This window comes from Camellia sinensis, chromosome 12, assembly GCF_055761805.1.
Source record: "Camellia sinensis isolate YWXY chromosome 12, ASM5576180v1, whole genome shotgun sequence".
NCBI classification, from domain to species: domain Eukaryota; kingdom Viridiplantae; phylum Streptophyta; class Magnoliopsida; order Ericales; family Theaceae; genus Camellia; species Camellia sinensis.
In genome coordinates, this window is record NC_138972.1 from 107,715,851 (window position 1) to 107,787,939 (window position 72,089).

The 72,089-nt window shown below is 32.7% G+C and overlaps 4 protein-coding genes and 1 long non-coding RNA gene across 8 annotated transcripts; 2 read left to right on the top strand and 3 right to left on the bottom strand.

The window, feature by feature from the left end:
- Positions 1–518: 518 nt before the first annotated feature.
- Positions 519–4,222, top strand: LOC114304709 (protein LIFEGUARD 4). The gene is made up of 4 exons (XM_028249851.2): positions 519–999; positions 1,089–1,202; positions 3,544–3,701; positions 3,823–4,222. Exons 1-4 carry the CDS (start codon positions 750–752, stop codon positions 4,027–4,029), a joined length of 729 nt encoding a protein of 242 aa, XP_028105652.1. The 5' UTR covers positions 519–749; the 3' UTR covers positions 4,030–4,222.
- Positions 4,223–8,147: 3,925 nt separating this feature from the next.
- Positions 8,148–13,150, top strand: LOC114304712 (protein LIFEGUARD 4). Its single transcript, XM_028249869.2, has 4 exons — positions 8,148–8,731; positions 10,612–10,725; positions 12,502–12,659; positions 12,782–13,150. Exons 1-4 carry the CDS (start codon positions 8,488–8,490, stop codon positions 12,986–12,988), a joined length of 723 nt encoding a protein of 240 aa, XP_028105670.1. The 5' UTR covers positions 8,148–8,487; the 3' UTR covers positions 12,989–13,150.
- A 9,371-nt stretch (positions 13,151–22,521) lies between these two features.
- Positions 22,522–34,236, bottom strand: LOC114304707 (serine/threonine-protein kinase Nek2). Of its 4 annotated transcripts, XM_082899537.1 has the most exons (17): positions 33,867–34,215; positions 30,985–31,084; positions 30,352–30,484; positions 29,759–29,885; positions 29,086–29,152; positions 28,854–28,919; positions 27,653–27,699; positions 27,489–27,534; positions 27,270–27,350; positions 27,124–27,166; positions 26,964–27,013; positions 26,798–26,879; positions 26,649–26,698; positions 25,578–25,651; positions 25,397–25,448; positions 23,847–24,311; positions 22,522–23,324 (listed from the first exon to the last, which is right to left on the bottom strand). In XM_082899537.1, exons 4-17 carry the CDS (start codon positions 29,842–29,844, stop codon positions 22,689–22,691), a joined length of 1,845 nt encoding a protein of 614 aa, XP_082755663.1. In that variant the 5' UTR covers positions 29,845–29,885; positions 30,352–30,484; positions 30,985–31,084; positions 33,867–34,215; the 3' UTR covers positions 22,522–22,688. The 4 variants fall into 4 exon arrangements, with proteins under 4 accessions (XP_082755663.1, XP_082755662.1, XP_082755664.1 ...); XM_082899536.1 differs by lacking the exon at positions 30,985–31,084 and having other exon boundaries at positions 33,867–34,197; XM_082899538.1 differs by lacking the exon at positions 30,352–30,484 and having other exon boundaries at positions 33,867–34,094.
- A 13,171-nt stretch (positions 34,237–47,407) lies between these two features.
- On the bottom strand, positions 47,408–49,996 carry LOC114304715 (uncharacterized). Its single transcript, XM_082897148.1, has 8 exons — positions 49,874–49,996; positions 49,495–49,692; positions 49,375–49,447; positions 49,135–49,245; positions 48,792–49,035; positions 47,898–48,426; positions 47,705–47,776; positions 47,408–47,572 (listed from the first exon to the last, which is right to left on the bottom strand). Exons 1-8 carry the CDS (start codon positions 49,994–49,996, stop codon positions 47,408–47,410), a joined length of 1,515 nt encoding a protein of 504 aa, XP_082753274.1.
- Positions 49,997–61,083: 11,087 nt separating this feature from the next.
- Positions 61,084–62,244, bottom strand: LOC145804239 (uncharacterized). Its single transcript, XR_014345869.1, has 3 exons — positions 62,065–62,244; positions 61,903–61,945; positions 61,084–61,226 (listed from the first exon to the last, which is right to left on the bottom strand). It is a non-coding gene; the product is annotated as an uncharacterized LOC145804239 (long non-coding RNA).
- Between the last annotated feature and the right edge of the window lie 9,845 nt (positions 62,245–72,089).

Sequence of the window (72,089 nt, forward strand, 5' to 3'; positions counted from 1 at the left end):
TAATCACAAGACGTCCACACCAACTAATAACTTGTGAGGATTCTGAGGAGCACTGAAGGTCTAGAATGTTCGAGACAGACGATGAGGACCCCGCATATAAGGCATATCCGCTAGAATCTTTACACATGTGTTTGTTCACACGCTTTAAGTACTCACGAAGTAAAATCCAATCACCAATCGACCCTCTCTTTGGGCGCAGGTTAATTTAGTAATTTTTTAATTATTTAATTAAAATGTAAGTTAAAAAAAATTAAAATTGATCTAAGATGTTTTAAAAAAATGTATTTTTTGGCTTATTGATTTATATGGATTGGATTTGATATAATGTATTATAAAAGTGATGTAATTTAAATAAGATGATGTGACTTAAATAGGATAGTGACTTTTGACTTTTTGTATTATTTAATAAATGCCAAACTTAACCTTAATATGTTAGAATAATTTTTTAATTTTCTATGAAAAAATGTGTAAAAAAAAAGAAAAAAAAAAGATAATATTTAATTTTTTTATATAAATTACTAAGTTTTTAACTAATATAATAACTTTTTAATTAAAAAGGAGTTCCCAAACGAGGCGTTAGTTTTAATGACCGCAGACTCCCTATTCCCCAGGCCATCTCTCTCTCTCTCTCTAGAAGCCTTTCAACTCCGGCGAAGAATCAAGAGCTCAGATCCCTAATTTTGTCATTTCGATTTTTTTCTAGGGTTTGATTGTTTGTGAATTGTTGATTTTTTTTTTTTCTTTCGAAGATGTGGCAAGGATCGTACCGGAAAGACGATGTGGAATCGGGTGCGACTCTTCTCTACCCGACGATGCTGGAGTCGCCGGAGCTCCGGTGGGCTTTCATTCGCAAGATTTACTCCATATTGACTCTCCAGTTGCTTCTCACCGTCGCAGTCGCTGCCGTGGTGATCACCGTGCGCCCAATCTCCGTCTTCTTCGCCACCACCGGGACCGGCCTGGCTCTCTATATCGTCCTCATCCTCATGCCTTTCATCGGTAATCGGAATTTATTTGATTAACAAACACGGTGGTGTTTTTGAAGTAATTTTTTATGTTTGATTTTGGTGGTTTTGTGAAATTTGCAGTGTTGTGTCCGTTAGCGTCTTATCATCAGCGACACCCGGTGAATTATTTTCTGCTTGGGCTGTTTACGATTAGTATTGCTTTTGCTGTGGGATTGACTTGTGCTTTTACCAGCGGTAAGCAAAGTTCTATCTGAATTGATGATCAAGTTGGAATTCAATGATGAAACGCTATATTGAAAATGGATATAGGAAGATGAACCAATGTGATCAACCTTGAATTTGGTACTAGTTTTGGGAAGTTGAACCGAAATGAGTGTGAAGTAGAAGGGTTGGAATCCAATTTGATATAACTTTAAATTAAGTTTACGGAATTTATCAAATAAGTAGAGAATTGATTGAGGTCATTCAAAGAGGAAAACCTAATATCAGAAATGAATAAGGGAATATTTGGTAGTCTGGTTTTGCGGAAACCATTATTCTCAATGTGTAATTCTTGGAAGACGGAAATAGTTTGTAAGCTTGAAGATTTTGGAGTGTTGACATTACTAGGATCTTGGCTCATTCTTGGTTGTGGTCTTAGGCTACAAAACAATAATTTACTTGCATAGAAATGATGTTAATGTGGTTTAGATTCATTTTAAATGTGGCGGAGATTTCATCCAAAATGAATCTGAACCCACATTAATTTTTCATTGCACTTTTTTTTAAAAAAAAATTAAATGCATGCGCCATTACTAGATACAAAAAGGTGGTTGTTAATCTCTTATGTCATGATGACACAATAGGCTACATAACAATGAAGCTTAATTGAACTCAGACTTAACTTATCGTAGGGTCTTTCATGCTTTGTTTTACCCCCATTGGCATTATTTATTGAAGTTTGTATGCAGTTAATATTATTCAGGTCCTAAGAATATCTACTACTCAGTAAGTACCCCTGCCCACAACACAAAAAAAAAAGAAGAAATGTTGGTATTTATATCATATCCCGCCAATGCAAACGAAAGTACACCCAAGCACACACATCAAAGAGAAAAAAAACAATTACACATATATTTATGTGGTTCAGCTCAAATTGCCTACATTCACGAGAAAGAGAGCTTCCACTATGAATAAAATAGAGAATACATGTTAGATTTACTCGAATCCCATGTTCAAGGGTAGTTAAGCCCTTACTCACCTGGTGCTCACGGTATTTTTTTTCACCCCTTACATCTCTATTTTTTCTTTCACTGCTCTCTCAATCTCTCATAGAAATCTTATAGTCCACATGACTATTATAATAGTCTATCTACGAGAATATTAGTTCCATACAATTAAATAACCAAATCCTATAAATATTAGGTTTTCGAACTCTACTATCCGAACCCAAATATATGTATAAACCAACTTAATAACTGTATGGGACCCACCTTTATCATATGGGTGGACTAATCCTAACAATCACCCCCTCTACTCACGTAGGGTAAATGTTATATGCACCCTCTCACCTAAATGCCTTGGTTTGTGTGATACACTTCACCTTCACCTAGAAGATGTTGCACCTCCTTGAACCACATTATGCGATAGTGCCTAAGCGTGTCCTTCGTGTTCCTTTGTCTTCATGCTTGAGCCGATGATATCCACTACACCTCCTTGAGATGTCTCTATTGCCACAAACCAAAACCTTCATAGAAAATAAATTTGCGTCCTCGCTTGGTGTACACCTTCTTGTCACGACCTGTCTCAATTTCTATGCTAGAAGCTTCAATTTTTTTTTTTCTTCTTTCTGTACCACCGGGATTTCTTTTTCTTCTGTGTGAATTCTGTATGTGCAGTAACTGTACCATTTGCCAATTGCATTTAGGATTGATAACAAATTGCTCTGATACCACTTGTTAGGATGAATTTATACCATATCTCTCCAACACAAACGAAAGCACACCAACACACACTAAAGAGAAAAAATAATCATACATAGATTTACGCGGTTCGGTTCAAATTGCCTACATTCACGGGAGAGAGAGCTTCCTTCTGTTTCTCTCACCCCTTGCATCTCTAGCTTTCCTCTCACTACTCGCTCAATCGCTCTTAGAGAAACCTTATAGTTCACATGACTATTTATTATAGTTTACCCATGAAAGTACTGGTTCCATACAATTTGGTGACCAAATACGTATTCCTAATAGATTCTAGATTGTACTATCCTAACCCAAATATATGTATAAACCAATCTAATAACTGTATGAGACCTAAATTTATTACATGGATGGACTAATCCTAACAAGAAATAGGTAAAAAGATAAAAATAAAAAGGAGACAGAAATACAACAATCGAAATTATGTGGTGAAATTATCTAGCAGTCTATGGCACTTGGTTTTTGCTTTGATTACTTGGACATTGTCTCTGCAGATGGTAAATATTGGTTTTCTACCTGTTAAATGATTTGAATGAAGTAATAAATAGTAGGGTCTTTCATTGGTTGAGTTGGATGTTTGATTGTTCAAATTATGTGTAATTTCATTTTGGCCACAGCGGAGGTAATTTTGGAATCTGTGATCCTAACAACTGTGGTGGTTGTAAGTCTCACTTTGTACACATTTTGGGCTGCGAAGAGAGGCCATGATTTCAATTTCCTAGGGCCCTTCTTGTTTGGTGCTGTTATGGTGCTTATTCTGTTTGCACTGATTCAGGTAAATGAATATCCATCTTTGCCTTGTCAATAATCTTTTTTGCTTTGGTTTCAACTGCTGAGTCTGCATTTCTTTGTTGAGTTTTGTTGACTTATCAATTCTTGCTTTTATCTTCTTGCAGTCGCTCTTTCCTCTGGGTAAGACCTCGGTTATGATCTATGGTTGTCTGGCATCTATCATATTCTGTGCATACATCATATACGACACCGACAATTTGATCAAGCGCTATACGTATGATGAATTCATCTGGGCTTCTGTAGTGCTGTATCTGGATGTCATCAATCTCTTCCTGTCATTGTTGACTGTTTTCAGAGCTGCAGATAGTTAGGGAGATTCCTCTCTCTCTCTCTCTCTCTCTCCCTCTCTCTCTCTCTTGTATTGTTTGTTGTGAAGTACATAAAAGAGTTGATATGATTAAATTATGTGTTTCCTTGCTGATAAATAGCTGATGGGATGGTGGAGTATGGGATATTTTGCTCTAGTGTAATGAAGTTCAAAGTTCAATACTCTCTTTCCTTTAACTAGTGGTGTTACAGGTGAAATACATGTATGACTTTGGCTTTGTTGGTTTTCCATTGTTCCTTCTCTGCATACAATTGAATATTGCTTAGGTTTTTTTCATTTTTTCTTTTTACTTTATTCCGGAGTAAATGAGAAAAGGTTGTCATAGAGGGCCTTTGTGGAAAATGAAAAGGAACTTATGCCACATGCTATTTATCTATCAATAAATAAATGCAATAATAATTTAGCATATTAATTTTATTGTTTTAATGGAGCACTAATGATATGACAAGGAAGACAAAAAAAAAAAAAAATCAAGATCAAAACATTACATTACAGTGAGGAGAATGCTTGAGAGCACTATATAGGGAGCTCTACGGGAGAGCTTTAATGAGCTGGCTTCTCTAATGATTTGATGGTTGTCTCTGTTTGTTTGTTTGTTTTTGTTTTTGTTTTTTCCTTTACATTTGCAGCTCAGTAGAGCTGTTAGTGTTCTTATTTTTAGAGGTCTCAATCAACTCTTTACAGTGGGTAAGGATCATTACTAGCTCATTCGAGCGATTTTTAGAATTTCAGAATTAGAGTTTTAAATGTATTTTTCAAAAAAATATGTTTAGATGAGATCAAGTGGGGATCATGTACTCTTTTAAATGAGAGTATCAATTTTGAAAAAATTTCGGTGTCATCGAAATGTTTTTGGTAAATTGTGCTTGTTGACCACCCAGTTCACCACACGGTTTGGGACGGATTTTGTGAATTTTATTTTTGGGATTTGCTGGTTAATTTTATTCATTTTAACTGGAAGGTCTTACCAATTAGTAAACTTATCGAGCTAGTTCATTTGATCATTCATGTATATGAGATTGATTATTTTTTCTTTATCTGCAAGATTAATTTTTATTTTTTCTATTGAGTTATATTTTTATTTATATATACATATATTGATTGTGGTGCTTTGTGTTTGTTTGTGTTGGGTTTGTAAATATATATTATTGTTTTTTCATATATAGTTAATTGTTTGGTTTTATGTAATTCTTATGTGTAAATAAGTTTGACGATGAACAAATAAATAAATTACCAACCGGTAAAAAATTGTAAGATAAGGTGGAATTGATCCTGATTTTTTTTTTTTAATTTTTAAAACACGATCCTTATCTTCCATTTAACCAACAAGTAATCCTACATGTGAAATTTCTTATTATTATTGGTTGCTGGCAATATTTAATCCAATCTCAAATCCAAAATATTGGAGATCCTCACCATGAAATAAATTAAAATTTGCAAAGTATTGGTCCCTTCCTTTTACTTCAAGATTAAGGCACCAAAGGATCAATCAAGAGATGTTAAAAAAGGTCAAATGATTTGTCAATAGAAAATTTATACAAAAAAAGGAATAAAAAATCTATGGTATTTAAAAATATATATATATATATATATATATATGAGGATAATGGTAAGCTTTGACTGAAAATAAAAGAACTGTAAGAAGTTACATTTTGTACAAAAATTATTTGAATATGATTATTCTAAAACGTGATTCTGGTCTCGTGATCTAGTGTCTAGAATGGATTAGAATATGCATGTGATCAAGCAATTTTTTATAAAGACTACCAGGTCAGATATTCATTTATGAAATTTTTCGGCCAAAAAGATATTATCTGTCCAAAAGGGACAATTATTTGTTCAAAACTTATTAATTGGTCTATTTGTTCAAATGTTATCTATCGGTGTCATCTATTTGTTAATTATTTGTTCAGATCTCACTTATGTATACATGTGTCACCTATCTATTTAAGTATTTGTTTAATGTTTTCTATTTGTCCGTTATCGCCACCAGCTGCAGCTGCCATTGCCACCAACGATTTCCAACGACTTTTTTAACTACTTTTTCAGCTAACTTTTTTGGCGCTGATGACTTTTCCGGCGACATTTCAACATGCATTTTTATCATTAAAAAAAAAAAATTAAACCGCAGACCAAATAACATGTGGCTCATAAGAATGAATTTTTGACCAATTAACCTTTTTGATAATTTATTTTAACAAGAATTACATTTCACACGGGAAAAAGAAAAAAAAAAAAAAACAACGTATAAATATGATTGTGCCACTTTTCCATCAAAATCTCACATTCTAAAAAGATTATTAATCATTTAACACTAAAAAATAATTATAATGCCGATAATATTAAAAAAAAATTTCATTATTTTATAAAAAATTCACACAATTTCTTCTTCCACAATTCCTCTAATGAGATGGAAAGACAGAATGTACATAAGAAGAGTTTTGAGGAATTATTTAAATGTGAGTTAGTTTTTTAAATTTTACTCATCACATTATTTAAAGAAAAAGAAATTATGTGGATAAATAATCTTTCATAAAAAAAAATTGTAGCAAAACTAAACACTTAAATAGAATTTGACACAAAATCTCATTACTACTTTATTAGTGATGAAATTTCCAAAATTAGTATATTTTCCATCCAATCCAAACATAGAACCAATCCATCTGAAAAAATAAATAAATCCAAACGTAGAAAGGATCAATCGGAATGAATCTATAACCCTCATGTGTCCAAGTTAAAAGGGTAAATTAGCTCTTGTCCTTTTTATGTTTAGTTATTTTTTATATTTTGATTTTTAAATTTTATTTATTTTTTATGATAGTTGTTTTAATTTTTTTTTCAATTTATTTTTAAAGTTAATTTTTATTCAAAATTAGACAAAATATTACGATAAATGTCACATAATATAAAAAGGGTAAATTACAAATACAAATCTTGAGATTTGTTTAAAGTACAAATTACCCTTTGTGGTTTGAAAAATTACAAATACCACTTTGTTAATATTTTTTTATTTAATAGAATTAACTAAAAAAATAAAATTCATAATTGCTCTTATATACAATAATAAAATTATCTAAATTATTAATTGAAACATATTTCTAACATCATTAAAAATTGTTAATTAATTTGATGATTTATTAATAAAATGAGCGATTTGTTATGAAATTAGAAACCTAAGGGGGTGAAATGTAATTTTCAAAATCACTAGGGACGATTCGTATTTCAATCAAACCTCAAGGGATGTATTTATAATTTATTGTATAAAAAATAAGGAGAATTACTTGATAGTGGAACATAGGAAAAAAATTACAAAAACATGAGAGGTGCAAGTGAATCTGTAGTGGGGTACAAGTGAAAAACTATACCCCTCTATGTTTGTGTATTTTTTCACTGTCCAATTCTTCCTAAAAAATATATTATTATATTATGATTTAAATTTGTATCAAAAGTGTAAAGTATATAGAATAAAATATTTTTATAACACATGACCATTAATGTATCATTTTCTATTTAATTTTTAACGAAAGTGAACTTAGTAAATTAACTTTACTAAGACCATCTCCAACGGTTCATCAAATCTGGTATCAAATTCAAAATTTAATGAAAAAGTCACTTTTTTTAGCTCCAACGGTTTCACCAAATCGATATCAAATCCAGAATTCAACAAATCTTTTACCAAAATGAGAACAGGCGAAGCATTTTACCAAATCACTGTTCCTAACCGTTGGGAGAGACCAACCGGTCGATCGCCTAAAGGTTCAAACGGTTCGAAGAAAAGGTTCAAACAGTAAAAAAAAAAAAAAAAAAAAAAAAAAAAAAAAAATTTGCCTAACCGGTAGACCAAAAGGTTCAAAAAGTTCAAAAAAAAAAAATCAAAAAAAAAAAAAAAATTTTCGCTTAACCGGTCGACCAACCGGTTGTCCCCGGCACAAATTTGATGAAAGTACACCGTTGGAGCGAGTGGTATCAAATTTGGTAAAATGGATTATTTTTGACTCAAATTTGATGAAAAATTTAATTCACCGTTGGAGATGCTCTAAGTGAGGCAAAAATAACTTTAAAGATCAAAATAAAAAAATGAAAGGGTAATTTATTCCAGTTAAAAAGGTAGTTTCATCTTCCTCTAGCGTCGATCCTACACAAATTCTCGCGTGCACCGTACGCGTCGCAACCAGTCACGAAGTTTGTATTCGATCCCCTCCATCTACAGACAATTATTTCTCTCCCCCTCCCTCCAAATCCCACCAAAAACTGAAATAACTGCCAATTCTCTCTCTCTCTCTCTCCCTCTCTGTGAAAATTCTCTTTACCACAAACAGACAATCATCGAACTAAACCCTAACCAGGAAGGACCAACAGTTTTTCAAAATTTAATTCGATTGGATTTGAGATTGCGAGATTGATCTCATCGAAATCCATTTTGGATTGTATCGACTAGAAGATGTGGCAAGAGCGGAAAAACGATGTGGAATCTGGAAATAGGCAGTTGTACCCGACGATGTTGGAGAGTCCGGAGCTCCGGTGGGCATTCATTCGCAAGATTTACTCGATCCTCGCCTTTCAATTGCTCCTCACCGTTGCTGTTGCCTCCGTCATCGTCTTTGTCCGCCCAATCGCCGTCTTCTTCGTCACAACCACCGCTGGCCTCATTCTCTACATCGTCCTCCTCATAACCCCCTTCATTGGTACCCTTTTCCATCAACATTTTTCTTTTCAAATTAAAACCTTTTAATTTGATTGTATTTAAACTATACATTTCTTATCATTTTGTTTGAGCAATTGATTTTTGTTCAATACTTAATGTTCCAACTTTTGATTTTTGTTTAGAAATTGATATTTGAATGGTATGAATGGTTGGTCATTCAAAGTTTTAATTTTTGTCAATTTCATTCTTAAATTTTTTTAATTTGAGTCGATTTGATTTGAATCAAACTGTTTATCTAAATAGTTAACGAAATAATAATAAAATATACATAAGATTACTAAAGTATGTATTCGTGTCATTTGGTCCTTAAATTTTTTAATTTTGTTAGTTTGGTCGCGAAACTTCTTCGAAGAGGATGAAGCATAAACTTACAATATTAAGGGATGAAATTGATGAAAATGAAAATCTATTGATCTAAATGACACGAAACATTTATTTTAGAGACTAATTGAAAATTTTAATCATTCCATTCAATGACGAAGTCAGAAATTTAATATAAGAGACATCTATTAATTACAATCTCAATCAATAACAATAACATAATAATATTTTTTCGAGCTAATCCCTAATGCTAACACAAACAACAACAACAAACCAAAATTTTTAATTTTAGGGGTTGTTTGGGGTGTCCCAAATAAGTACACTTTTTGTCTTTTTGAATTAAAAAATTGAGGAAAAAAATATGAATGTTTGGGTTAACTTTTTGACTTTTTATAGAAAAATGTGTATTAAAAAATTGTATAAATTAGTGTGTAGGGAAAAATTAAGATTGAGAGTTGTGCAGCCGTAATTTTTGACTTTTGGTGAATAGTGATAACTTTTTAACTTTTTGAGTAATTTTTTGACTTTTTGGCAACTTGCCAAACTTAGCCTTAATATAAATCATCATCAATCAAAATTCATAATTTTAGCATTTCAAAATCTCTTATTTTATCATAAATAATAACAAATAATTTTTTTTTTACAAAATCAAAACTTAACAAATAACTATAAATTAATACTCATAATTTTTATTTAAAAGTAAAAAATAATAAATAAAGGCACTTGTAAACAACGAAGAGAAGACACCAAGGTTGCTGTGTGGTTCCAAATTTGTGTTGTGTGATCCCAATCTGGTGAATCACGAGTCAGTAAATTGCAAAATAATAAAAAGAAACAAAATAAATACGGAGACACTTAACCAGTACTATGAATAAATAAAAAAATAAAGAACTTCATATACTTTTAAAGTAATAGAGATCCTGCCGGCTGTCATTGAAAGCCTTGCCTAACAAGTCTTTTGTGTGTGTGTGTGTGTGTGTGTGTGTGTGTGTGTGTGTGTGTGTGTGTGTGAGAGAGAGAGAGAGAGAGAGAGAGATTAACTCTTGCCCAGCAAGTTAAGAATTAAAACAAAAAAGAAAAGAAAAAAAAGTCAAGACTTTGGAAATTGGGGGAGGGGGGAGGGGCTATATTAGTGTTTATCAGTGTTTAGCTGGGAGTCTAGGACCCAATAATTTTTTTTGGAAAAGTCAGGATGTGGGATGTCAGTGTTTGGTTTGGAGCTGTGTGTGAGCGTTTAGCTAAGACTAAAAAAAAAAAAAAATGGCAAGGGACACGTGACCCCCTGGTCCTTTATTGTCTCCGCCCCCGATTCCATTAACGATTTAAACGATCGTTTAGAATTGGACTAATTTGGCTGAAATTGAGAACTTCAGAGACAATTGACAAAATTAAAATTTGAAGGGCCGAAGTGACACCAAACATACATTTAGTGGCCGTAAGTGTATTTTATCCTTTTTAATTACTTGACGCTTCTTGTGTCTCTTTTTTGATCATGTGTTTGATGTATTTGTTCTGTTTTTGGATTGAATACTGTTGCAGCTTTGTGCCCGTTGTATTACTATCATCAGAAACATCCATTGAACTTTTTTCTCCTCGCGCTGTTCACAATTACTCTTGCTTTTGGTGTGGGATTGTCATGTGCGTTTACCAAGGGTAAGCACCGTTTCATTCTTCATTTTCTCCTCGAATTTTTGTTATGAACAAGAAAAAAAACATGTTTCTTTGTTAGTATATGGATTCAAGGCATTTTCAAAAGTAGAGGGAAAAATAGTATTGAATGTGTTAGTGTATGATTAGCTTTAGCATGTTAGTGTATGATTGTAAATAGCTTTAGCACTTTATCTTTTATAATGTAAATTCCACATTCTCTCTATAAAGAGAGTGCATTCTCTTTGTAAGAAATATACAATCACAGACAAACTACAATTCAGTCTCTCTCTCTCTCTATCAAACTATTGTTTTAACATATTGAGATTGATTGTCATTTCATTCGCCAGCATGTTGCCTGTGGTACTGTTCATCTTCTCTCTATTGCTTCAGTCGATCAACCCGCTGATATCTTCACTAAGGCTCATCCTCCTGGCCGCTTCACTGATCTTGTTTCCAAACTCAACTTGGTTGATGCTTTCCCTCCTTGAGTTTGCGGGGGGATGTTAGTGTATGATTAGCTTTAGCATGTTAGTGTATGATTAGCTTTAGCATGTTAGTGTATGATTGTAAATAGCTTTAGCACTTTATCTTTTATAATGTAAATTCTTTATGCTTTTGGTGGGCATCCAATGCATCACATTCTCTCTATAAAGAGAGTGCATTCTCTTTGTAAGAAATATACAATCACAGACAAACTACAATTCAGTGTCTCTCTCTCTCTCTATTCTCTCTCTCTCTATCAAACTATTGTTTTCAGAATGAATATTTAGGAAGTGGTACCCAAATTGTGAAAACCTGGATTAGGTTTTTAGATATTTAGCGCATTGGTCATAGGTATTTGGAAGGATATATAAAGCAATAATTTTGGAAATAACACTGGATGCCCTGTTTGTCATTTTAATCTTTAGACTAGTGTGCTCTCTAATTTAATGTAAAAGGAATTCCTGCTACAAAATGCAGGAAATTTGGAGACGTGGTTTTGCTTGAATGACCATTTTGAAATTGTAATCTGAAACATAGCTGTAGTTAGTTTTGTAATGTTGATTATTTATTATCAGATAAGCTAGAGCCTGCACCGATTGACCACAAAAATTTCAACTCTCTTTCTCCAGCCCTATGAAAAATGGAAAAATTCAGGATTTTGGTTTTATCAAGATATGAGATCATTTTTGGCTGTTTCAGATGGTGGAAAAAAGATTGTTGTCTAGTTGCACAGAAATCATTTTTTTTTCTTTTCTTTATTGCTTTTATATCATTTATATCATTAGTATTCAGCTATTTATTTGAAAATAAAATATATGTATGCAGTTCTAAGGGACAAAGGTAAAAGGGCTTTCTTTTAGTACCTTGGTGCTTGTCATAGCTATTTTGATTGTTTTAATCCTGCCTATAATAAAGTCATCGTATGAAGTAGAATTAACATAAGTGAAATTGATAAAACCTCAAATTTGGTTAAGCAAATTTCTCCAATGGTCACAAATATTCCTAAGATACATTCAATAATCCTGATATTAAGTTGAGAGTGGTGGTCATTTCAAAGAGAAACATAATGCTAGTATGAATGTAGGGTTTGAAAACCCAGTGAATTGGATTTGCTCTATTATCATTATCCATTATTATTTTGATCATCTGGATCTTGTTTCTAGATCTAGAGTGTTTGTTTTCAGAAATATGGCTTCAGCAGTCTGTTGGGCATCATTTTGAATCAAGTAATGCATGGGAGTGTCTCTGTTTGTTTGTTTTATTGTTCTAAGTATATGTAATTTCGATTGACTACAGGGAGGATCATTTTGGAAGCTGCAATTCTAACAACTGTGGTGGTTGTGAGTCTCACTCTGTACACATTCTGGGCTGCAAAGAGAGGCCATGATTTCAACTTCCTTGGACCTTTCTTGTTTGGTGCTCTTCTTGTGCTTATGGTCTTTGCATTGATTCAGGTATAAAGATTGATGTCTTTGCTTTGGTTTCTTTTGTTCTTTCTGGGTAAAGAGCGTATTTCTTTATTTGGATTTCTTCTTGTTGGATGTGAATGTAAATTCTTGATTTTCTCTTATTTCAGATTCTCTTTCCTCTGGGTAAGATCTCAGTAATGATCTATGGGGGCCTAGCTGCACTCATATTCTGTGGGTATATTGTTTACGATACTGACAATCTGATCAAGCGCTACTCTTATGATGAATACATTTGGGCTTCTGTATCGCTGTATCTCGATGTCATTAATCTCTTCTTAGCGTTATTAACTATTCTCAGAGCGGCAGATGGTTAGGTGGATTTCACCGTCCTGCCTTCTCCTCACCTTACCATCTCATTCCCCCCCCCCCCCTGGAAAACATACATAGATAGATGTGTGATCCAAGTCCATCTAAGTTTCTGTAGTATTTCTACACATTAATTGTATTTAAATGTAACAGAAGAAACTAACACTCTCTCTCTCTCTCTCTTCCAGCGTTTGATTGGGCACCCTTTTGACATAAAAAGGAAACCCAGATTTGCATCCAACAAAGTTAAATAACAAAGCCAACTAAATATGGTTGTACAAAAGCAAAGCACACACATGGTGTCTGAATCTAGGACATGTAACATGTCAATGTCCTTGCTCAACACGGCATTCTTTTCCTCAAGGTTTGTCCTTTGACAGCTCCAAAACCTACGTTTACAAAAGCATAACCACATGGTTGTACCGATTTTGCTTACATTGATTCTAATGGTTTTACATTTTAGTTAATTGATTTGGAGCTAGAAAATTGATGATTTCCAATGAACCAATTTTGTTCAATTTTGACCCTGCCGGTTGCTGTCTTTAACCCAAAGTCCCTAACACTGCTCTCCTTGCTTAGAATCAAGTTTTTGGTGCAAAAGTTATGTGATGGTGTAGATCACACCACTTCATTATTTGGTCAAGCCACTTATCACATCTGATGTGATATCCACCATGTGATGATATGAAAAAGTTTGGGACTCACAATTTAGGACCCTCATAACTCCCAAATGTGTGTGATTGTGTTTTTGTTTTTTTTTTTTATAATTTTTTTCTTTCCTCTCTCTTACCTAAGATGATGTAGGGGTCGTGAGGATGGAATTTTTGTAGGGTTTCAATCATTGCTCTGTGATCATATTGATAAAAGATTAGAACCTATCATTGATGACTCATTGATGACCATAATCGATAAAAATCAATCAGTGTGTTTGGTTTCAGTTTTCTAAATTCAATTTTTTAAAAATTGAGTTTTTTTTTTTTATTTTTCGTGTTTTTTTGTTTTTAGTAAATATTTTTAGAATTTTAAGTAACTTTTTTTTTTTTACTTTTTTAAATGCATCTTACTTAGATGTATTTAAATAGTAAAATATTTGTGAAAAAATATTTTAAAAAATTAATAAATACAAAAAAATACAAAAAAAAAATGTACTTAATTTTTATATATATTTTTTTTGTATTTTTGGTAGTTAGTGAATTTTTTAATATAAAAAAATTACTTAAAATATTAAAAAAATTTAGGAAAAACAAAAAGTATGAAAAATGAAAAAATAATTTTTTTTGAAAAATAAATTTTAAAAACTGAAATCAAACCGAGGGCGTGATTTTAATCACTTCCATGTTCAATTGCAAAGTGTACCACTGCCATCGCACTTTAGGATACTACTTTGCACATGCTTTTAAAAACATACCGTGTTTGGTTTGAGTTTTTAAAGTTAAGTTTTTTAAAAATTGAATTTTTTAGTTTTTATATTTTTTTATTTTTAGTAAATATTTTTAAAATTTTAAATATTTTTTTTTATCTTTTTAAGATGCACCTTATTTAGATGTATCTAAAAAGTAAAAAATTTGTGAAAAAATATTTTTAAAAATTAATAAACACATAAAAATATAAAAAATGTACTGAATTCTTGTATTTTTTTTTTTTATATTTTTGGTATTTAGTGAATTTTTAAAAGGTTTTTTCAATTTTTTTTTACTTTTTATGTATATTTATGTTAGGTATGTCTAAAAATTAAAAAAATTCAATAAAAAAAAATACGAAAAATAATAAAATAGAATTTTTTGAAAAATATTTTTGAAAAGTGGTAACCAAGCATAGTGATAAGCTTCCTGTAAACAGGCATTTAAGCCTTTCTATTTTTTCAATTTCTAATGTGGGAAGGAATATAAGCCTTTCCATTTCTTCCCTTTCTCATAGGAGATCTATATCTATTTATATATTATATAAAAAAAAAAAATTAATAAAGAATCGTATGAGAGTTTCAATATTTTATATTAATTATTTTAATTTTAAATAATTAAAACAATTTCATTTGGTTAGCTTTTATTTAATCATATAAAATTAAAATTCTAATTAATTTATGATTTATTTGATAATCTCGCATCGGGAATCTTGTACTCCTATTTAATATTGTAGTGTTATGCATGTTTCAATTCAAAATAGTTTAAATTTAAAAATTTTAATTAATTAATTTTTGTGTAAGTTGGTTAATCTTTTGATCTAGCCAATTAGGTTGAATCATTTTTGATTTGACTGATTCGTTGGTTTAACTATAATTTTAGTGATTTTTTCAAAATATATTGATTAGATTTGTTTGATTCGAAATAAACTAAAAACTGCTTGATTAGAAATAAACTTCCCGCCTAAATAATTATTGACTTTTATTTTCAATTCCACATAGAAAAAAGAAAGAAAGAATGAGTTGTTTCAGTTATAAAAAGTGAACCTTTATAGTGTAGTGTTGTGCATTCTTCAATTCAAGACAGCTTAAATTTTAAAATAAAATTAAAATAATATTTAAAAGTTTTAATTGATTAATTTTTGTATAAGTTGGTTGGCCATTGGACTTAATTGACTAGTGGAATCATTTTCGATTTAAATGGTTCGTTGATTTAATCGCAATTTCTCATACTGATTTTTCTAATTTTAATCAATTAAAAAAAAAATTATTGGTTAGTTTCCATTTAACCATATAAAAATAAAAATCTAGTTAGTTTATGATTTATTTTATAATCCCACATCGAGAGAAGAAGGAAAAAGTGCGTTGTTTCACTTATATAAAGTAAATTTTATACTTCAATTTAAGACAATTTAATATTATAGTGTTATGCATAGTTCAGTTCAAGACAATTTAAATTTTAAAATAAAAATTCAAATAAGTCTATGATATAATTTATTTTATAATCTACATCGGGAGAAGAAGAAAAAAATGAGTTATTTCACTTATATAAAGTGAGTTTTAGACTCCCATTTAATGTTGGGATATTGTGTATATTTTAGTTCAAGACAGTTTAAATTTTAAAATAAAATTTGAAAGTTTTAATTAATTAATTTTTGTATAAGTTGGTTGGTCTTTTGACTTAGTCGATTAGGCTAAATCATTTTCAATTTGATTGATTCACTGGTTTAATCGCGATTTTAGCAGTTTTATCAAAATATATTGGTTAGATTTGTTTGATTCGAAATAAACTAAAGATTGAACAACTGATTGTTTGATTAGAAATAAATTTCCCACTTAAACAATTGTTAAATATTATTTTACAATTCCACGTCAGGAGGGGAAAAAAAAAAAAAACTGAGTTGTTTCCCTTATATAAAATGAACCTTATGCTCCTATTTAATATTGTAATATTGTACATATTTCAATTCAAAACAGTTTAAATTTTAAAATTAAAATAAATTTTAAAAGTTTTAATTAATTAATTTTTATATAATTTGATTGGTCTTTTAACCAAACCGATTAAGCTAAATTATTTTTTGTTTGACTGATTCACTAGTTTAACCGCGATCTTAGTGATTTTATCAAAATATATTGGTTAAATTTGTTTAATTCGAAATAAACTAAAGATTGATCTAATTAAATATTAAATGATTGATATTATTTGATTCGAAATAAACTTCCCACCCAAACCATTGTTAATTTTTATTTTACACAATTTCAAATCGGAAAAAGAAAGAAAAAATAAGTTATTTCAATTATATAAAGTAAACATATGCTCTCATTTAATATTGTAACATTGTACATGTTTCAGTTAAAAATAATTTAAATTTTAAAATAAAATAAAATATAAATGTTTTAATTAATTAATTTTTGTATAAATTGGTTAGTCTTTTAATCGATTTTAACGATTTTATCAATATATGTTATTTTATTTCTAAAAGGTATGTTTAAATTTTATGACAAACTTTAACATAGAATAAACTAAAATTAAAAATTTATAAGATGAAATTTATTTTTATTTTATCATAAATATAATTTTCTAAAGTTATTCTATTTTTTTTTCATATTTACCAACTAAATTATAACACTATTTCTTATTGTGAATTTAAAATATACAATTAATAACAGAACAATTGCAATATATATTCTAATATAATGGTTAAAATATAATTCATTCTAAATTATTTTTTATACTTTTAAATAAATTTTAGGGTTTTTTTTTTTTTAAGATCCCTCGTATTAAGATTTTATAGCATAAAGGACATCTAATATTTTCATAATGTCTAAGGTCCCTTAAGTTGGTCCAGAGAAAATTAGTCTAGAGAAAATTCACGTTACAGAGAAAATTGGTCCAGAGAAATTCTGAGAAGAATTTTTCTGGACTTTCTAGAGAAATTTTGAAAATTTCTCCAGACAACGTAGCAACCCTTTCTTCAAGCAATATTTGCTCTTGCTGGAAATCCAGAGAAAGTTGGAAAAGAAGAGGTTGCCAAATTTCTCTGGACAACATTGAGGACTAGTTCAATCCAAACCAGAGAATTTCTCTAGATCAACACAGAGAAATTTCAGTTCAAACCATAGAATTTCTTTGGACCAATCCAAAGAAAATTCAGTTTAAACCAGAGAATTTCTCTAGACCAACCCAAAGTAATTTCAGTTCAAATCAAAAAATTTCTTTTGACCAATCCAGAGAAATTTCAGTTCAAAGTAGAGAGAGAAAATCATTTCATTGAGTGAATAAGCAACAATAGCAACATATATATATATATATATATATATATTAAAATGTGTTTTTGTACAAAGAGAAATCAATTAATGAAGAAAATAAACCATGAGCACAGAATCCTGCTTTGTTAAGACTGCGAGCACTCGAAGACAAATATCATGATAACAAAGAATATAATCCTCTTCACGCATTTCACATAGCCCCCAACCACATAGGTTTTGAAGATCACCCCATCATGATTCACAAACTCTTGCAACTCAGAAAAGCTTCTCGCCAATCCAAAAAATAGGACATAAAAGAAATATGACACACAAGATATTTTACTCTCAATGCAATTTAACAAGTATTTTGGTTTGTATTAAAGACATACTGGTCGAGCAACACATGTAAATTCATAAATTGTATCTCCCGTAAGAACCAGAGATTATATTACAACCCTTCATTCCCCTTGATCCGAGCAGACTTCTTATTCTTCTTTCTTCTGGGAGCACCGACAGCACCAGGGTCCACTAACGGGCCAGACCAAGTTTGGATGGATGGTTTTGAATAAAAGAAATTCATGGAACTGAATGGGACATCAGGAGGGTCAAACGCTAGATCTATGTGATGTGGACATCTTGTGCGATTTCACACTCCTATCGACGACCAAAGGGTGAACTCGAGCGTGAGTGAACCATCGACAGAACCGTGTGTCCGGTGGAGGTCTGATTTGGTGATGATCTCCCTCTCAGAGCGTCGGCAAATTCAGGGGGAAGCTGAGGTTCTAGAGTTTCTGAGATATATATAAATAATATATATATATATATATTTGTGTATGTATTCTAGAGAGAGAGAGAAAGAGAGAGAAGTGGGAAGCTGAGGTTCTAGGGTTTCGGAGAGAGAGACAGAGGAAGTGCTGCTCTGCAATAGAGGAGGAGAGACAAAGAGTCAAATTTCTCTTTATATGTTTAGGGACCTTAGACATCAAAAAATAATTTTGTAGATCTTTTCCATTATGAAAAGTGGAAGAGGAACCCTAGACTAATTTTCCTTAAATTTTATGTTATTATTTAATTTTAAAATTAATTTTAATTATTTATTTAGCCCGCGCATTACACTGTTCACATACTAGTTCATATATAAGAATAAAGGCTGGCACCCCCCAAAAAAGTAAACCTAATTTTGAAAACTCCCCAAAATTATAAATGAATACTATTAAAGACTCTTCAACCATCACTCTTGATTTACCCACCCACACAAATGTTGCCGGTATTGAGTCTAAATTAGTTGACTTCCATACAAATCAACAATTAATATGCAACACTCAACATCATTAGAGATATATTTATTTAAGAATGATGTTTCAAGCGTCACAAACATTATATATATCCCACATTGCCACAAATCTATTGTTAAAACCTATCACCTACTTCACCCACTTAAACCTACTCCACTAAACCTAACCCACTACACCACTACCACCTCACCTACTCCACTAAACCTAACCCACTACACCACTACCACCTCCACTTCACCTACTCCTTACCTACTACACACTCACCCTCTTCTATATATAGGAATCATGAATCATTGTAATAAACAGAACATTAATATCAATCAATAATACAATTCTCTATTTCTCTTTATACATTAAATTTTCTACATGGTATCAGAGCAAGGTTAAGCACTTAGTATTTTTCGCTTCACCGGCGGGCGGCAATCTCGCCTTGGCCGCCCGCCGGACCTCAACCTAATCTGCTAGAATTTTCTACACATACCTTGAAATTTCTTCGAGTCCACCACCACTGCCCCTCCTCTCACTGTTGTCCTCCCATACACCACCGTCTCGGTCGTCTTCATCTACAATGTTGCAGTGAAGGATCTCAAGCGTGGCTTTGTTGCATCCAACTCAAAGGATGATCCAGCCAAGGAAGCTGCAAATTTCACCTCCCAGGTTATTATTATGAATCACCCGGGTCAGATTGGTAATGGGTATGCTCCAGTTCTTGACTGCCACACCTCCCACATTGCTGTCAAGTTTGCTGAGATTGATCGTCGATCTGGCAAGGAGATTGAGAAGGAGCCCAAGTTCTTCCGTGAACATGCTCTCCTTCCTTTTACTCTTGGAGTGAGGCAGATGATTTGCTGCTGTAACAAGATGAATGCTACCACTCCTAAGTACTCAAAAGCAAGGTATGATGAAATTGTGCAGGAAGTCTCTTCCTATCTGAAGAAGGTTGGTTACAACCCTGACAAAATTCCTTTTGTCCCCATCTCTGGTTTTGAGGGTGACAACATGATTGAGAGGTCCACCAACCTCGATATGATTACACAGCCCAAGAGGCCATCAGACAAGCCTCCTCTTCTCCACATTCTTGATAACACCAACAGCAACAGTTTGACGCATTTATTAGAGAAAAGGTCCAAAGGCAGCTCCTGTCAAAGCTGATGCTCAGCAGGCTGTACCACCTATTGAAGTGCCAGCACTATCCTTGCACATGGGGGGCACCCACTGATTTCTTTATTGTTTTCTTTTACTCACCCATGTGACCCACGATGCAACCTATACTTTTTCTTTTCATTACACTCTTGTTCCCCACTTTCTTTATTATATATATATATATCTCTTTTTATTATATTATATTAAAAAAAAAAAAAAAAAAAAAATCTTCATCTCTCCTCCGTTTGATTTCCAACTCCATTATTTTTATTTTTATTTATTTTCTCCAAACCACTTTCTTTATTTCCTCCATCTTTCATTTTTTGATTTCAAATATATTTTTATTATTTTTTCTTTATTTTTCTTTCACATTTTTTTTAATCTTTTTCCAACTCCCTTCATACCATATAGCTTTGCACACCAAATCATATTTTATTCATCTCAGGGATTAACCCCGATCACAATTTTACACAAAAAAAAAAAAAAAAAAAAAAAAAAAAACCAACAAACAAACAAACCACCACAACACACCCGCACCCACAGTGGGATTTTTCTTCTCTACTCTGCTGCAGGTCTCTTCTTCCTGCTTTTCTCTTGGGTGTCCCTTACCGGCACTGCCTCCATACTTCCCACTCCACTAGGCACGATCACTACTCCCTGCTCCTCCACTGCAGCAAATGGCGGCCCTCCAAATCGGAACATCACGGTGGCCTTCCGCTTCAGCTCCTTGTTTTCTGCCTTTAGCACACTTATCTCTGCTCGCGCATCCTTATACATGCGTTGGAGCAGAGCCAGCTGGGAGTTTAACTGTTGCACCTCATTTGTCCTGCTCTGCAGCCGGTGCGACAAGTTTGTGACCGCAGTCATGGTTTCCACACATGACTTCAGAGTATACTGATTGGCCTCAATATCAGTTTGCACCGCCATTTTTTGCTCCACCGACCGCATCGGAAAGTTCAACGGAGCAAACACAGAGGTGTTTGGTTGAGGTTCACTGGCCACTGCACCAGTTCTCTCTCTTGTTGACTCATTGAGGTCGGGAAAGAGAGTGAGCAGCCCACGAGAAGACGAAGCCATTTTCTGGGCAACAGAGTGTTACAGCGTATTACAGAGTTTCTCTCTCAGCAAAGGAAGAATTTTTCAGAGGTTTCTCTCAGTTTTTTCTGTCTCAGCTTCTGCCTCAGCCTCAGCCTCAGCCTCCGTCTTGGTTAAATAGCCGAGGCAGCCACGCGTATCGCGAGCCACTTGACGCCAGACGACAAACGGGCGCGCCAGCCAAGGCACTCACGTGCCTCGCCATCATATCTGGCACGCCTTTTTATGGATTGGGCACGCCTTTTGAAGGCACGCCTTTTGAAAGATTGGGCACACCTTTTGAGGGTGCGACTTTTTAAGGGTCCGACAAGACTCTGTAAACTGTCCCGACATTGATTCCGGTTAGCTCCTTCATGGGTCCGACAAGACTCTGTAAACTGTCCCGACATTGATTCCGGTTAGCTCCTTCATGGGTCCGACAAGACTCTGTAAACTGTCCCGACATTGATTTCGGTTATTTTCTACAAGGGTCCAGCAAGACTCCGTAAACTGTCACAACAACTATCACAACATTGTCTGCTACAACGGTCCGACATGACCCCATAAACTGTCTTCTACATCGGTCTGACACAACCATCCAGTGTCCTCTACAACGTTATGACACCACCATACAGTGTCTTCACCAATGGTCTGACACGACCATACAGTGTCTCCTATCCTCTTTTCTTTTATGTATTCGTCTATTTTCTTGTTTTGTTACTCTCTCCAAACTCAAGTTGGCTAGTTCCTATCCCCCTTGAGTTTGCGGGGGGCTGTTAAAACCTATCACCTACTTCACCCACTTAAACCTACTCCACTAAACCTAACCCACTACACCACTACCACCTCACCTACTCCACTAAACCTAACCCACTACACCACTACCACCTCCACTTCACCTACTCCTTACCTACTACACACTCACCCTCTTCTATATATAGGAATCATGAATCATTGTAATAAACAGAACATTAATATCAATCAATAATACAATTCTCTATTTCTCTTTATACATTAAATTTTCTACATCTATCCATGCCACACTATTTTGCCACAAACCTATCCATGGCATCAATTTAACTTCTCTGCCAATACTTTCCTACCATGATGAGCATTAGATGCACGCACAATTGGCACTTCATTCAAGCAAGGGATGAGATGGGATCAGTGTTGGTACTTACCTTTTTTCTGGGGTGATGATTCCTGCAACATGACTGCTCTTCATCTTCAGCATCACCACCTGCAAATCTCACAAAACTTGCCATGATCAACAATAAAAAAAGTTGATAAATTTAGGAGACCATGGATACTAGCGGACTTTTTCTTTTTTCTTTTTTTAGCTAGTACAAAGAAGTGAAAATAAGGGCATGATGCAATAACAGGAAGAAAATTCAAAATCTTCAACTTTTTCATGAACTTAAAAAGTTCGCATACACTTTCCCATTAATGGGAAGAAGAGATTCCAACCTACAGTAACCAGTCATATGAGGGATTCATAATTTACACATTCTCCGCAGAGGCTGTGCTGAACATGGTTTTAGTTTCCTGCTAGATGACAGTTTCCTTGAAGCTCTTAGTCAACCAAATAGCAGTTTCCCTGGGAGAAACCTTCCCGGGTCCAAATGGCTTCAGTAACACTCCAAGCTCATTAAACCTTTCCTGTTGCAAGAGCTGTGCACTGAATTCGAGCAATCCTTCTAATGCCTCGGCACGTTGTTGGTATGATGAGGTGTCGAACCGACGCTGCCGAGAATCAGAAGATGAGCGGCTTGAAACAACAGTTGTTGGATTCTGCTCTGAGCATTCACTTCCACTTCTTGGAGCTACACGATTAGCATCAGCTTTGCATGGCTTGGCAAATGTCCTGTCTAGAATCTGGACTGTGCATTTGTCTTTTGTGATTGAACGGTCACCACTTGTTGGTGAGGTTGTACAGCAATGAGCAGATGTTGAAGAAGGTCTGCAGATGGAAAACATGGGTTCTTCAGAAGAGGCTAAGGGGAATTCAACCACTCTGTCAATTCGCGGAGCATTGACAGAGATGTCTGGAGATCTGACACTGCTCAGGAGACCACCATTGCGATTATAAGGCGATTCAAATGTTGTAGCTCTAGTTGATAATGGAAGAGATGCTCTGCGAGTTGGTTGGAAAGGTTTGCTTGCTGGAGTACGCGTCACAGTAACCTGCAAATGTAAGTGTACCATTGAGAGTTTCTTGGCTGTTAAGACTAGTTTTGCATCTGATCTACAAAGCCAGAGCACTAGATCGAGTACAATATCTATGGTTTTTCTTTTCTTTTATTTTTTCCTTTTTTATAAAATTATGACCCACTACTTAATGGGCTTAAAATATGGTCAATAAGAAGAAAGATCACAATGATTAGATGATATGTTACTATCCCATTCAAAGGTTTATCATGAGCACTTGCACTAAAAAATTCAGTCTGAAGTACCAGGGTTTGATGAGATGGTTTCATAATCATTCAAATATAAGATATTTTTCTAACAATTAATCCAAGTTCAGACCATTATACCTGCCATCTTCAATTATTGTTGGAGTCCATGAGAAAAAGCATGACTAGAAAGTTTTCATTTTGGAGAAAATTCCCAAAAATAAGGAAAGCTTTGTTCTTTTAGGTCAGAATCAATGAACTAAAAAAAGGAAAGCTCTCAATTCTGTATCTATATCACTTGTCTATAACTTACCGAATCACAATTTTCACCAATGTTTGATATCTTCGGAGGAGCTATTTGTCTCCTTGGAGTTGCCAACGTTTTTGCTGGAGTCAATCTTGGGGTCTTGGCAGCACTTGAAAACTTTGTGGCTGTTGACATTTCAACACCAATATCTTCATGGACACTGCCACTAGATAATTCTGAGAACTTTTTATTAAAAAATCTTGGACAATGGCGTGCTCTCTGAGAAGAACATGGAGAGTCCAGTTCAGTTCCAGATATGCTAGGATTCAAGGCCCTGTCGTTACTATATGATTGTCGCCTCTCTCTGTCTGTAAGCTTGGTAACAGCTTCAGGCTTGAGAAGTCTAGTTTTTCTTGTAGTGTTGGAATCAGACCATTGTGCTGGTAAAGTATTCCGTCTAGGGCTATTAGATTTGAGATGGATCTTCAGAATGTATGGTTGAAGATGTGGATGCCTGAGCAAATCTGCAGCCTGGCAAAACAAAGCTACACACTTGAAAGGGGAAAAGAGATCCAAAGAAACAAAGTTAAAGCCACGTTCCCACTCCGACTTAATATTATCTGCTCCACATGACATGCACTATGATATGGTTTAAACTTGCAATGTGTTCAACAGTTCAAGTTTGTCCTTACGATTTTCAAATGGAACTTTTATAATACATAATCAAGCACCTAAACCTTGCGCGTGTGTGTCTGGGTGAATACAGAGGGGCCAATTGTTGGTTACGACAAGTCATTTCCTCAAATTCAGAAGATTATTAGATGTGGCCTAGTCATGCTTTGAGTTTACAGTAGCTCGGCAAAAATGTTGGAAATTCTCTCAATCTGCCATAATTAAAGAACATTAAATATTACCCCGTGGTAGTACTGTTAATCAAGGGCGCTGAGAGAGCACAATCTGGATACAGACCTAACTTTTATATTACTTCATTTATGCACTAGTAGCTTCTCGCAAGGAAGACTGAGCTTTTATCATGGCACCAAATATTCCATAGTAAAGGGAATGTATTAGATACACCAACCCAGGTTGATACACTCCAAATGATTGTGGCATTTTGGAATAATGTACACTCTTGATAAGCATACCCAATTCCATTTACCATAATCGAATGCACAAAAGCTCAACATCTAAGGCCAATTAGAATGAAAAAAGAAGGAATGGGTTGTCCCAGGGAACATGGTACGCTTTGGTGAGCGAAACAGTCGCCTCTCCAACAAGAAAGGTATAAATATGGAAACTTCTATGCCATTTGGATCGGAGAATTTATGAAGGAAATCAGGTTATATGTTCCCAGAAACCACATGATCATATAGATAATTTACCATCCTTTCAAAGAATGGCCTTCCCATCATGACTCATATATATATATATATATGAAAAGTTTAAAGTTATATCAGCTTGACCCGTGAAATTGGATTCTGAATATATTATATTTCGGCCTCAAGATCACCTTGGATGACCATCCTATAGTGAATATCATAGTCGTTGTGAAGTCACTAAGATTATTTTGCATGTACACATGTAGAAGGAACAAGTAAATATAGATTATTACATACACTTGGTCTAAGTTCTGGATTCTTGCGTAACATACTTTTAATAAGCCCTTGGCTGGAAAAAGATCAATAAACAAATCAGTAAAACAAAAGAAGTCATTTGTAGCTGCAAATAATAGAAACAAAAAGAATGATGCTCGGAATAATATAAAACCCCTGTGCAAGAACAAGATGACAAACTCACAATGCAGCAGAATACATGGTCGGTAGTGGAGCCACAATTGATTTATTTATTTTGTTGATAAGAGCTTGCATATCCTGGTCATAGGAAACAAAAACATATCATCATTAAAAGACCAAAACCTAGAATAACAAACAATTCTGATTTACCCAAAAAGAGAGGTGGAAACCATTATTACAATTCCATGTAGAGGAATTAATTGTCTACCTATATTTCTCTCACCAAACAAGTCTATATTTTTGATAATTGGGTGCTCAGGCCAGTATGCCCACACCTAAATTAATCCCAGGTCGCTGAAGTTAACGATAGGGCAAACCTCCAGTGGCCCCTAGGGGTAACTTGAACTCGAGACCTTAGATCTTATTTTCAAGTCTTTACGGCTTGGCCAATCCCTTGGGGTTCACTAAACAAGTCTATATTATTCTAACTATAACAATGATTTGAATCTTTCTAATGAAATTTACTTTTTCCACCACTAGTCCTTCTAAAGAATGAAGCTGTCACTACAAGAGATACGATCAAACTCTTTGGGATCAAACATCAATTGCAACGGTTCAAATTTTAGTTTTTTTAATAAGCTCATCGAAGATTCTTGCCAATATCCACACTCAGTTTTAATACATTCTTTCCATGGGTCACCAATAGGCCTTCAAAATTAGTTGTTTAAATTCAGATGCAAAACCACTCCGCAGGATTGCACACTGGAATCTTTAGGTAATCATATTTCCACAGTTTTCAAAATGATTTGCATTGACTTAATCTTTTAACACCTTGCATACCCAGCTCCCAGCCAGGCTAAGATGGTCCTCACAAAGAAATCAAGACTATCTACCTACATCAATCATCAGATCACTCAAAAATGTAAAATAAACAACAGGAGAAAGATAAATCCCAATACAATGACTTCATTAATGATCTTGCATTAAACACAAGTCCGTAAACAATTGCATATAACAAGCATTAGATGCAAATATACTAAGCATTCCAAATTCATAAAGATTAAATTAAATGTCAAAGTTTCATGAGGATAATGAATCAATCCTTAACTATTCAAATGACAAATCCATGACTTACAAAAGCTTTAAAAGCAGCCTTGTGGGCAGCCATTTCATATATGCAGCATCCTGAATAACACAAATTAGGAATGTAATAAATGATCGGCAAAGAAATGGACACATTTAGAACAGATGAGCTGAAAAGTTCAAAAATGATTTGGAGTTTACCTAAAGACCAGATATCTGACTTTGAACCATAAGGTATATCAGCGAGAAGTTCAGGACACATATAACTAGGAGTTCCCACCACCTGCAATTGAAGCCGATACATCAGAGCAATTAGATTATACAGAAGAACAAACATGAAGCTAAAACAATGATTTTAGATACTCACAGAGGAAGCAAGATCATCGGAAGTCAACATCTTAGCAAGACCAAAATCACCTGCAACCAAATATATTTTAATACCTCTAATAAAATAACACAAAATTATCATTAACAAAATTATGAAGGTGCAGTCAGGAATGGCAGCAATAAGGTAAGACTTCATTTACCTAAGCATATGTCCTGATCTTTTGTCAGAAATATATTCGAACACTGAAGCAAGTGAGAAACATCAGCAGTGCAGAACAACCCTTGAGATTTCAGAGATATAACACTTCACTTAAAACTTTACAAATCACATAGAGAGGCAACTAACCTTGACATCACGATGAAGGATACGGTGTGTATGCAAGTAATCCAATGCCATCAGGAGTTGAACTAGCCATTTACAGAGTTTCTGCATGTAATTCAACATTGAGGAATGAAATGGAAGTATTTTAAGTTTGGAAAGTTAGTATAAAAAACCAAATAAATAAATAAAAATGAAAATTATAAATTAGAAAAGAAACTGTAAAGTTGGCCGCCAGATGAAAACCTCTTCAGGAAAATGAACACCATTGGCTCTTTTAATAGCTTCCGCCCTATATCAATAAAGAAGGGAAAATACTCAAAGGTCACATGAAAGCAAGATTGCATCACATCCAAACAAATGATCTAGCTATTTTCTAATAAATTATTCAAGCAACACAAATAACTTACATATCTCCTCCTTCACAGTACCCTATAACAATGCAGACATAGCATCCCTGAACAAAGAGACAAAGTTGTTGATCACACAACAGAACCAGATTACAATAGCCCATTTGTTACTCAAATATTATATAGCATGCCATTGTAGCAAATAATTTATAGCGATTCAACACAAAGAAAAGATTTTTGGAAAAAATCTCACCCCCCCCCAAAAAAAAAAACTACTACAAAGATCTACTTGTTGTCATGCCAAAAACCTCTCTAACAGATACTATAATTGGAAATATGAGATTTGCTGTTGATTTTGCATTGCATTTCACACTTACATTTGAGGCAACAACAGCCAAAGCAATCAGACTCATTGTTTACACATTTATTGCATTGTCATGCAATATGCATGGCAATTGAAGACAAATAATTGCATGCAACATATTGCCTATTTAGGAGCACAAGGTTAGGGTGACAATGAAGTGAAGTGAGCTATCTATGAACAGCTTGAGCTTGGTGTAACATGGCAATGTTTGAACTTGTCCATTTGTTAAATGAACTAAGCTAGGAGCCCAATACTAAACCTTCTTCAGCAAATAAGCCAAGTCCAAGCCAGTCTAAGGACGACTCAGTTCGGATCATTATAAGAAAATCCAAAATAGTACACGGAAAAATGTAACCATTATACTGAATGTCTTTTATAATTTTTATGATAAGCCAAATGCAGTAGTATTCTCTGGCTTGACATGGAATCAAACAAGGTCTTTCATGCTGATGTGATCCAATGGTAAACCAAGTTTCATCATTTGAGTATCTTCCTTTTGATCTCTATCAAAAACCTTGCATAACTAGTAAGAAGAAGAGTTACTGCAGATGATATGCATGCTCTTCCCTGCCAAGGATGCCATATCATCTATGATGGAGCTAACAAAATTACCACTCGTTATTTGCAAAGACACACAAATGACACCTCTTTCCACTAGATAAATTGTGAGTTCATTCACAGAGATCAAACTGAACAGCCAATAACTCACTTTAAGCTCAAAAAAGTGAAGAGCATGCACGAGGGTAGGAAATATATAAAGGAAAAAAAAAAAAACCGTCATGAGACCATTAAACGAGCAAGAAGATGCTAAGAATATTTGACGGGAACAACAGGTTAAAGGGATAAGCAATCAAATGTCTAGTGAAAAAACTGTTTCACATGATATTAAGTACAGACCTTTTCTACCCAGGAATCCTTGTACTCCACAATGTATGGATTTCGCACTTTGGAAATAAGCTCCATCTGCACAACAAAGAACCAAAGGAGCATCTTACACTAGCGATACACATGAAGATACTGAATACACACAAAATTTCATACCAAAAAAAAATAATAAATTACATCCCATCAAAACTCAGTAACATCCCATCAGTTTTGTTTTTACATAAAGAACAAATGAAACACTGACCTCCAGGTGGGCAGATCTGCGGGTTCTATCAGTCTGACGAGCAAGGCGGATTTTCTTGAGGACATACCTTGAAAGGGGATGCAAAAATATAAACCACCAATCACATTAAACAAATGAACATACAACAGCTCAGATAAGAATCTCATTTCACATGGTCCAACTTTTCAAGTAACCGTGCAAAGTAAGAAGCTTGCATAAAAGTGTGTGTTTGGTTTGAATTTTTTGGATTAAGTTTTTTGAAAATTGAGTGTTTTGGTTTTCGTGTTTTTTTGTTTTTAGTGAATATTTTTAAAATTTTAAACATTTTTTTTAGTTTTTTAGATGCACCTTACTTAGATGTATCTAAAAAGTAAAAAATTTGTGAAAAAATATTTTAAAAAATTAATAAATACATAAAAATACAAAATATGTACGGAATTCTTGTATTTTTTTTGTATTTTTGGTATTTAGTGAATTTTTAAAAGGTTTTTTTTCACAAATTTTTTACTTTTTAGGTATATTTATGTTGGGTATATCTAAAAAGTAAAAAAAATTGCTTAAAATATAAAAAAATTCAATAAAAACAAAAAAAATATGGAAAACAAGAAAGTCTAATTTTCTGAAAAGAGTTTTTGGAAAACTCTAACCAAGCATACTGTCTTTCTAGAAAGAAAAAGTCTGGTTGAATCCTCACTTCTTCTTTTCATGTTTGTGCCTCACGAGTAGCGCAGAACCGAAGGAACCTTTCCCAATCTGCTCTAGTATTTCGTAATTCTCCATTATACAATTCCCTGTTTGATGTCTTCCAAGAAATTCCAATCCTAGCAAGTATGCAATTATACAGAACAGAACAGAAAAGAAAGGGAAAAAAAAAAAAGGAAAGAAGAAGAAGAAGAAAAAGAAAAGTGAGACCACCACCAAAACTATAAGAAACTATCTAAATAAGCATCATTAGGATCAAGTGTCCTTAAAAAATACTAAAAACATTTAATTGTAACAGAAGAAACATTCATGTAGCACTCAAAACATGAAGTGATAATCACATCCTTCAAGGGTTGACTGGCAACCTTCCCAAAAGGAAAACATGAATATTAGGGCTGTTCAAATGCGTGAGAGACTTGACTTACCCGATTGACCCGACTCAAACTGAATATCTCTCGTCTCTCTCTACCTCCTACCCGCGAAATCCAACAAATGTAGATTCCAAATAACACACTCAGATCTACTCCCCCTCTTCACTACTCTCTCCATCTCAACCCCACTGATTCTCTCTCAATTTAATCTTACCTTTCTTTCAAATCTGTCGATGGCTTTGATCGATGGAGGGTAGTGGAGATGAGCGATGAACACTGGTGACAGCAATGGTAATGATGCATTGACTGATCAATGGTGGGAGTCTTTGAGTCTCATCTCTCTTTCACTGTATCAGATTTGCAATCTGTGAGTAAGTTATGTTTTTATGCATTTTCTCTCTCAGATCTACAATAGCTCTCACAATTTCTGTGACTCTCTTTGTGCAATTTTTTTTATCATCAAAGCGTGATGTGGTTGTGTACAATTTCTTCTACTCTGAGGAAATATTTTGGGCAAAATAAAACTGATGCAACCGACCGGCAAAACCGAAACAAAGGGCGGTCTATTTTCATCATGTGTTCAGTTGATATCAGGTGACCACATACCCAACCTGACTTAATCAGTTCAGGTAGTAGGTTAATGGTCAACCCAATCCATGAACACCCCTACTGAAATTCATCAAGAATAGTGGAGTAGTTCAGATTGTTCAATGAGAACCCCAATATATGCCCACGAGTGAAAGAACTTGCTAAACCAATAAAATGCCTAGGGGCTTGACTAGTGGACCCAGACTTCATTAATTTCCATGCAGACATACATCTGAAGAGAGAAGGAACAGTTACATACATTTTTGCTATCTTAATTTTGTAAGTCCCATTAAGGTCTAAATGCCTATGTGAAGAACCAAGATGTTATCCCCCATGTCCGTTGCAGCAATATGAAGTTCCTGAAACCATATGCATATCTCATTTGGTTCAAACAATTCTCTCATTTCAACCGATATATACAAGTATCATCTAAATTTGAGCATTCCATCATACTGTCTTTTCTTTTCTACTTTTCCTATTTAACTGAAGAGCCCCGAGTTACAAAGCTCATGAAAATGCGGCCACATAAGCTAACAAGTAAAACTGTAATTGCTCAAATATGTTAATATGAGTGAGTATGGTGATCTATAAATAATAATGTTGTGCGGGATTTGTACTTTGATATGCAGGTCATGTCCTCATGTGTCATAAAGAATTGACACAGTTAAACACCAATATGTTGTTTTTATATTTTAATTAATACCTAAAATTTTAACCGAAGGTGTAACAATCACCATTGATGATCTTTAGGCCCCAACAGGATGATTTGACAAGTAGAGCATATCAACATTTTAAAAAAAAAAAATCATAGCATTTAAAAGTTCCAAGTTACATTAAAACCACAACAAAAACTACAACAAAAGCTAACATAAAAAATTTAAAAAAAAAAGACAAGGAAAAAAATGTAATGCTCTCATTCTTATATATGGGAGAAAAAAGGGAATAATTTAAAAATGGGCCACAACCATTACATAACAGTTTTAGTGGTTACCGTTATCGTTACCCGTTACAACCTCTATAATGGTGGGACTAAACTCACAACCTTAACAACTGGCACCATTACGTAAAGGATGTCCAGTAATTACAGTGCCGTTACAATACTATTACGGCTGTTATGCTTTATTTTCAACAGATTTTGTATGCAAGACCTTCAAGTTCTAGAAGATTCGAGTTGCTATCAAGTTGGATGAGCTTATTTTTCTTTTCTTTTAAATCATTCATTATTTTTGTTTTTCAATCAACAAACTTTTATTACTTTCTTCACTTGATTCCTTAATTGTTAACTTATATCTATTTGGTTTTAGGTTAAAGTTGTTAAACAAAGCTTGCATATTATTATGCAATGTACTTTTACACTAGTATGCTGGCATTTTGTGTTATAAACTTATGATTTATACGAGACTATCATTTTTAATATTAAACAGCCTTCATGACTTTATTCATGTGAAGAGAGCAGCAGTTAACCACAAGTAAAATTAGTAACATCCACAATAAAAAATAAAAAATAGGAAAAAATCTCCACAGCGACTCGAGACTAATATAAAAATTAGTAAATATGTTAGGTCATGTTTAAAAACTAAACAAAATTCACTAAAAACCATTTTGAACACCACTAAATTTGATTATAAAATAAAGACATGTGTATCGGTAAATTTTTCCAAATTTATATGAAAAAATAAAAAATTCACAACACGGTTCCACCACAATTACGATACTGTTGTTACACCCCCCTACAACCGCATCAATGCCACCATTACCTAAAACATTGGAAGAAACACAACAACAACAAAAGAAGAAACAATAAAAGTACAAACACTTATTTGGTGCACCGCCAATCTATCCAATATCTAACAACATAAATCCAGTGGCCAGTACAAGTCTAAAAAAGCTTAGCCCGTTGAGAGAGTGAAAGAGACCAAGAATCTTCCATATTAAGCACACCAAAAAAAAAAAAAAAACAAGAGGATGGAATAAAGTCTCATAAAAAATTGCAAACGACCAACTCCATGTCCATCAAACCACCATGAAATTGATTTTTTTGTTAGGGGGACACCGACAACAAAAAAGTTGAACTAGTAACTGATAGAATCCGGAACCACATCAACCTATCTTCATTTCAAATTCAAAAAAAATTAAGAAATATTTTAAAATTCAAAACGAAAAAACAATTATAGACAGATTTTGAATTTTAATGGCATGTTGTAATTATGCATTGTAATGGAGAGGATCTATTGGGCTTTCATTGCTCTCAAGTTACTTATTTTTCTATATTTAACACCTACTATAAACAAAGGCATCTTAGGATTCAATTTAACAAATAAATCCCTCACTGCTTAGATTCAAAAACCTACAGAGAGAGAGAGAAAAAAAAAAAAAACAAACAAACAAACAAACAAACAAAAGCAGAGAAAGAGAGGAGAGTTAATAAATCTTTGGAACTTTAATTCCAACTTTTCTGAATTTTGAGAATTAGATGCATCCTATTGGTAATGAAAGAAATGAATGAAGGCTAAATCTGTTAATTTTTGGTTTCAATTACTTGAACGGCTGGAGAGGAAAAAACACTCCAATTTCTAAGTGGGGAAAAAAAAAGTTCAACAAAAGAGATGAATCTTTAGTTTCCAATTCCAAAACCTGAACCAAAAATAGAAACTCTAAAACAAGTAATATTTGATTTTTGTTAAAAGATGTGAAACTGAGAGACAGAATCTGTCAATTGGGTTAAACTATCTAGTTCAGTTGAGGTAGGTTAACTGAAAGATAACCTAAATACTATCTTGGGTTTATAATGACACATCCTGTTAATACAATATCAAGGAAAACACAATGAAAAATAACCCACAACTGCGCCTAACTAATTTGTCACAAATTCGACTATAGTGGGTGAATTTAAGAAATTAAATTCTGGGTCTTTGTCATTTGTAAACGAAATATAAAGACGTGTCCAAAGATTCAAACATTGTGTATATCACAAAACCCTAATTTTTTTGCAAGAATCATATAAATTAACCGAGAAGTAAGATCAATGTAAGGGAAAAAAATAAATAATAATAAACAAAAAAGAGCACAAGAAGAAGAAGTAAAGAACAGGAGTAGAAAAAACAAAATAAATTAGGGAAAAACAAACAAAAATGAAAGTACCTGAAATAGGAAGATTGTAGTTCTCCCGTACAGTGGAGATAGAGAGACGATATTCAGGGCATTTTTTGAAGATAAATATGTGAAAATGGAGAGGAAATGAACAAGGAAAGAAAGCAAAAGAAACAGTGAAGTGGGAATTTTTCAAAACTTCAAAATGTGACCTAGCCTAGCCCCCACCACCAAGAGCTTGCTGATCACAGTAGAGAGAGAGAGAGAGAGAGAGAGAGAGAGAGACAGAGAGATTGATTTGCTTGGGATTCTTGAAAGGGACCCCGCTCAAAAGCAAAAGTGCACGGGTGCAGAACAGGGGCTGGTCGGGGTTGGAGTGTGGTTGGTTGCATTGGAGGTTTTTTTGGGATGGAATTGGTCCGGTTTTAAAATATGGGTAATGTTAGGGATTTTAAGTTTTTTATAGAATTTGTAGTATTTTTTTTTAAAATAAACATTGTGGGTGTTTGAGAAGTAAATTTTTGTGTAAATTTTTTTAGTTGTAGCATATTATTGAAATTTTTTTTTTGTGATTGGATATAGCGTTTGTGAGAGAAAAAATGAAATGACTATGAAATTTGATGTGATATTTTACTTGAATTTATTTTTTTTAATTTTATAACCAATTTGTCTTTTAAAAAAAAAAAAAAAAACCAAAAAATTTCCTTCCAAAACACCACCATTGTTATCACAAAATTTTATAGAATATCTAGCCTCCAATGAGTAAGAGTGCATCACACACACACACACACACACACATATATATATATATATTATAAGTAAAATATTCTTTTATTTTAGATGACATATTATAAAAACTTATTTTTTTTAAGAGAATCACATCAGTATATATTTTCTTAATTGCATATAAAATTTTACTCGAATTTAAATTTAATTTAAATTATACTAACTTTATTTATTTTATATGAATTTTATTTGATAAATATTTATTTTTCATATATGTTTCATGATAAATGGAGATAATTCACAAATTCAATATCCATTTTGCGTTTCATGTTTTCTTTAATTCTTTCAAGGGTAGTAAGATTTTTTTAAAGCTAAATTATCCTTTTCTTTTCCTTATTTTTTGGTACATTATTCTATATCAAATATTAATTATGGCCACTTTTGAGAAGTTGGTTAAAAGTAACTTCTCAACTTTTAACTCATTTTTATCACATCATCTCTCACATTTTTTCAAAAAAAAAAAAAAATCAAAAAGTCAGCTTTTAATTATCTAATCAAAACACCCCTTTATATTATGGATTTGTCGTTTTAATTTTATAGTGATTCTATATGAAATTATATTTCATTTCCTACACTATTTTATATAATTACAACTAACTGGAGGAAAAATTGGCATAACAATGATACTCTCGAGGAACTCTAAAATTTGAATTTGCTACTTGAATTACCTTTTCAATTGTTGAATAGTAAATTATTTTATGTTTTAACATCACATTAAAGATGATTAATCACTTCACACATTGAGATGTACCTATGGTTTGGATATTTTCATTATTTTTTCTTTTTAGATTAGATGTTGTTATGTGATTCTTTCTTGATTAGTCGTTGTTGAATTTTTTTGTATAGTTGATGAGAGGGTGATTTATGATCTGGAGTTGGGCCGAGATATCGACCGAGCAGGTTGAAAGCCCAGCAGTGCATTGGGCCGAGATGATCGACTGTTCGCCCAAAGAAAGGCTGCCAGAACTTGGGCCGGGCAGAGTTCGGGCTGTGTGTGCCACCCCGGACCGGACAGAAACTGCTCGGCAAGGCAGTGCTCGGTCGGACCAGGATGCTCAGTCCGAGGATGGCCGAAGCCAGATAGGCCGAGTGACCGGTGCCCGGGAAGGCGCAGACATCCGAGGAAGTTGTCTGACCGGCAGAAAGGCCGACCACAGGAGGCACCTCGGGCTAGGCTTTGCCGAGATGCCGCCTAGCCCGGTCCTCCTCAGTCTTGGCCAGTGGGAGCACCTCGGGCTAGGCTTTGCCGAGATGCCGCCTAGCCCGGTCCTCCTCAGTCTTGGCCAGTGAAGTGCTAGGGTATGGAGCACGACATGGCACAACAACGGATAGGGCAGCTCGGCTGCCGAGCTCCAACTGTGATGACAGGCAGTTGAGGTTAGGTGATGAATGGCATGGTTTATGTTGACAGATGGGATAGCAGAGCCACGCGTCAGGAGATGACTGGGAGTGGATATGGGGCTCAGAAGGTATATAAGCATGTCTGCGCCCCCCATACGCAACACACGAACATCTCTGTAAGGACTTCTTACACTCAAACACTCTCTCCCTTCTCTCTATCCATCCTAAGGTGTGTGCTAACTTGTCCGTCGGAGGGTTTTTCCGGCCACACACCGCCGGGTAGCTCACCATTACTTGCTCGCAGCTGATCGGACATCGACGGAGCTCGGAAGAAAGGAATACGGGCTTGCCGGAATATTTGCTCCCCGTACAGTTGATATTTTAATTTAATTAATAGTGTTTATTTTACCATCTTATAATTTAATATATATATATATATATATAATATAAAATCATTATATGATAATCCAATTACAACATATTTATATTTAACTTTTTAATAAATTTTATAATTTCCATTTCTACATATTCTTATTTTCCAAATGAATATAAAAGAAAATTAAATAGTTAGAATTACTTTTAATTTTATATTACTAATTTTTCTTATAATTTAACTATTATTTTTTAATATCAAAATTAGAATTTGTTTTACTATTTTATTATTTCAAATATATCATATGATAATTTCAAATATATCAAAATGGGTATTTATTTTACTATTTTATAATTTCAAAAAATTATTATATGATAATTACACTTTTATAATATGATAGAACTAAAATTCTCAAAATACGCAAATACTTTAACTAAAATTAATATATATATATATATAAGTATTCAAATAACAATTTTATAAAACGATGATACCAATATTATCAAAATAAATAATTAAAATCATACTTTATTTTAAATTAAAATTATTTTTTTATAACGCACATTGCACCATCAAATATTTTTTGAATAGAAAAAATAACACGTGCATTGCACGGGGTCGACTACTAATTCACTTATACTGTAACTCTAAATTTTTATCCATCAGAGTGTATGAACAGGTATTTTGTAAGAATAAATTATTTTCCTAAAGTAAATCAGAAGTGGAGTTAATTTTACGGATTTAGAAAAATTAATATCATAATTCAACTGTTAAATTTCTGTAATTAGATTTTTTTTTTTTGGTTTTAATGTAATTAGATTGAAATTTTATTATAAATTACGACTTTATTCATTTTTTTTTTAAATTGAAAGGTGATGGATGGAATGCTTTACTTCTCATAATAATATTATTTTAGACGGCATAAAAAAAAAATACCATTAAACTTGATCGTTTTGATTCTACAATTTTGTACATCAAATTTATCTTTAACCTTTAGCCAACTTTGACCCCTCATAGGTTGAAATTCTAGTTTCGCCTTTGTTTATATACTATAAATAATTCTTAATTTATAAAATAAATAATTTAGATCATCAAAATGATAGAATATATGAACCAATTGATGAAACCATGTCCAGTTAGACAAAACTAAATTTCTATTCAACATAATAAAAGCAGACTCTTTTAAATAAAATAATTATTGTGCATCAAATTATTTTAATTCGACTAGTTAACAAGTTAAAATTGAATATAATTTTAAGTTAATTAATTTTCTAAACTCAATTTAATAAGTTTGTACAAACTATATAATAGTCAAACCAACCAAATTCAATTTGATTTAAAATTTGGACCTAAATTCAATTTGATTTAAAATTTGGACCTTTTTTTTAGAGGGTGATTAAAATTTGGTGGACTTGAAAAATAAAGAACCTAATTTTCTCATTTCTTTTAGGGCAAATTATATTGATCTCTTCTTAATTTTAAAAAAACACAATAAATTTTACAAGTCTGGTAGAATTATATTAAGCTTCTTAATATTTTTAATTCACATAACAATTAGTCAATTTTCATCCGTAGTTCGTTAATTATATGAATAAAAAAATGATGTTGTCATATGTTTTTACACTAAATTATATTTCACTTTATTTATTTTTGTGTCTTTACACCAAGTTTTAATTCATTTAACTTTATTAAAATTGAGATCAATATAATTATGTTAAAACTGTAGTGTTTACTATAATATCTCTAAATTTCAATAGTGCAATTTAACTTTCTTTTATCTTCAACTTTACTTTTCGTTAAATTTAATGATTAAAATATTTTTTTCTATCAGTTTCGCTTAACAAATGATTTAGATTAAAAATAAATACAAAATTTAAGATATAAATTAATAAAATCAAAATGTTATTTTATTATAAAAGTCAAACTCAAATTATTGTTATTTTTTGTAATTAAAATTTTTTTTGAACAGTTGTGATTAAAACCGAGCAACTACTTGCTACTCAATGATATGATTGGACATTAGACAACAAATTTAGGTGCAGTAGATGTTTTAGAAAAGAATAATGTTTTACACTCTAAAAATTTTAGTAAATTTTTTATCAAATATTTTAGGTGGTTGTGAAATTCATATGCAACTCACATGGAAATTCATATGGAACTCATATGGTATGAATTTCACACTCATACAAAATATTTGATAAATTTAATAAAATTTTTAAGACTTTTAATATCCTTTTTTAGAAAAACACAGGAGTCTTTTGACAAATTAGTTAAAATCTTATTTTTTAATTTATTTTGGTCATATCATCTCTTATATTTTTTATTTATAAAAAGACAAAAAAATAAAAATTAATTAATTAATTAATTTTTAATTAACTTTTCAAATCACCCCCACATTATTGGCTATCGAAAATTGATATGTTGGCCCCAATAGTGGGTCAGATCTCACCTACCCTCGGTTGGTGCTTGCTTGTGTACTTATTTTTTATTTAAAAATTATATTAGAGATGTTTAAAATATTATTTTAAAATTTACTTACACAATATATGTAACAAATTTTCCATTAGTAGAATGAGGGTACCTTGTAAAGGATTGATTGTGTATAATTAGTTTTAATTAAAGTTTTAAATGAAAAATATGATGAAAGTACATTTTTATCTTTTTCTTAAAAAATTAACTTTTAATTTAGTTGCAAGGCATGCTTTAGGGGTGTTTTGAGAAGTTGGTTAAAAGTTAATTTTTTGATTTTTTTTAAATTTTTTTGTCTTTTTATAGATAAAAAATGTAAGAAATAATGTGACTCAAATAAGTTAAAAGTCAAAAACTGACTTTTAACCAGCTTCCCAAATGAGCCCTCAATCACTTTATGTTAATTTAGATGGAATACTTTGAGTCCGGATTCTCGGCTGCCCTACTTGGCAGCCCCCAAAATGACGTCGTTTTGGGGGCAAATTTTCAAAAAAAAAAAAAAACGCAAAGGAAGAGAGGGAGGAAGGAGGAGGAGGAAGGGAAGGAGGGGGCCATAACCAGTGGGGAAGGAGGAGGAGGAGGCGGAGGCGGTGCGGAGGCGGAGGCGACGGCGGTCGGGCGACGATCGGATGGCTGGCGAGCTCGACGACCTGCGACGGCGAGTCTTCGGCGAATCTGGCTGGCGAGCTCGACGACCTCCCCTCCTCTTTCTCTCTCTCTTCCTCCTTCCTCCCTCCCCTCCCCTCCCCTCTCCTCTGGTTCTGCGAAGAAGAGAGAGAAAGCAAGAATGAAGAAGAAGAAAAGAAAAGAAAAACAAAAAACAAAAAACCCCCAAAACGACGTCGTTTTGGAGGACTGCCGGGTAGGGCTGCCGGGTAGGGCGGCCGAGGATCCGGATTCGAATACTTTAGCCTCTTTTGGAGATGAGATCAAAATCAGTTTTTTTGACTTTTAAACTCTTTTGAGTCACATTATTTTTCTACATTTTTATATATTTTTTCAAAAAATATATTTTTTTAAAAAATAAATAACTTTTAACCTAATTTCCAAAATAACCCACATAAAATGGAGCAAAGTACCAAACAATTAAAGCACACGAGACTCTTTGCTTACTAAACAATTAAAGCACAAGAGACTCTTTGCTTATTATTTTAGTACTGGATATGAAAGTTCAAATGACCCAAATTATAAGGAATAAAAGTGAACTTTTTCCGATCAATTCATGACTCCGTACTTGACACAAAATTTGGCATATATCTCAAGCAAAGAAGTTGGTTTCTCAACTTAATCACAATTAGAAACTAGGGAATAAAAATTTAAGAATAAAATAAATAAATAGTAAATAAATTTGAAAGTAAACAACTTTGTTTAAACAACTTCAAACAAAGTTAGATTTTCAAAAATAAAAATAAAAATAAGAAATAATATTAGGATAAGGTAACTAATACACCTAAGGTCTCGTTTGACAATTTTTAATTTTAGTCAATAAGTTAGTATAAATTGTCACATTACTCTCTCATTTTTTTACATATTTTTGTAAAAAAAAATTAAAAAATTATTAAAATAACCTATTCCCAAATAAAGTTTTTGTTTCAAATATATCAACTAGTTACCAAAATTAAACTTGACTGATATCTCATCATCATCATCATCACATATAATTGATATTTTAATTTCTTAAGTCAGTATAAGTAGTGTTTTTTTGTTTCTTATGTGACACATTTTAAACGCTTATTTATATATATATATATATATATATATAACCCACATGTGCATGCCTTTTCTATTTACATATAAAGGTCTAAATAAATTTAATTTCAATTATAATAACTAACTTTATATAGATTCTATTTGAGAAATACTTATTTTTTTATATATTTTTAATCGTGAATTTAGTTTTTTTGTTATCGGGTTGCTTTATATAATTGATATTTTAATTTAATTATGATGATATTTGAAAAAAAATTTATCTCGATATACAAATAAATAAATCAATAAAAAATGTGCTTAATTATGTGCATCACACGGATCAAATTAGTTTTTTTATTTTTATTATTTTTATTTATCTTATTGATATCTTCATATTAATTTATATTTAATTTTTTATTTCACATGAAATTATTTATTACAAAGCATTTATATTTAATTTAAATTTTATATACCTATATACAATATGTATGAATAATTTAAAAAGAATATTAATGAAAAAAATCAATTGCGTTTGGTTTAGTTTTTGAATTGTGATACTCTTTTTGGAGTTATGATTTTGTGAAATTGTGAGTTGAATTTTGAAAAGAAAAAATTTGTTTGGTCATGAGTTTTGAAAACTATTTTGAAACGAGTTTTGAGTTTTGAAAAGAGTTTTGAATTGAATTTTGAGTTTTGAGTTTTTAAATTTTGAGTTGTGTTTTGAATTTTTTAGATTTATTTTTTTAAATATTAAAAATGTTTAAGGAAACTTTATTTTTTTATTTTAAGTATATATTTTTTATTTAAATATTTTTTAAAAAATTATTTTATTTTGTAAATATTTTAATTTTTAATTTTAATGTTTTAAACTCAAAACACAACTTCACACTCAAATCATAACCAAACACATAACTCAAAACTCCATTCAAAAATTATTTTCAAAACTCATAACCAAACACATAACTCGAATTTAAATTTAATTTAAATTATATTAATTTTATTTATTTTATATAAATTTTATTTGATAAATATTTCTTTTTCATATATATTTTCATAATAAATTGAGATAATCTACAAATCCAATATCAATTTTGCATTTCATACTTTTCTTCTTAATTCTTTCAAGGGTATTAGGATTTTTTTAATGCTAAATTATCTTTTTTTCCTTATTTTTTCCGTGCATTATTCTATATCAAATACCAATCGTATGTTATTCTATATTATGGATTTGTTGAATAAATTTTGTAGTGATTCCATATGAAATTATACTTCATTTCTTACATTATTTTATATAATCACAACTCACAGGAGGAAAAATTGGCACAACAATGATACTCTCGAAAAATCTCTAAAATTTGAATTTACTATTTGAGTTACTTTTTTAATTGTTGAACAGTAAATTCTTTTATGTTTTAACATCATATTAAAGATGATTAATACTTCACACACTGAGATGTATTCATCATTTGGATGTTTCCATTATTTTTTTTTAGATTTAGATGTTATTATGTGATTCTTTATTGGTTAGTCGTTATTGAATTTTTTCTATATGGTGGATATTTTAATTTAATTAAGAGTGTTTATTTTACAATCTTATAATTTAATATAAATATATATATATATATATATCATATAAAATCATTATATGACAATCCAATTACAACATATTTATATTTAATTTTTAAATAATTTTTATATAATTTCTATTTCTACGTATTTTTATTTTCCAAATGAATATAAAATAAAATAAAATAGTTCGAATTACTTTTAATTTTCTGTTACTAATTTTTCTTTTAATTTATCTATTATTTTTAATATCAAAATAAGTATTTATTTTACTATTTTATAATTTAATATATATCATACAAAATTATTATATGATAATTACACTTTTGTAATATGATAGAACTAAAATTCTCAAAATACACAAATACTTTAACTAAAATTAATATATATATATATAAGTCTTAAAGTAACAATTTTATAGAACGATATTACCAATATTATCAAAAGAAATAATTAAAATCATACTTTAATTTTAAATTAAATTATTGTTTAATAACATACATGGCACCGTCAAATATTTTTTGAAAGAAAAAATAACACGTATATTTCACAGGTCAACTACTAATTTACTTATACTGTAACTCTAAATTTTTATCGATTAGAGTGTATGAATAGGTATTTTGTAAGAGATTTTTATAAGAATAAATTATTTTCCTAAAGTAAATCAGAAGTGGAGTTAATTTTATACAGTTTTAGAAAAATAGATATCGTAATTCAACTGTTAAATTTATGTAATTAGATTTATTTATTTTTTTTGATTGTAATATAATTAGATTGAAATTTAATTATAAATTACAACTTTATTCATTTTTTAAAAATTGAAAGGTGATGGATGGAATGCTTTTCTTCTCATAATAATATTATTTTATACGGCATTTAAAAAAATACAATTAAACTTGATTGTTTTGATTCTACAATTTTGTACATTAAGGCCTGGTTTGGCAAGTGATTATTTTAGTCAAAAAGTCAAAAAATTATTAAAAAAATAAAAAAGTCAACAATTCATATCCAAAAGTCAAAGATTCTATTTTTTCTCTACTTTTTGCACATCTTTTCTTAAAAAGTTAAAAAATTATCTCAAACATATTAATTTTTTTTACATTATATTTTAACCAAAAAATTAAAAAATTACTAAAAAACATGTTCTCAAAACGAGCCCTAAATCTATCTTTAACCTTTAGCCAACTTTGACCCCTCCTAGGTTGAAATTCTACTTCTGCTTTTGTTTATATACTATAAATAATTCTTAATTTATAAGATAAATAATTTAGATCATTAAAATGATAGAATATATGGACCTAGTGATGAGATCATGTCCAGCTGGACAAAACTAAATTTCTCTTCAACATAATAAAAGCAGACTTTTTAAATAAAATAATTATTATGCATCAAATATTTTAATTCGACTAGTTAACAAGTAAAAATTGAATATAATTTTAAGTTAATTAATTTCTAAACTCAATTTAATAAGTTTGTATAAATTATATAATAGTCAAACCAACCGAATTCAATTTGATTTAAAATTTGGACTTTTTTATAGGGTAATTAAAATTTGTTTGACTTGAAAAATAAAGAACCTAATTTTCTCATTTCTTTAAGGGTAAATTATATTGATCTCTTCTTAATTTTGAAAAAATACAGTAAATTGTACAAGTTTGATACAATTATATTAAGCTCATTAATATTTTAATTCACATAATAATTAACCAATTTTCATCGGTAGTTCATTAGTTATATGAATAAAAAAATGATGTTGTCATATTTTTTTACACTAAATTATATTTTACTTTATTTATTTTTGTATATTTACACCATCTATATTAGTTGTAATTCATTTCACCTTGTTAAAATTAATATCAATGTAATTATGTCAAAATTGTAGTGTTTACTATAATATCTCTAAATTTCAAGAGTGCAATATACCTTTCTTTTATCTTCAACGTTACTTTTTGTTGAATTTAATGATTAAAATATTTTTTCTATCAGTTTTACTTAACAAATGATTTATATTGAAAATAAATATAAAATTTAAGATTTAAATTATTTTATTATAAAAGTCAAACTCAAATTATTATTATTATTATTTTTTTGTAATTTAAAAAAAATAAAAATTGAATAGTTGTGATTAAAACCGAGCAACTACTTGTTACACAATGATATGATTGGACGTTATACAACAAATTTAGGTGCAATAGATGTTTTAAAAAAAAAGAGTAATATTAGAGATTCTATGAATTTTATTAAATTTTTTATGAAATATCTCACAGAAATCTCACCAACCCTCGGTTGGTACTTGCTTGTGTACTTATTTTTTATTTAAATTATATTTTTGATGTCTAAAATATTATTTTAAAATTTACTTACACTCATGAGATTATGAGGTATTTTGAGAAGTGAGTTAAAAGTCATTTTATAACTTCTAATCCATATCATCTCTTAAAAAAAAAAAAAAGAAGTTAAAAAGTTAAAAGGTCAATTTTTAACTATCTTCCTAAAACTCCCCTATATTTTAATTGATTGATAGTTAAATTAATCAATAATTGATATGTAACAAATTTTCCATTAGTAGAATGAGAGTACCTTGTAAAGGATTGATTGTGTATAATTAGTTTTAATTAAAGTTTTAAATGAAAAAATATGGTGAAGGTACATTTTTATCTTTTTCTTTAAAATTTGACTTTTAATTTTATTGCAAGGCATGCTTTAATCACTTTCTGTTAGTTTAGATGGATTACTTTAGCCTTTTTTTAGGGATGAGGTTAAAAGCAATTTTTTTGCTTAATCTCTTTTGAATTATATGATTTAAACTATTCATGTTACTGTGAAACATAATTCTTTAAAAAATTCAAACACATCAATGATTAATATATCAGTAGGGATCGTGGAGATCCTCCTTTGTAGGGGTCCCAAATATTTTCCTTTTAGTACTGGGGATGAAGTTCAAATGACCCAAATTATAAGGAATAAAATCAATTTATGACTCCATACTTGACACAAAATTTGGCATGTCTCAAGCAAAGAAGTTGGTTTCTCAACTTTAAGAATAAAACAAATCGGCAAAGCAATAAAAATTTAAGAATAAAGCAAATAACTAGTAAAAAATTTGAAAGTAGACAACTTTGTTTAAACATCTTCAAACAAAGTTAGATTTTCAAAAATAAAAATAAAAATAAAAATAAGAAAAGGTAAATTACACTCACCTCCGTTGAGGTTTCTGACAATTGTAGAGACTTCTTCTGTAGTTTCAATAATTATAGAAACCACTCTTACTTTTGAAACTATTATTAAGATTCTCCCACCATTAATCTTCTATTAATTTATTTAACATAATATGGTGATGTCATGCTGACGTCATGTACTATGAGTAAAAAATTTCAAGATTACCCTTATATATTCAAATAATAAATTTCACTCATCTCTCTTGAGGTTTTATAAAAAATTAATAAAGACTCATACATTATTTTAATAATGTTAAACAAAATTATTAAAATCTATACAATATTTTAAAAAATTCTAAATTGTTAAGACAAACATATATATAGTAGAATAACCAAACATTACCTTATCTAAAAAAAAGAGCTAATAAATTGATCATCATTAAACCTTATACTAGATTAAATACAATCATTTATTTAAAAATTATGAAACAAAGTATAAAAGATGTTTTATTTTTTAAAAAACCACCAATTTTATAAATAATTATTTTGAGTAATTAGAGTTTGAATAAAAATTTAAAAATACATATAGGCATTTAATTTTTTTCCCATATGAAAAATACATATTTGGAGAAATTATCCCTCTTTTTCCATTTTCTTTATTTTATTTTTTTCTCCTTCATCAATGTTAGCTAGCATCACCCATAGCAACTTACGAAACATGAATTTTTCTTTTGTTTTGTAAACATATTTGTGTATTAATTTTTTTTTAAGAAAAAAAATCATAATAACATTTCATAGTTATAATAAAAATAATGACTTATAAAAATTACCAAATGTTACCTCATAAATATATATGAAAAAAATTATCATTTTATCTTTTCACAATCCTATATTCTCAAATTTTAATTATCATTAAAAAAAATAAGTCAATATTTCTCACCTTAATAATAAAATTTTTAAAAATAAATATAAAAGTGAAAAAATATCTAATCATGTTACAATAAATTAAAATTACATGTAGGGAATGAAAGATAAAGAAATTATTTGAGAATAATAAACTATTTAAATTTGTCATTTCTTACATCTAAGTAAAATAGAAATAAATTATTTAAAAATAATAAAATACTCAAATAATTTGTTATTTATTACATCTAAAATTTATATCTCCATCCTTGTTTCTTTCTTTTAAATTATTTGTATTAAATTAAATCTCAAAATTTATACAAATCTGAAACATGGATATTCTTTCTAAATTTCATTAATGGTTGATTTTTTTTTTTTTTTTTTTAAAAAACTTATAAAAGTTCAAAACTTATAGTGGAAAAAAAATACAAAGTAAAAAAAAAAAAAAAAACTGTGAGAAATAAAATGATAATTTAATATACAGGTAAATTACAATTAAAGGGTATTAAGTGTAAAGTGTATTATGGTCATTTGCGCAACCAAGTTAACATCGTTTTGCTTAAATTATCAGGAGGGGAGAATCTTGACAATGTCAGAAAAAGTAAGAGAGATTTTTGTAATTATCAAAACTACAGGAGAAGTCCCTGTAATTGTCAGAAATCTAAGGGGAGGTGAGTGTAATTTACCCAATAAGAAATTATATTAGGATAAGGTAACTAATACACTTAAGGTCTCATTTGACAACTTTTAATTTTAGTCAAAAACTCAATATAAGTTATCATATTACTCTCTACTTTTCTATACATCTTTTCGTAAAAAATTAAAAAAATTACTAAAATAATATATTCTCAAATGAGGTTTTTGTTTCAAATACATCAGCTAGTTATCAAAATTAAACTTTTTTTTTTATCAGCAAAAAGAAACTTTATTGATGAAAAAACATACATTTCATATGAAAATACATCAATAAAGAGGTGGAAGTGCAAGGAGCATCAAAGCTACATTTTCCTAAAAGTTGGTGAGAAACCAGCACAACACCAAGGAGAATAATAAAAGAAAAAACCACCTAACAACCTAACAGCCAACCCACGACTTACCACAACCTACACTACTGCAAGCTGCAAACCAAATCAGGCCTATATACAGAATTACACTAGATGTAGGTTAGACACAAACAATTACAGAGTAGTTCGAGAAAAGGCAAGAGGATCGTTATCACAATTCAAGCCTAAACTTGATAACAACACACCATTCTTCAGGATCCACCTCTAGCAGACCACCACCTATGGTTTAGCTAGACAGTAACCTCAGCCAAGGTAGACTATAACCTGTTGAAGATGATGCACAATATCATTGACTGAGTACAACACAACCGGGCAAGAGGATTTGATCCACAAAGCAATCCTCACCTTGATGGAGTCACATAAACCTTCAATATTAACCTGAGCACTATTGAAAAGATAGTCATTCCTCTGCTTCCAGATGGACCAGAGCACAACCAAAGGAATAACATTCAAAATTAACTTCAACTGCTTTGATAATTTCCAAACCAGGCCACCAATTGAGTAGACTACTCATAGACCCAGGAGTTGCCCATTGAATACCCCACCATTTGATAATATTAGACCAGATCCTCCATGTAAAGGGACAAAGTAACAACACATGGTTACCACTTTCTACATCTCCATTACAAAAAATACAATTAACAGTTGAACCAGCATTGAGAACACCAATTTTTTGCAGATAGCTAGATGATTTGACTCTCTCTTTCCATGCTAACCAACCAAAAAACTGAACCTTAGGAGGAGATACATTCTTCCAAATGAACTCAACAATCTTGCTATTAGCTCCATGACCCAATTGACTCCATCTATAAGCTGATGCAATAGAGAAAGACCCTGAGGTATCTGCCATCCATCTCAAGATATCCCTTATATTTTTCCTGAGAGCCGGAGTAATAAGTAACATTGTAGTCATTCTCCTCAACTCCTTCACCTCCCACTGAAACAGAGACCTTCTGAAATTCAGATTCCACTCCTCAGCACCAGTTCTTCTACTATACACCAATTCCACAGATTCATCATTTCCCACTGTTACAGAATATAATCTAGGGAATACATCTTTCAAACAAACATTGCCAACCCATTTATCCTTCCAGAAAAGTGTTCTTTTTCTATCTCCAATAACAAGGGCTATATTATTTTTAAAGAACTCCACCAGATCAGGCCTACCCAAAGCAAGCCCTAATATATCTTTCCAGATCAAAGAGCACCTGAGATGCTCCACAGGTACAGGCCACCATCCCCTCCCAACCTTATTATACTTGCTGCATATCACCTACTTCCATAGAGTTTTATCTGCAGCCCCAAACCTCCACCACCATCTTAAAAGAAGACAATCTTCATAAGCCTGATCTTTTTAACTCCTAAGCCCCCTTGACTTTTACTTTTTGAAATCTCCTCTCACTTTACCAAATGAATCTTTCTTCTAAGTTCATCACCTCTCTATAAAAATCTAGACTGAATTCTGTCAATTTCTTTTGCAACCCCTTATGGCATTCTGAACAAAGATAAGTAGTAGATTAGTAAGCTAGACAACACTGACTTTATCAGTGTTAATCTACCTGCAAAGGATAGAAATCTCCTCTTCCAAGAAGCTAGCTTTTGTTTGCACTTATCAATCACTGGTTACCAGAACCTTCTTCTCCTTGGACAATTCCTCAATGGCATCTCTAAGTACTTTAAAGGCAGATTTTGCCGTAAACAGTTCAATTTGTCAACAAATCCTTTAGTGAGGTCCTTACTAATACCAATCCCACACACCATACTCTTATGGCAATTACTTTTCAGCCCTGAAAGCATTTCAAAACATCTCAGAATCCTCTTGACATTCCCAATCTCCTCCCATTCTACCTTACAAAACAATATTGTATCATCTGCAAATTGAAGATGGGTGATCACAAGATCATTTGAGCCAACCATAACCCTTCTAATCAATCCCAACTATAGAGCTTTTCCCAGAAGAATATTCAGACCTTCAGCTACAATATTAAAAAGAAATGGTGATAATGGATCACCTTGTCTAAACCCTTTTTGAGGAATGAACTTAGATGTTGGTGATCCATTGACTAATATAGAAACTTTGGCTGAAAGCACACATTCTCTCATCAAACGAATCCATTTGGCGCCAAACCCAAAATTTGCAAGCATAGAGAAGAGGAACTCCCAGTTAATTGAGTCATAGGCTTTCTCGAAGTCAAGTTTTTATACAATGCCTTTTCTATGCTTCTTCTTCCGACCGTTAACTATCTCATTTGCAATCAACACACCGTCCAAAATACTTTTACCCTGAATAAAAAGGCTGATTGAGAATCACTAATAATCTTTGGCATTACATTCTTGATCCTATTAGACAAGACCTTTGCAAGGATTTTGGACAGAGAGCCTAGGAGGCTAATAGGCCGATAGTCATTAAGGCATGAGGGATTTTCAGATTTTGGAATCAAAGCAACAAAAGAACTATTAATTCCATGCACCAACTTAGAATTTTTGTCGAAATCTTCCATGAATAGAAACACATCCCCTTTAACAATCTACCAACATTTCTTAAAGAACATCAAATTAAAGCCATCCGGACCAGTGCTTTATTACCTTCATACTGCTTCAAGGTTCTTACTATTTCAGCTTCTGAAATTTCAACTTCGAGTGCTTCCCTAACATCTGCCCCCTCAATGGATTTGTAAGGGCCAAATAAACTTGGCCTTCTTGACCAACTTTCAGCAAATGATTCTTAAAATGATCCAAAACTGCAACCCTTATAGCTTCAGGTTCTTCCAAGACAACTCCATTCACATTAATAGAACATAATGCATTCCTGTTGTTACGAGAAGTAGCCATAACATAATTTTTTTTTTTTTTGTATTTCTGTCTCCTTTTAATGCCTAATTCACTCTGGACTTTTGTACCCATAACAACTCCACCATTTTACTCAATTTCCAAGCTTCCCATTTTGCATCCCTTTTTCGAGTTAACTCTGAGTCAGTTAGTGAACTTTTTTCTGCTTTCAAATCCATAACATGTAATTCCACTTTAAGGAGTTTGAGCTTAGATTCCACATTGCCAAACATCTCAACATTCTATTGTTTCAATGCCAGTTTAAGCACTTTGAATTTTCTAAGGCATTTGAACCTACTTCAACCCTCCACAATAGTCTCATTCCAAACTTTTTTCCATAAAAGCTAAGAAACTAGGGTGGAGGGTCCAAGCATTTATGAATTTAAATGGTTTTGGAACCCAATCCCTCTCATCTTCCATGAGCAAAATAGGACAATGATCAGAGACCCTTCTTGGTAGCCTTCATAGTTTGAAATTGAACTTATTCATCCACTCAGGACTGAGCAAAAATCTATTAATCCTACTTCACTTCTCATCAGCCTGAGAATTACACCAGGTAAATTTCCTACCCAACATTGGAATATCACACACTTCCAGGTTGTCAATTAGCTCATTAAACTCTCTCATACCCTTATCTCTCCTAGAGTAGCCCCTCCTCTCTGATATACACCTAACTTCATTAAAATCTCCTCCCAAACACCAAGGTTTTCATACAGCATATTCAATCTAACCAAAGAATCCCACACACTCCTCCTATTGGCACTATCATTTGGACCATATATGTTGACTGTGACACATTCAAAACTGAAATAAAGGGTACCTAACAAGATGATGAAGTTCTTAGTGTAACAGCAGTCCACCAATTGAAAGACATCTGGATTCCAAATGCACAACAACCCTCCAATTGCTTCCATTGAACGTACTTCCATGAAATCCATCTTTTCATTGTGCCAAATTGATCTGACAAACTCCTCATTAACTGATTGCTTTTTAGTTTCCTGTAATAGCACCATCTCCACATTCCTTTCAAAAAATAGATTTTTTTATTTTTGTCCTTTTAGCAGGCTTACCTAGTCATCTTTCATTTCAGGATAATAACTTCATTGAGGAAACAAATACAGATACCAACCCACCTTGAGATACAAATCAATTTGCTCCCACATCCCTCATCTTCATCTTTTCCTTATCCTTTGCTTCCAGCTCTATTAGTTTGCTTATCACTTCCTCTTCCTTCCTGTCACAATTAAGCCCAAGAGCATGGCCAATTTGAAGTGTTGCTTCGGCCTCATTTGGCAGTAGTTGCTCAGAACTTGATTTGCTTGCCATTGACAATGAGATTTCCGCAACAGCTGATCTAAAGATAGTTCATTTCCTCAAGTTCAAAGAAGATCCTGCACCAAATTGAGGAAGGCCTATTCAATTACTAGGGGATCGAACAACTCCTTTAGCATTCTCTTTGCAAGTTTTCCTTTTCTGAGCTTGTGAGACAAACTTACGTAAAACCCCACTCTTATCCTTTTTTGCAACTCCAACCTGAGCTTTCTTACCACTCGTGGCTTATATCAAATCTCCTTTTGTGGGTTGCACTACCATCTCATTATTGTCAGATAAGTTTTGGGCCCTCCTTATTACCCTTCTTCAAATCTTGGGCCTTATCTAGACATATTTCAATATTGAGCCTAGATCTGTTGACCTCAGACCCACTGATGCTTCTCATAAAACCAGGAGTTACAATTTCATCCATGACGTTTCGGCTGCTTCCATTTTGAATCCGCATAGAACTTTCCACTGTTGTAGTAGTCCTGCTAAAGCATGCGCCCCCAAAATTTGTCTTTCCCATGTTGTTGTCAGTCTCTGGAACCACAGACATACTTAATCACCTGCCTTGATCATCCATGTCATTGTGCTTTATAGGCCTTACCTCAGACCCTTCTACTGCTATGTCACATTCCTTGTCCAACTCACTTACTACCTGGCCCTCCACTTCAGCCACATCATCCTTCTAGTTGTTCTTCTCCTTTGGCATTGGAGTAGTGGATCCTCCATTAGAGTTGTCACTATCTTCATAACTTTGCATCTTATAACACTTACACTGTTTATAGACCACCTCCAAGATGACAATCTACTCTTCACAAACTTTCACTGGGTAAAGCTTCCCCTTGTAGCTCAGGTGAATAGTTTTATTAATGAATTCCATATACTTTGTGGCTATCCTCACCTTCCCACAGTGTAGGGAATGCATTCTAAAAGTGTCATCATCCAATCCCATGATTTCTTCCCACAATTTTCCTATACTGCTGAAAGTGTTGCTGCTCCATAAATTTAACTGTACTCCAAACCATGATAACCAAGCGAGCCGTTCTTGTTCAATGGCCAACCCCTCTTTCTATTCCTTTATCGACTCGCTCCATTCATGTATCCAACCCTCCATGGACTTCAAACTCTCTTTTATGCTTTCCACTGAGTCAAAAGTCATGACCATGTCTTTACCTCCTCCATTTCTCAACTGGATATCTCCCATTCCTGTGCTCTTCAGTTCTTGTTCAAACACTACCACATCACACATTGGTTTAAGTCTAACAATTGCACTGGTATACAGCCACTCATTACCTTCTTCAACAACATTTATGGTTAAACAGAAATTAGCTACTAGCCCTCTGCCATTCACAGCCTAAGTATATGACTTTCTCCCTTGTACCACACCAGAAACTACACTAACACGATCTATATTCCCTCTTCAAATTGGTTGTGCTACTGGCCTCTGCTTCATTTCTGTACCTTTACCAAAATCTGCAACTTTTACCTTTAATGCTCTGTTATCACACCAAAGTCCATGTGCTTTTTAACATGCCATCCTGGTTACTACTGAGCAATCATATCGTATGAAACCAAATCTTGATCGTGTCATCTTTCGTCTCTTGTTTGTAATGAACATAACTCTCACAACCCCAAAGTTAGAGAATAGTGCATACAAACCTTTTGGACCCATAGATTCTGGAAGATCGTCCACAAATAATGTTTGAACAACATCCTCTCTTTCTTTGAACCTATTTCCTTGTCCACCATGTTTGCACAGCACCGCTTCCATCCTCCCTCACACTCTCTTCCTCTGCTTTCCACCATGTTCTCCTTTCCTTTTCCACACTGTCTTCTTGTTGGCAAACCTTATTAAAATTAAACTTGATTGATATCTTATCATCATCATCATCATATATATATATATATACTAGGGCATGCCCGTGCCTGAAGGTACGGTATAAATAAAATACATGAGCAAAAAGGAGAAAAATATATATTTTTTTAAAGAAATAAGAGGGAAAATAAAAAAAATAAAAACAAAAAGGAAAGAGGAAGGAAGGTGGGTAGAAGAGAGCGAGATTGCATGAGTGAACAAAAAGAGGGGGGAAAAGAAAGTGGGTGAGTGAGAATTAAAGAAATCTTGACCCTTAATGAATTTCAGAATTAATCTTAACCCTTGAAACAAAATGTATCTCTAAGACATTTTGATATATTTTTGAAAACCATTATGCTTTATTATATAGATATATATATATAAGTAGTGTTTGTTTCTTTCTTATGTGGCGCATTTAGGCTTACTTTAAAAAAAAAAAACCCACATGAGCCTGCACTTTCCATTTACATATAAAAATCTATATAAAATCAATTTCAATTATAATAACCAACTTTATATAGACTCTATTTGAGAAATAATTATTTTTTTATATATCTTTCATCGTGTATTTAGTTTTTTTTTCATTATCGGATTTCTTTATATAATTGATAAATGATGATATTTGAAAAAAAATTATCTCGATATACAAATAAATAAATAAATAGGACAAAATGTGCTTAATTATGTGTATCACACGGATCAAATTAGTTTTTTATTTTTATTTTTATCTATCTTATTGATATCTTAATATCAATTTATATTTAAATTTTTTTATTTAATATGAAATTATTTATTAGAAAACATTTATATTTAATTTAAATTTTATATACCTATATACAATATGCATAAATAATTCAAAAAGAATACTAAAGAAAAAAATCAATACTCTACATAATTAATTTATATGTTTTCTTCTTAATCCAATCACAACATATTTATATTTAATCTTTTAAATAAATTTTGTGTAGTTCTATTTCTACGTATTTTTATTTTCTAAATAAAAATAAAAATAAATAATTAGAATCACTTTTAGTTTGATATTTCTAATTTAACTATTATTTTTAATATAAAAATAGGTGTTTATTTTACTATCTTATAATTTATATCATATAAAATCATTATATGCTAATTGCACTTTTATAGCACACTGTAGAATTAAAATAATCAAAATAAACAAATAATTTAACTAAATTTATTATATATTAGTATGCAAATAACACTTTTATAGAATGAGAAGGTTAAGATTATTAAAATAAATAATTAAAATTAAAATTAAAATTTTATTTTAAATTAAAATTGAAATTATTTTTTTGTAATAAATATCATAATATAAAATATCATTGCATTAATTAAAATTGATTTCATTGTGATTTTATATCAGATATCATATTTCTAAAAATGATTTATGTCAAATTTGATATTGATTGATTAAATTAATATAACATAATCAGCTTGTTTAGTTTGGATTTTCAGGATTCACTTTTTAGGAAATTAATTTTTTTTCATTTTTCATGGTTTTTGTTTTTTTTGTTTTTATTAATTTTTTTTAATATTCTAAGTATTTTTTTTTTAATTTTTAGATACACCTAACATAAATATACTTAAAAAGTATAATATTTGTAAAAAAATATTTAAAAAATTCACTAAATATCAAAAATACAAAAAAAAAAGAGAAGAGAATTTAGTACATTTTTCATATTCTTGTGTATTTATTGATTTTTAAAATAATTTTTTACAAATATTTTAATTTTTAGATACATCTAAATATAGTGCATCTAAAAAAGTAAAAAAATTGCTTAATTTAAAAAAAATATTCACTAAAATAAAAAAACACGAAAAATAAAAAATTTAATTTCTAAAAAATTGAAATCAAATATATTGAATACTTTTTTGTCAAGTTTTTAGAAGATAAATTGATAAATGTCAAATGAGAAATAGTGTGGAGTATTATTTTAAAGAACAATGATTAATTGAAAATGATTGTATATATTTAAGGCACCTATTGATGTTTCTTAAATAATTTTTAAATAAAAATTTTGAATTTATAATATTACTGATAATACACCTTCATGAAATGTACCTTCGTGGGCTTTGCCAAAAAAAGACATGCACAAATAACTTGGTACGAATAAAAATTTTGCGGTTATTATTATAATGTGTCACATAATTAATCAGAACCCTTTTGAGAATTGAAATTATTAAGGTTATTAGGGATTTTGTGCTTGATTATCTTTAAGGATACTATTTATGATTTGAATTTATAATTTTTTATGCATCAATGTGAATAAATCTTACAATCTTACTTATATAAGTATAAATCTTACCGTTGAGTCAATCTACCTTAAGCATTTTTTTGTGTAATAAAATACTTAAATATTGTCATATAAAAATATTATAATAGATCATAATCAAATATCACTTAAAGCATAACCCGATGCATCACTTTAGACATAATCAAAAACATAAAAAATTAGCAAAGACCTTTATAATTAATGACCAAAATAATACACCATGAGTTATAACCAAGTCATAATTTGTATATTATAAAATTTTTTGTTATTTTTTTCAAAAAAAATATTTTAATACAAGTGAAATTCACGATTTTTTGTTAATTTGATTACATAAATGAAGATTTGATTTTAGGTTGATAATACAATTTTTTTTTTTTATAACTTTGAAAGAAATTATTTTTATGAGCCTGTTTTACATATGATCACACACAATGATAAAAAATTTCATTAGCTATTAGTAAATCTGTTTGTATTTTGGCTTTCAATTGTTAAATTTTTCTACACATAAAGTCTTTGTTTGGCAAAGTTTTTTTTTAAAAAAACTTTTTGGGCTAAATCCACAAAAAGACAAAATTAGTTAAAATAGCCAGTAAGATAAAATATCACATCAAATTCATAATTATTACATTTTTTCTGTCACAAATATCACATCCAATTATAAAAAAACCCAATATTCTTCCCAAACATAACTATTTGAGCCTACTAAAATAGGCAAAAACTAATAGTTCGTTTGGGAAGTGGGTTGATTTTTTACTTTTTGACTTTTTTGGCTATTTTAGCTTGGGGCTAAAATGCTTGGTTTGGAAGGGCTTTAAGTTTTTTTGGCTTTTTTGTAAGAGAAAGAATGTAATGATTATGAGTTGAATGTGATGTTTTGTCTTATTAGGCTAAAAAGCCTATTTTGTTTTTTGTAGCTAAAATAGCAAAAAAAAAAACCCCCAACTTTTGCTTCCTAAACGAAGCCTAAAATATCTTACTAAAATAGTTAACTTTTCAAACGAGACCTATATTAAGACTCAAAATTAATTTTTTATTTTAAAAATAAATTCTTGACAAAAAAATCCAAAAAAACTACATACCGTGATAGACTTCCTCACAATTTGTTAAAAAAAAAAAAGACATTTTAATTAGATGAGAGGAAAAAAAATCGAATAGCACGTAAATCGATCACAAAATTAAACATTATCTCTCGACATCATACAGGTGACATCATGTGAGTGGTGGTGAATGGCGGTGGTAAGATAAGGTGAGGTAAGACCTCAAGTGTTAACTCTTGTTGTGTTGCGATGGTGGTGGTGTGGTGCGGTGCCTTGGTGGTGCTACAACTTGTTTTAACTCTTGTTTGGGAATAATAACTTTTAATCCAAAAATGAAAGTCACAAAAAAATAAAAAAACTAATAAATTATACAAAGAAGTTGAAGATTTTTTTTTATTTCTATTTTTGCACTTTTTTTATATATAAAATTAAAAAAATAATCTCAAACATATTAATTTTTTTCTCATATTTTAACAAAAAAAACTAAAAAAGACGAGGAAGGAAGAGAGAGAGAGAGAGAAAAATAGTCCCCTACATATTTAATAAAACCCTCAAAAGCATGAGGTTTTCATCTGTCCAATTTGTCCAAGAGCTAAAATAGGGAGATCTGCAATTAAGGAATAACAGATTATAACTTACAATCTCCAGATTGAACCTAAAAATCATGTGAAAGCCAGCAATGGTCTTTCAATGCTAAATCACTTTGAAACAATTATCACACCTAAGCAGCATTTTCCTCCTGCCACAAAGACCACAGAGAGAGAGAGAGCGAGAGAGAGAGAGAGAGAGAGATCCTTCGCACAGAAAACACAAACAAATCTGAATTAACAAGTGAAGATTCAGCTAATTTTGTCAAAACCTCAATCACAATTTGTTGGAATAATCTTCGGTGTAAATAAAATAAATTGAAACTAAATCAAACAAAATAAAATAAAAAACTTACAGAATTTATTTTGTTGAACCAAATAGAAAATAAAAAGACCAAGTCGAGTATGAGATACTCTGTCCTTAGGACAGATTTGCCCCGCTATAGTGCTTACGGTTAAGTGGTGTCTATCTCCAAGATACAATGATCTTCACAAATTGTAGTAGCACTCCAAACAATTTGTACATCGAACCAAACCTGTATTCTAACTCTCTGAATTTTATTCTAAAACTAATATGAAGAATAATGCACCTAAGATAAAAATTTGGACATCAAAAGTACTATTTTCAGACTGTTTTTTTTTTCGGATTACAAGACTACTGGAACAGTAGGTATTTATAGGCAAAGATTTTCTGTCCGAACAGATGTGATTCGGTCCAACAGATTCAGATTTGAATTTTGAACAGATACAAGACTGTTCCGAACAGATTCAAACAGATCTGGCCCCTTTTGAATTCTGTAAACTGCTGGATAGTTTCTGGAAGTTTAATAACTAAAAACAGTTTGAATCTGTATGGAATTTGGACTGGAAGAGGCACAAAAAAGTTGGACAAAAAATAAATTCAAATTAAATTTTTTCCGCAAGAAATTTGAAAAAATTCAAATGAATTTTGTCTAAAAAATTAATATTAGAACCGACCTAACCCACAACCCACACCCGCGCCCGACACGGCCGGTCGGCTATGATGGCGGCGCGCGTGTGGTGGTTTGGGTTAAGGTTCACTTTGTCCATAACTCCTCAATTCTATAAACTTAGAGTGCCCCTTGGGGCCCAACCCAAGTGTTGTAATCTAGAACTTATATACACAAAAAAACTCTCTTAAAGTTTCAATGTGAGACAACCCATTAAAAGGAAATCCATATTTAAATATTTAAATGTCCATCCCACGAACCTGAAAACGATGTCAAGTTCCCATTCACTCACAAATGGTTTTGACGAACCGTCTTCACCGTGTGACTTGCCATGCGACAAGGAACACATCACCTCTTCGGACCCACCCCAAAAGACGTTTGGGGCCCACTCAATTTTGGGCTCAAAGATGGCCCAAAATAAGCCTATAAAACACCATTTTTCCAACAATCCCCCACATGAATGGAATTTAACGGAGAGAAAATGCAACAACATGATTTAATTACAGAGAGTACAGAAATTGAAAATATTCTGCAAAAGGATAGGTAGCTTTTGGCTTTGAACCTTTCCTGGTGAGACACTATCGGATTTACTAGTTAACCAGTGAACATGATGTCTTGAATTGTTCAGCCGTTTGTGTAAACCAAGACAATAGAACTCACACAGTATATCCCCAGACACAGTTTAGTTCTCACTATTGTGTTCATTTTGGCCCTGAACAACCTGGTCTTTCATGAGTGCTCTAGAGAATTGTAGCCCTTCACAAATCTCATAGAACCGGCCCAATTCACACACACATAGGTGATTCTTATGAAGAGTATCCTGCCATACTTCACTAGGTTTATCTAGATATAAGAATCATTAAAAGTATTACTTAACCTAAACCGCTGCAGACATCACTTATTTCATCCTAGAAATGGGTAGGAGTTGGACTCCCTAGTGATCTTTCTGAGTCATACACAACTCGGTTGTCCCTTTGAACCTAGATCTTGGGATCTCCAGTCAATTAGGTTGGGTTGCCGTTGTGGTAACTCTTATTTAATAGGCTTAAGTCCCATTTCTCTCGATGAATTCTCAACTAACTCTCTTGTTAACCCTTTGGTTAGTGGATCCGCTATGTTTTCTTTAGACTTCACATATTCAATGGAAATAATTCCATTAGAGAGTAGTTGCCTTACGGTGTCATGTCGACGACGAATGTGTCGCGACTTACCGTTATATATACGACTCTGTGCTCTACCTATTGCTGATTAATTATCGCAATGTATGCATATAGCAGGCACCAGTTTTGACCATATTAGAATATCTTTAAGGAAGTGGCGAAGCCATTCTGCTTCTTCCCCAGCTTTGTCTAAAGTAAATTCCATAGTAGACTTAGTAATGTAAGTCTGTTTGGAAGATTTCCAAGATATAGCCACCCTACCAAGAGTAAAGACATACCCACTGGTGGAATTTGAGTTTTTAGTATCCGATATCCAATTTGCATCACAGTATCCTTCAAGTACTGCTGGATATCTAGTATAATTCAGCCCAATGTTACAAGTAAATCGGAGATATCTTAGAACCCTTATAATTGCTTTCCAGTGTTCTATTCCTAGATTACTCGTATATCTATTTAATTTACTTACTGCATAAGCTATATCTGGGCGAGTGTAGGTCATTAAGTACATTAAGTTTTCAATAATTTGGGCATACTCTAATTGATAAATACTTTCCTGTACATTCTTAGATAGAAACAAATTAACATCTACAGGTGTTCTAGCAAGATGATCATCATCTTTGCTGAATTTGTCAAGTATTTTCTCAATGTAATGAGATTATGACAAAGCATAATCTTCTGATGTTTTCGTAATTTTCATACCAAGAATTACATTAGCAATGCCCATGTTCTTCATGTCAAAATGTTTATTCAACATTTTCTTGGTAGTTTTAATCATATCATTATTACTACCTATGATGAGCATATCATCTACATAAAGACATACAATGACAGAACCTTTATTTGTGTTTTTAATATAAACACATTTGTTACACTCATTAATTTTGAATCCATTTGACATCATTGTCTTGTCAAATTTCTCATGCCATTGCTTTTAGGGGTGTCCGCGGTTCGGTTTGGGACGGTTTGCGGTTCGGTTTGGACCCGCCCGCATCTATGCGGTTTGGGAAAAAGTCAACCCGCGACCGCCCGCAATGCGGTTTGCGGTTGGTGCGGATAGGGTTCGCGGATGTGCGGGCGGTTTGCAGATTGACTTTTTTTCAAAAATTATTTTTAAACCCTTTTTTTTCTAAAAAGATAAAGTTTTGTATTTTTGTAATTACCTCCCCTATTTTAATTTTGTTCATGTCCAGGAGTGACACCCCCTTGGTGCCCTTTTAATTCAAATAGGATTGAAGTTAGGTGATTCCAAAGTCAATGTTTGTGTCATGTAAAATTAGAAAACTCTGGCTCAATAGAGAATTGACAATATTTTAACACTCAGACAGGTTTGAGGCACAATAAATATGAATATAGTTTCCAACAGATGCAAAGGATGCAGATAATTTACACTTAAAACCATGAAAACAAAATCCTAGGTGATGCCCCTAATTTAAAGTTGTTTGAGAATTGTGGAAAATAGAGCATATGCAGCTTAAATAACCAAAAATAAAAATAAATAAACTTGCCAATTATAAGTTGTTCTTGCAAGTCATAACCATTTAAATGCCAAGCAATAGGTAATTACCGAGCTGCATTAGACAAACAAATGCATAAGAACCGGATACGGAAACACAGAAAAGCACACACCATTCTTTGAAGCTTAGATAATTTGACAGCTCGTAATAAACATAGGCAGCAGCACCATAAGTAGCATCTTTGAGAAGTAATCCTGGAGTGATTTCAATGACTGAAGTCGGGCAACCATTCATTGCCTCTTGAAGAATGGAAACCACAACTGGACCTAGCAGCTAAAGGATACAATGAAAATCAAATAGGCATACCAAATCTATCCAACATATCTTGTGCATTTATTTTAACTACTGAAAATTGTGGAAGAGTTTAATACCAAGAATGGACTACACGTACCTGACTATGATTTTCAAACAAAACAATATATAGAGCTTCAGCACAAGGTCTCAGTTTTTCTGACCACAGAACTGAATCCTGCTCGTGGTGAAAAGACTCAGATTTATGAACTGATTCAAAAAAAAATTAAAGATTAAACAGATTTATGAACAGATTTAAAAATTAAAAATTAAAAATTAAAAATTAAAAATTAAAAATTAAAAATTAAACAAATTAAAAATATAAAGATTCAATTAAACAGACTCAGTTTGAATGTAAACAGACACAGATTCAGTTTCAGAATTAAATAACATACAGATTAGAATTAAATAACATACATTTAATTTCAGAATTAAATAACACACAGCTCAAGAATCTTGAAGTAGTTTAATGTCTTTGGTTCATATTACAACATTTTTATCTAATATTTACACTGTTTTCATAAAATTAACTGGGCAGTGAGTGTTCAACTGAAGCACAATCATAAAAGAAAATTTATTTGCTTGCCAAGTTGCCCAACTCTGAGACTAGTTTTAGTCAGTCAGCATTTATCAATTCTGTTCTGGATACTACTTTAACACAGATTTAGATTAACATAGATTTAACACAAATTAACACAAATTTAACAGAACAGATCAGATTCCAAAACAAAACAAACACACGGATTCCAAAATAAAAAGAACAGATCTGTTGGTCCAACAAAAAAAAAATCAGATTTAAACACTCAGTTTCAATCGGTGCAGAGGCGAGAGATCAGGGAGAGAGAGAGAGAGAGAGAAAGAGAGAGAGAGAGAGATAAAGGCTTACCTGTGAGTCGATCGGTGCAGAGATGCAAAACCAAACTGTGGATCTGATCAGATCAGAGAGATATGTATGATATCTGATATATATATATATATATATATATAAAACAAAAAAAAATCAACGATCGGGGCGAGAGAGAGAGAGATTGAGAGAGAGAGAGTTTACCTATGAGTAGATCGGCGGTGCGATGAGATGAACAACGAGAGAGTGAGAGAGAGTGATCGGCGCAGCAGAATAACGAAACGAAAGAGTGAGAGAGAGAGAGACAGTGATGAGTTTTGAGATGAGACTGAAAGAGTGAGGGAGGCGAATGTAGGGTTTTTTGTTTTGTTTGTTGTAATAGATGAGGTAAGGGAGAAGATGGACGGCTAGATTTGAAAGAGGGGAAAAAAAAATTTAATTTAATGCGGGCGGGTTGGGCGGGTGCGGGTCAAACCCGCAACCCGCTCGCAATCCAAAATTTCTAGAAAATTCAACCCGCACCCTACCCTAATGTGTTTGCGAAACTGCCCACACGTGTGCGGTTCGGTTCGGGTAGGGCGGTTTGGGCAGTTCGGATAACCCTATGCCCAGCCCTAATTGCTTTGGTGCTTACTTTAAACCATATAATGATTTAACCAATTTACACACTTTCTTTTCTTTTCCTAGAACTGAAATAAATTTCTTCATCTAACTCACCATTTAAGAAAGCGGTTTTCACATCCATTTGATGAATTTCTAGATTGTATAGAGATGCAACGACAATTAGCATCCTAATGGATGTTATTCTAGTAACCGGTGAGTATGTGTCAAAGTAATCAAGACTTTCTTTTTTTCTAAAACCTTTGACCATAAGTCTTGCCTTGTATTTGTCAATTGATCCATCCGCTTTCATTTTTCTTTTGAAAATCCACTTGTACTTAAGAGGTTTACAACCTGGTGGCAAATCCACCAATTCCCAAGTGTGATTTTGCAAGATGGATTCAACTTCACTATTGACAATTTCTTTCCATAAAGGAGCTTCAGGACTGGACATAGCCTCTTTAAAAGTTAAAGGCTCATTTTCTAACAAATATGTTAGAAAATATGGAACAAAAGATTTTGAGATTCTAGCACGTTTACTAAGCCTAAGTTCCTCTTCCTCATTTTGATCTATCTCTTTCTCTTGATCTTGTTCTTAATCATTACTAGTAATAGCATCAAAAGATCTTTTATTAATACTAGTCTCTTGTCCAGTCTTATTTGGAAATACATGTTCAAAGAATGATGCATTCTGAGACTCAATAATAGTATTTATATGCATTTCGGTATGTTCTGATTTATAAATTAAAAACCGATATGCACTACTATTCTTGGCATAACCAATGAAAATGCAATCAATGGTCTTAGGACCTGTCTTAGTCTTTTTAGGACTAGGAATAGTCACTTTAGCCAAACACTCCCACACTTTTAAGTATTTATAGGATGGTACTCTTCCATGCCACGATTCATAAGGTGTTTGATTCACTTTCTTTCGGGGTATTTTATTAAGTATATAATTAGCAGAAAGTATTGTTTCCCCCCACAAGTTTTGAGGTAAGCCAGAATTTATTAACATGGCATTCATCATTTCTTTTAAAGTCCTATTTTTCGTTTCAGCAATTCCATTTTGCTGAGGTGAGTAAGGAGTGGTGGTTTGATGAATTATTCCATGTTCTTTACAAAACTCACCAAAAGGTGATTCATATTCACAACCTCTATCACTTCGTAGTTTTTTGATTTTCTTACCAAGTTGATTTTCAACTTCATTCTTATATTGAATGAAAGTTTCCAAAGCTTCATCCTTGGTTCGAATTAACTAAACATAACTATATCTAGTATAGTTATCTATAAAAGTGATAAAATATTTTTTCCCACCTCTACTTTCAATTGATTTAAAATCACAAATGTCACTATGAATTAATTCAAGTGGTTCCGTACTTCTTTCAATTGAATGAAAAGGAGTTTTGGATAATTTTGCCTCAACACAAATTTCACACTTATGATTTGAATCAATGTCAATTTAGGTAAACATTCCATATTAATTAATCTACATAAAGATCCATAATTAACATGTCCTAGTCTATCATGTCATAAATTTGAAGACTCAAACAAGTAAGAAGAAGACGTATTTTTATTAATAACTGAGGGTACAACGGTCATTACATTCATCTTGAAAAGGCCATCAGACATGTAACCTTTTCCTATATACATCCCATTCTTAGTAAGTACAAATTTATTACTCTAAAAAACTAGCATAAACCCATTCTTACTCAACAAAGATCTGGAAACAAAATTCTTGCGAATGTCCGGTACATGCAGCACATTGTTGAGAGTGAGTTCCTTTCCAAATGTCATCTTCAGAACAATCTTCCCTTGTCTTTCAACTTTGGAAGTTGAGGAGTTGCCCATAAAAATTTGTTCACCATTGTCCACTATAGAATAAGATGTGAACATCTTTTGTAGGCACAGATGTGGCGAGTAGCATCAGTGTCCACCCATCATTCTTTAGGATTTTCGACAAGATTTGCCTCAGAAACAACTGCAGAAAGATTGATGTCATCTACACCATTGGAAATATTGTCCACTTCGGTCATATGGGCTTGAGTAGGCTTCTTTCTTGTTCTTCTTTTGCTTTTGCCTTTGCTACGACAATCTTTGGCCCGATGTCCCTCTTTGTCACAGATGTAACATTTGCCATTAAACATGTACTTTTTATTTTCCCCCCTTTAGAGCCTTGTGATGAACTCTCTCCAGAAGACTTCCGTTTCTTGGTTTTTGAAGCATGTTCCACCACATTTGCCTTAGACTCCATAGGATGCTTACCAGCTCGCTTTTTAGAATTGCGATTGTCCTCCTCAATCCTCAAACGCACAATTAATTCTTCTAAAGAAATTTCTTTGTGCTTGTGTTTGAGGTAGTTCTTGAAATCCTTTCAGCCTTGTGGTGATTTTTCAATTAAGGCTGCAACTTGGAAGGATTCATTGAGAGACATGCCTTTTGCGTGAATGTCATTCAGAATGAGTTGGAGATCTTGAACTTGGCTGATTACAGTTTTAGAATCAATCATTACAAAGTCCAAGAATTTGTCAACCACAAATTTCTTTGAGCCGGCATCTTCTGTTTTGCATTTTTTTTCCAAAGACTCCCAAAGTTCCTTTGCTGTCTTGATAGGACTATATACGTTGTATAATGTGTTGTCAAGTCCGTTCAAGATGTAGTTCCGGCAAAGGAAATCAACATGTTTCCAGGCATCAATCGCAGCAACCACTTGCCGGTCGGTTTCATCATCTTTCAAAATAGGAGCATCCTCACGGAGAAAACGAGTCAAGTTCAGAGTTGTAAGATAGAACAACATTTTTTGTTGCCATCTTTGAAAATTAGTTCTAGAGAATTTCTCTGGTTTCTCACTGTGATTTACTGGTACTATCACCATAGGAGAGGAGGTTGGTGCAATTGCAGCCACCATATTAGTACTTGTTTGTGCATTAGTTTCAGTAGCCATGGATTTTAAATTATAAAACAAAATTATAATTAGAATTTATACTATATAGAAAATTAAACCAAATTCACAAAATTAAATTCTGTAAAAATAAAAGAAACAAAAAATGTAACTTTTATTTTTCAATCAATTTGGAAATAAAATAAAATTTCATTTAACCAAATTAATTCCACATAGAAAATTAAATTTCTGTAATACTTCAATAATTAAAACACTAAAAAAGAATTTTAATTAATGAATACTCAAAAATAATTTCTGAAAACCAAAATTAATTTTTGAAAAAATTTCACAAATAAATATTCTGAATTGTTAATAACACCAGTATATTACTACTAGTTGTCAAAGAAAATAGACAGTATATTACTACTATCTGTCAAATAGTATATAATCACTAATTTTTTTTTCCCAACAAGAATATTATTTTGTAAATCTACAGAAAATAATTTTTTGTAAAAGAAGAAAGAGAAATGAAAACAAACGAAAAATTCTGTAAATAGAATAATTCGAATCTGTCTTAGGATTGTTGAAACAATCTTCTGTGTAAATAAAATAAATTGAAACTAAATCAAACAAAATAAAATAAAAAACTTACAGAATTTATTTTGTCGAACCAAATAGAAAATAAAAAGACCAAGTCAAGTGTGAGACACTCTGTCTTTAAGACAGATTCGCCCCGCTACAGTGCTTACAATTAAGTGGCGTCTATCTCCCAAGATACAATGATCTTCACAAATTGTAGTAGCACTCCAAACAATTTGTACAGCGAACCAAACTTGTGTTTTAACTCTCTGAATTTTATTCTAAAACTAATATGAAGAATAATGCACCTAAGATAAAAGTTTGGACAGCAAAAGTATTATTTTCAGACTGTTTTTTTTTTCCGAATTACAAGACTGCTGAAAAATAGGTATTTATAGGCAAAGATTTCCTGTCTGAACAGATGTGATTCTGTCCAACAGATTTAGATTTGAATTTTGAACAGATACAAAACTGTTCCAAACAGATTCAAACAGATCTGGCCCCTTTTGAATTCTGTAAACTACTGGCAGTTACAACCGAAACTGCTGGACAGTTTCTGGAAGTTCAATAACTGAAAACAGTTTGAATTTGTATAGAATTTGGATTGGAAGAGGCACAAAAAAGTTGGACAAAAAATGAATTCAAATTAAATTAAATTTTTTCTGCAAGAAATTTGAAAAAATTCAAACGAATTTTGTTCAAAAAATTAATATTAGAACCGACTCGACCCACAATTGCGCCTGGCATGGCCGGTCGGACGGCGGCGGCGCGTGTGGTGGTTTGGGTTAAGGTTCACTTTGTCCATAACTCCTCCATTCTATAAACTTAGAGTGCCCCTTGGGGCCCAACCCAAGTGTTGTAGTCTAGAGCTTATATACACAAAAAAGCTCTCTTAAAGTTTCAATGTGGGACAACCCATTAAAAGGAAACTTACATTTAAATCTTTAAATGTCCATCCCATGAACCCGAAAACGATGTTAAGTTCCCATTCACTCACAAATAGTTTTGATGAACTGTCTTCACCGTGTGACTTGCCATGCGGCAAGGAACACATCACCTCTTCGGACCCACCCCAAAAGACGTTTGGGGCCCACTCAATTTTGGGCTCAAAGATGGCCCAAAATAAGCCTATATAACACCATTTTTCCAACACAGTTTACCTGTGAATGCTATCTGTATAAAGGATTGGAGAAATAGTCTTTGCAAAACTAAACCTGGTCATGCATTTTTTTTTTTTGGGGTGAATAGGTCATGCATTTTATTGAGTGCAGAATGCAAAAAGGCCATCCACAATCATCAGTTCACTACCGTGATAAAAAAAACAAAAGACGATGCCGATTGAAATGAATGAAAAAATTATCTATTATCAACCTGTGGGGATATATTTTCTGAGTACCAACACGTGGCAAGGTGACGCCGACGTGTCAGCCGAGGTGCCACATGTCCTAGTCATGACACCGAGGTGATCTCGGCAAGGCCGAGGTTATCTCCAAAGATATCGGAATCCGAGATAAACGGATAAAGGACAAGAGTCCTAGAATAAAGAGGGAACTCAACCTAGATATGGACAAGAGTCCTAGATTGGGAGAAGACTTCAGTTTGGGTAAAGATAAGACTCTTAGAGAGTTTATCCTAATCTTACTGGGAGTCTAAGATTAGCAGTAATCCTGAGTCCATAGAAGTTAGGCTTCTATTAGGACTAGGTTTATGTTGGCTATAAAAGAGAGGAGGGGTCTAAGGTATGTTTTTGATACTCAAGCTTGTGAGTTTAGTACTTGATTTATCTTTAAGAGATATACTGACTTGATCGTCGGAGTGCCCCCGGGTGGACGAACCACCGCCGGAATCTTCTCTTTCTGTTGCAGGTCAGCCTGGTGCCATCTATTCTGCCGGTGCTCTCCAGCTGGTTACTAAGCGGGCAGTGTGGTCAGAAAATCACCCACACAATTTGGCGCCGTCTGTGGGAAAGAAAGAAGAATAGATGGCCAATGACGGACAAAAAGATCAGACTGGAGACAACGCTCTTGCTGGGAATGAGAGATCTATCAACCGCGACATTAAAGGGGACAATAGCAACACAGACACTCGTGACCAGAGTCACGGAGTGAAAGATGCCGGCTAGGAAGGTGACGCATCAAAGACAACAGATTGAAGCAGATACTACAACGAAGATGACCTCCAGGTATGGAAGGATAGATACCTGCGAAGGAACGAAGATCTTTCCAGAAGGGATGCAAAGACAGGGGGGCATGAGCGCTCCCAAGGAGATAACATTCAAGTATAGAAGAGCTCAATCTAAGTGAGCAAATCCTGGATCCCAGATCCCAGAAGACATGATCTTGGCCTAGATGAGTAGGTCCGAGAAAAGAAGAGCTCAACCTGAGTGAGCAGATCCAAGATTCTAGAAGATAAGATCTCGGGACCTGAGTCCGAGAAGAGAAGAGCACAATGAGCAGATCTCAGATCCCAGAAGATAAAAAGGAAACACACAAGATCAGACTAAAGTTGGCCAGAATTGAGAAGTATGCTAGGGCCGAGGAGGACATGTCGGAACAAAGGTGTCAGAACAAGAAAAGAGAAACGACTCGTCGATGCGAGGCCGAAAATCAAATTCAGGTTGGAGCCAAGCAAGATTAATAGAGAAACCAAGGCCGACAACCTCGGCTTGAATTAAACCTCGGCGACAAGGTCGAAGCTACATGTATGATGAGAACCCAAGTGGATTTTAAGTTCACACTGGGGGGCAGAGAGAAGAAGAATGTGCTTAACGCTTGTTGAAATTTGTAGCAATTTACAAGTTGAAGTTAAGCCGAGATAATTGTTTATCTTCACTTGTTGAAATTTGTAGCAATTTACAAGTTGAAGTTAAACCGAAGTATTGCTTAACACTTGTTGAGATTTGTAGCAATTTACAAGTTGAAGTTAAGTCGAGATAATTGTTTATCTTCACTTGTTGAAATTTGTAGCAATTTACAAGTTGACGTTAAACCGAAGTAATGCTTAACGCTTGTTGAAATTTGTAGCAATTTACAAGTTGAAGTTAAGCCGAGATAATTGTTTATCTTCACTTGTTGAAATTTGTAGCAATTTACAAGTTGAAGTTAAGCCGATATATATTGTTTAACACTTGTGGAAATTTGTAGCAATTTACAAGTAGATCATTGTTTAGCACTTGTTATAACTTAAGAAAAGTTTACGAAGTTGAGATTAAACTAGTATATGTTTATCCTTGTTGAAATTTGTAAGCAATTTACAGGACAAAGTACTTGCTGAAGTAAAACGTCAGGTGGCATAACCGAGGTGTGTCACCCCGAGAAGATTGCACAAAGAAGGAAAAGTACATAAGATATGCAAAATATTCTAAGTATAGAATCATGCGAGAGCAGTTAGAAGAAGATCAAGAAAGAATTCATGGTAATTGACACGCCCTCGCCATACAATATCGTCTTGGGAAGGCCATAGTTGCATACAATGAGGGAAGTTCCCTCAACATTGCACTAATTACCGCGGTTCCCAACAGAACATGGGATTGAAGAAGTCAGAGGGGATCAACTGCAGGCGGAGAATTGCTCCATGGCAACAATGAAATCCACCTGCAGCAATCGAGAACTAGAGAAGGCAGAGATTGAAAACAAGGACATAGAGGTACTAGATGATGTCGGCAAGGAGCCAGCCGAGAGGAGTGAAGAGACACTGAAAATCCTCGTCCAGGAGGGAGATGAAGAACGCTTCTTTCTTCTTGGCTTAGGCTTAGCTGAAGAAAAAGAAAGGAAATTGGAAGCTTTTTTGAGAGCAAACATTGAGGTATTTGATTGGATACCTTACGAAATGCCTGGCATTGACCCCGAGGTCACTTGCCACCAACTGAACATCGACAGGTCGGCCAAACCTGTAAATCCAACGAGCATAAGGACCGACGTTGATGCATGTCGAAGCAGTAGAGGAAGAAGTAGACAGACTTCTAGAGAACAGGGCCATTCAAGAAGTCAATTACCCGACATGACTATCAAATACAGTGGAAGAAGGAATGATAATCAAGGAGCAAGGAATGTTAACATCAGCCAACAACAAACATTTTTCAGAATAAAAAAAGGTTGCATATGCAAAGAAAACAAAAGTACAAAAATGAAGACCCTAAGAACTAGGGACTAGGATAAGAACGTCGGACTAATCTACTACAACGGTTGACGGTGGTTCAGAATTGGTAGTCAGCTGGGAGAGCTTCTCTACCATTATCTCGGCAACAATTTCAAGAAGGAAACAAAACTACTCGGCATCAATGGCAGGATATAGAAGACAGTTGGGAAGACTTCTCAGTAGCCTTCTCGACCTCGAGCTCAGCATCGATCTCCCGAAGAGTTTGATCAAGGCTCTTCTCGACGATTGGCACTTCGGAGTTTGAAGGCAAGGATTGAAAGCAAGAATCTGGAAAAAGACACAGAAAACAGAAACAAGAATGTAATTCATAATCAAGAATGGTAATGAAGCTATCAAGAAATCAAGACAAAAAGATTGCACAAGTGTGTCAAACCAAGAACAGTGGCAGAAATCAACAGATGTGTGAACAGTAAGAAACAACGGGTAAAACAGCAATGGTGATTAACAATGAAGCAGGGATTCTTAGAAAGTAACAAGAAATAAAATCAGGAGGAACAGTGGCTTACTAGAAAGAGGGAAGCCGGAATGAGAATTGCCGAAGTCTGACGACAATGACAGAATGACGTAAGCCTCACCGGAAGAGAGGAACGAAGACAGTTGCAGAAGCTTGAAAGCTTGGAACAATGACGGATTTAAGCAAAAGAGCTAGAAAGAAAAAAAGCCAGAGGATTGAATGAAAAAAAGAGAAAAATAGTCAAGAAGACGACAAAATTCAAGAATAAAGCCAAGTGCACAGGCACTAAGTAAGTATGTGAAGAACAAGAAAGTAATGACCCAGACACGATGTTAGCAACAGAAAGCGGATATGACAAGAACAGTGCCAGGCATTCAAACAATTCCAAACTTGAAGAGAGACGAAAATAGAAGGCAACAGATGACAAGTAAACAGATTCAGAAGAGTTGTGAAAGATTGAGCTTAATAGCAAGTTAAGAGTTTATGAACCTACCAAGTGAAATGAACGCCGATATGAAAATCGCCGGAGTCAAACAGATGACTAGAAATCGGGAACTCACTAGAGAGTGTGAGTGGAGCAGTTGCAAAGATCTTGGAGTTTACGAATTAATGAAACCAGAACCTCGGCTAGGAGGTGCGATTTCAAGCAGCTTGGAAAGCATGAAACTTGATTCTTGACACTAGTGGACAGTAAAACTTTGAGGTCGGCGAGTTTGATCTCGGACAGAGGGGCACAGATGAACGAACAGTGTAGGTTCCATCACCTCAGAATGCCGAGGTAATAGAACCTGTGGGGATATATTTTCTGAGTACCAACACATGGCAAGGTGACGCCGATGTGTCAGCCGATGTGCCACGTGTCCTGGTCGTGACGCCGAGGTGATCTCGGCAAGGCCGAGGTTATCTCTGAAGATATCGGAATCCGAGATAAGCGGATAAAGGACAAGAGTCCTAGAATAAAGAGGGAACTCAACCTAGATATGGACAAGAGTCCTAGATTGGGAGAAGACTTCAGTTTGGGTAAAGATAAGACTCCTAGAGAGTTTATCCTAATCTTACTAGGAGTCCAAGATTAGCAGTAATCCTGAGTCCATAGAAGTTAGGCTTCTATTGGGACTAGGTTTATGTTGGCTATAAAAGAGAGACACCCCCATGGGTCTAAGGTATGTTTTTGATACTCAAGCTTGTGAGTTTAGTACTTGATTTATCTTTAAGAGATATACTGACTTGATCGTCGGAGTGCCCCCGGGTGGACGAACCACCGCCGGAATCTTCTCTTTCTGTTGCAGGTCAGCCGGGTGCCATCTATTCTGCCGATACTCTCCAGCTGATTACTAAGCGGGCAGTGTGATCAGAAAATCACCCACACACAATCAATTCCTGGGAGTTCATAAGAGAGACACTGCCGTATGTACTTGGCTATAGGAGCATGATAATAAACAAACAAAGATGATAGCCAATAACATATAGCAAACAAGTTGATGTACCCGACTACTTGTGTGAAATGAAATGACGGCAGCAACACAAGTAAAGCACTTGCAGGCAACTGAAGATGGGGAT

What these genes read in the sequence shown, in the direction of transcription:
- LOC114304709 (XM_028249851.2), top strand. Translation starts at nt 750, where the DNA reads ATGTGGCAAGGATCGTACCGGAAAGACGATGTGGAATCGGGTGCGACT. An exon ending in CATCCTCATGCCTTTCATCG is followed by an intron (nt 1,000 to 1,088) that starts GTAATCGGAATT and finishes TGAAATTTGCAG; the next exon opens with TGTTGTGTCCGTTAGCGTCT. An exon ending in TTCTGTTTGCACTGATTCAG is followed by an intron (nt 3,702 to 3,822) that starts GTAAATGAATAT and finishes ATCTTCTTGCAG; the next exon opens with TCGCTCTTTCCTCTGGGTAA.
- LOC114304712 (XM_028249869.2), top strand. Translation starts at nt 8,488, where the DNA reads ATGTGGCAAGAGCGGAAAAACGATGTGGAATCTGGAAATAGGCAGTTG. An exon ending in CCTCATAACCCCCTTCATTG is followed by an intron (nt 8,732 to 10,611) that starts GTACCCTTTTCC and finishes ATACTGTTGCAG; the next exon opens with CTTTGTGCCCGTTGTATTAC. An exon ending in GTCATGTGCGTTTACCAAGG is followed by an intron (nt 10,726 to 12,501) that starts GTAAGCACCGTT and finishes GATTGACTACAG; the next exon opens with GGAGGATCATTTTGGAAGCT.
- LOC114304707 (XM_082899535.1), bottom strand. Translation starts at nt 29,844, where the DNA reads ATGGAGAATTACGAAATACTAGAGCAGATTGGGAAAGGTTCCTTCGGT. An exon ending in AGGATTCCTGGGTAGAAAAG is followed by an intron (nt 27,700 to 28,853) that starts GTCTGTACTTAA and finishes CTCTTTGTTCAG; the next exon opens with GGATGCTATGTCTGCATTGT. An exon ending in AGATCAGGACATATGCTTAG is followed by an intron (nt 27,014 to 27,123) that starts GTAAATGAAGTC and finishes ATTTGGTTGCAG; the next exon opens with GTGATTTTGGTCTTGCTAAG.
- LOC114304715 (XM_082897148.1), bottom strand. Translation starts at nt 49,996, where the DNA reads ATGGCTACTTCTCGTAACAACAGGAATGCATTATGTTCTATTAATGTG. An exon ending in GAAGAAGAAGCATAGAAAAG is followed by an intron (nt 49,246 to 49,374) that starts GCATTGTATAAA and finishes GTGTGCTTTCAG; the next exon opens with CCAAAGTTTCTATATTAGTC. An exon ending in CCAAGGAGAAGAAGGTTCTG is followed by an intron (nt 48,427 to 48,791) that starts GTAACCAGTGAT and finishes GGTGATATGCAG; the next exon opens with CAAGTATAATAAGGTTGGGA.